The sequence below is a fragment of the Triticum urartu genome, chromosome 4 (assembly GCF_003073215.2).
Source record: "Triticum urartu cultivar G1812 chromosome 4, Tu2.1, whole genome shotgun sequence".
Lineage (NCBI taxonomy): Eukaryota > Viridiplantae > Streptophyta > Magnoliopsida > Poales > Poaceae > Triticum > Triticum urartu.
Window position 1 is genome coordinate 14,069,034 of NC_053025.1, and position 72,089 is coordinate 14,141,122.

The window sequence follows — 72,089 nt, forward strand, 5'->3', positions numbered from 1 at the left end:
AAAGACAACCGAACGAAGGTGTAGTGCAGCGGATGAAGGTTAAACATAGCAAAGATGTCATCAAACTGCAGGACGATCGTACCCCCGATGTCGCCATCCACAAAGCCCTTGCCCTCTGGCACCTTGGCCACAAAAACCGGGTATGCCACATCATTCTCTCTGAGACGCCGCTTCTCCAAAGAAAGAACACTGTCGTGCAGACTCCGCATAGCACCGGTTGTAGCATTGAGCATATTTGTCGGTAGCATCGCCCTACCCGCCACATGCACCCTCCTCAAGATATCCTTAGGTGAAGGTGGCCCGTCCTGAGCACGGATCGTACTCGGTGCCAGCTGGCTCGCACCGGCGCCCTTTTTAGTCTTCCGTTTCCGGCTCTTCTTCTTGATTTGCTGTAATGGGACCGAGTTCTGCTCACAGACCGCCTTCTTGAGCGTGTTGGGGCTGATAATATTTTGCACCTCAGCTATCTGAGGCTCGGTGAAGGCGGCAGCTGGAGGCGTCTCCTGAGAACTGAACGCCAGACGACGCCTGTTGCAACTGGGTTTCTCCGACGTAACAGCTAGATCGCGGTCATCTTGGTTGGGTTCTTGAGAAGGAGGCCCGCAGAACTCGTCACCATACCCATGTTCGGCAAAGTACTTATCAACGTTGGTAAATGTACCGTCGTCGTTGTCGTCGTCGTCCGGATCCTGTGCCATATGCATGTCCGGATCCTGTGCCATAGGGATGTCCGGCATGTCCGGTAGCGTTGCGGCGTTCTTGCCATGGCTTGGCGCCGTGCCGGGGTTTCTAATCCACGGGCACCTATGGGACCGGCGGACCGGGTCCCTTTTGGTTCGGCGGGGGGCGGAGGTTGCGCAAAGAGCAGATCGAGGCGAAGCAAGCGGGCGGTTGGTCGTGCGAGGAGTAAACCGAGGCAAAGCACGCGAGCGATTTACCCAGGTTCGGGCCGCAAGGATGCGTAAAACCCTACTCCTGCTTCGTGGATTGGTATTGATTTCTAGCTCGAGGGCGAGCGTGAGTGTGTGGAATTGCTGAACCTCGCGAGAGCTCTCGAGGTGGCCGACCCCCTCTACGTTGCACACGGGCCTCCTTTTATACTCAAGGGGTTACCGACATAGAGCAACGGGGGCCAAGGGCAAAAATAGAAAGGGTGCCGTGGGTAGGCACACCTAGGTGCTGTAGTAGGCACAGCTAGCTGCTATAGTGTTATCATACCTAACCCTGACGGCAGGGGACAAGGGCATTAAATGCCCGTCTGTGTCGCCTAGACAGCACCGAAAGGGACCGCTAGGGACGCCACCGTCTTGCCACGATGGTTGTCTTGTCAGCGCCTGCGTGCCACCGCACGCCCCTAGCTGCACAGCCTCCTGCCACGTGCGCTCGGGAGGGGCCCCGGAGCGACATGTGGGTGGATGTGCTGGAGCGCGGGCGTGGAGTGGGGGCTTGCCGCGGCAAGCGCCTTGCCGCGGCCGTCGACTTGTCGCTTCCGGGAGCTTGTCGCTCGCCGGGCCTTGTCGGGGCGCGTAGCGCTCCGCGGCAAGTTCCTTGGAATGCCTCGGACGGCCTTCCCGGCAAGCGCGTCTTGCCGGGGTCTTGGGACGCTTCTGATGGCCTTCCCGGCAAGCTCCTCTTGCCGGGGTCTTGCCTTCTTCCCGGCAAGCTCCTCTTGCCGGGGTCTTGTCTTGAGTACTTTGTTCTTGAATGGTCTTCAGAGGGACCACAAGGAATCTTGGCGGCGACCTGGCAGGCCTTGCCGCGGGACGCTGCGACTGCCCGTGCACAAGTTCGGGGTACAAGGGTACCCCTACTCTAGTACACCGACAGGAGCCCCCGGGCCTGGGCCAGACACGGTGCCGAGCGCTGTTGGGCCAGGCCCAAAACAGTGCACGGGCATGCGCGGCCTAGGTCACGCCGCACCTTCCTCTGCTTCCCCCGCGCCCTCCCCTCGAATGGCACGCGTTGAATGCGGCGTCGTGGGGGAGGTCATGGGGGTTCCTTCTCTCGAAATGCGGAACGTCCGCCGACTTCCCCCCTTTAAGAGCAAGGGAAGCGGGGGCAGTTGGTCCATTCGCCCGTTGCCGTTCCCAATCTCGGAAATCTCTACCGCCCTCTCGCCTCCCCAAAGCAGAGAGAGAGCAGCGCTCCGTCCTCCGCCGCCGCATCGCCCCCCTGCAAGAGCGGGGGAGGCCAACTTGGGAGTTCAAGAACGCGGCAGACATTATGAGGCTGCGGCTGGGCCTCAACTACAACTTCAGAGTTCTGGAACTCCACGCAATGCTGCAGGAGCTGTTCAGGTATGACCCCCAGCATCCCGAGGTGTTCAGGTTGCCGGGGGGCGTCGTGCCTTTGTGCAACAACTCCGCGCTCGACCGCATGCGTGCAATGATGCCGGAATGCGACTCGCACGGGATTGTGCCAACTTGGCAGGAGCCTGCCGACGAGGTCGTGCAGCACTTCTTCGACAACTTGGTGGAAGTGGCTGTCCGCCTCGACGAGAAAGACGGCCTCACCCGCGACACCACTGATGCGGAGATGGCGCGCATCGCCACCAGGCTGGAGGAGGCGGCGGCAGCCGCAACCGCGGGCGAGTTTGGGTTCACCACCGCGGAAGCAGACGCGGCAGAAGTGGCGAGCTGTGGCGAGCAAGGGGAGTCCGCCGGCAAGGAGGGGCTTGCCGGGCAAGACGCCGAGCCGAGCGAGCCTACCAAGGATACGGGCAGCTCGCGGCAAGTCGACTCCTCTTCCTCCTTGCCTCCGGACGGCCCACCAGAATCAGAGGCCCCAACGCCGCCCAGGAGGCGTCTCCACAAGGTTGGCGACGAGGCAGGGCGGCAAACGGGTCAACAGGCGCCACGCCGCGTGACACGCTCGACCACGGCAAACACCGTTGCCGCGGGAGCACCTCATGCTACGACGGCAACTGGAGCGGGGTCCACCCGAACTACCGCTTCGGTCCCTGCCGCTTCCCGTGCCGTGCCGCCAGCCGGAGCGGGGTCTTCTCAGACCGCCACCTCCGCACCCGCTAAGCGGCCAAGGGAAGCTTCCCCTCCGCCTCCTCGCTCTGGGAGCGCGCCGGGCTTCGACTTCTCCGCGCTGAGCTCCGACGAGGAGGATGAAGAAGAGTAAGCTTCTCTTGCTGCACTCGCACTTCTTCGGTTTTTGTTGTTGTTCTTGTTTCTCAATTGCTTCTCCCTGAGCCTGCTCCTCTTTAGGACTCTGGCCCAGAGAGCGGCAAAGAGAGCTAAGGCCCCGGTGGTCATCGTCGAGGACGTGCCCACTGCGACAACAGGTGGCGCGCCCGAGACAACCTTGCCGGACCTGGCGACTTTCCTCCATGGCAGCCCCCAGCGTAAGTGTGTGAACTTTTTGCCGCGGTGAGGCGCGCATGGGTACTTGTCTTTGCTGATATCCGCTTGTTGCCTTGCGTAGGAGCAGAGCAGCCTCACCAGGAGCGTCCGGAGACAACCCCCGGCATGCCATCTACTTCAACTACGCCGCCCAGGGAAAATTCTCCGGCAAGAGATTCTCCGGCAGGGGATGGCTCTCCGGCAAGGGGGAGCTCTCCGCCAAGGGACGACGCCAGCATCCCCCCAGCGGCAGAGACCATGGCCACCGAGCCCAGCGCAGGTAATCTCCTTGCTTCAAATCTTCCCTTGGGTTCTTCTTCTTCTGGTCTCTTTGAGTTTTTGGCTGGATCTTGTTTGACTCTTTCCCCCTTTGCCGGCCATCAGACCCATCTGCTGCGGAGCAGATGGAGACCGAGGTCGCTGCTGAGGACGCAGCCGGTGGCGGTGACGCCGCCAGCGCCGAGGCCGCCGAGGCTGGCGCCGCGGCGGCTGGCGAGGGATCTGGCGATCGTACTGACGGCCCAGAGGCCGCAGGAGCGCCAGGCGCTGCACCGACCGCCGACCCGTCCGCCGAAGCCGCAGCGCCAAGCATCGAGGAGCCCCAGCCGGGCGTTTACTTGAAAGCCGGCGAAGGCGTCTTCATCAACCTCCCCTGGGCATCAAGTTCCAGGGCGCCGGTCGAGGGGGAGGTCTTCGACGGGGAAGTGCTTGCCTCCGCGGGTCTGAAGCTGGCCGACGCGCCGAGCAGCAGTAGCAATGAGCCCAAAGAGGAGCGGCTGCTGCGCAGGTTGATGTCGCTCTACCGCGCGCGACAAGCCAAGCTGGAGTCCCGCGAGGCGCTTGTCGCGAAGGCGGGAGCAGACATTGAGAAGCGCACAGACGAGCTCGCGGGTTTCCACCGGGAAGCCGTCTGATCCTTGGCAGAGGAGCGGGATCAGCTCGCTGAGGCGAAGAAGGCCTTTCTCCTCGAGAAGGCCGAAGCCGAAGAGCTGCAGCGACTTGCCGCCGTGAAGCTAGTCGCGGAGGTGGGCGAGCAGGCGCAGCGGAAGGTCGACCTCGACGCTCACGAGGAGGAGCTTGCCGCGCGCGAGGAGAAGCTGGGCGGAGCCCTCAAGCAAGCGGAGGACGCTGCCGCCACTGCCGAGGCCGCCAAGAAGGTGCTGGAGATGAAGGTGGTGCAGCTGGAGGCTGACCGCAAAGCATATGGCGAAGAGCTCAGCGCCGCCAAGGACTCCAACGCCGCCCTTGAGTCGAGGCTGGTCGCTTTGACCAGGGCGCTGGACGGCGCCAAGGAGCGGGAGGTGGCCTTGAAGAAGGAGATCGATGCCGACAAGGCGCTGCTAGAGAGTGCTACCACCACCCAAAACGCCTTTAGGGATACGGTGGAGCACTGGACAGAGAGCCTCGTGAACGCCGCTGGGGACATCGACAAGGAGCTGGCGCAGCTGGGGGTGGAGGACTTCGGGTACTCCTCCGACGAGAACCTCCAACCTAGCGCCAAGCTCACTATGTTCTTCCAAGGCGTGGCGACGGCACTCCAGCGGCTCCGAGATGAGATCCCGAAGCGGCTGGCCGACGAGTCGCGCGAGATCTGTGCGGGAGCCCTTCAGAAGGTGTTGATGAAGGTTGCCTTCCGCAATCCAGGCCTCCGCCTCCACAACGTCCTCAGATCCTTGCCGCCTGATATCGATCAGGAAGAGCTCAAGGCCCTTGTCGCACCCATTGTGGACAAGGTGAGCGGGATCAAGAGGGTCGAGGGCGACCGCGTCGACTAGGTCGCCGGCTTCCTTCTTTCCTTGTCGCTGCTAGCTATGTTATAGAAAACATTTATTAGAGCTGCGACAAGCTATTTTGTAATATAATTTTCTTCTGGATAGCCATTGCAATGTTATTCCCTTTACTTGACTCCTCCCTTTGTATGTTTTTGCCCTACGCTTTTAGGGAACTTGCCGGTGCAGGCATCCGGTCCGCGAGCGCTGAGCGCGGAACTGGCGGTGCCGCTACCGACAAGAAACCTTGTCGCAGCCAGCTGCAGCTCACTTAAGTTGCTGAGCGGGGCTCGAAGCAAAGTAAGGGCGCGGCTAGTGTAGCAACTAGCCGCAGCTAACTTACGTTGTTGAGCAGGCTCAAAACAATGCAAGGGGGCGGCTAGTGTAGCAACTAGCCGCAGCTCACCTAATGTTGTTGAGCGAGCTCGAAACAACGCAAGGGCGCAGCCGGCTACGAGTCGGCTCCTCCGCGCACAGGTTTCCCATACAAAGTGCAGTCGTTCAAGGGAGATAACTTGAAATTTAAAAGATTTGGCTGCTCAAACTTTGGCAACTTAGCTTTTCTGTCGTTTGCTTCCCGGCAAGACGAAATTCTTGAACGACGCCTGGTCCATACCCTTCTCTTCTCCCCTTTCCCCCCCCCCCGGCAAACTTGTGGGCGAGGGATCCTTTCTTTCCTTGGAAGAAGGCTTAGAAGAAGAAAAGAAAGAAGAGAAAATAAAGATAGAGAGCCTAGCAGCTCGTCAACGCTTGCCGTGGTGTTGGTGCTGCACAAATGTCAGATCATATATGCCACAAATTAGAAAGCATAAAATCGACAAAATGTGTGGAGCACGCGGGCTCTGCTGCGCACGGGATCTGCGCCCGGCCTCATACAAAGGATTACATGCAACAGCGGCAAGACTTTGTACAAGAGGTGGTTGCCGGAACGGGTTCCGGCAACCGCGCCTTACGGGTAAAACTCACAAAGATGCTCGATGCTCCAGGAGTTGCTCACTAGGATGCCATCTTCGGTCTCAGGGCGGCCGGCGCCGAGCCCAGTGACTCGTTTCACCCGGTAAGGGCCTTCCCATTCCGGCGTCAACTTTGTATGTTTTTAACCCACGCTTTTAGGGAACTTGCCGGCGCAGGCATCCAGACCGCGAGCGCTGAGCGCGGAACTGGCAGTGCCGCTACCGGCAAGAAACCTTGTCGCAGCCAGCTGCAGCTCACTTAAGTTGCTGAGCGGGGCTCGAAGCAAAGTAAGGGCGCGGCTAGTGTAGCAACTAGCCGCAGCTAACTTACGTTGTTGAGCAGGCTCGAAACAATGCAAGGGCGCGGCTAGTGTAGCAACCAGCCGCAGCTCACCTAATGTTGTTGAGCGAGCTCGAAACAACGCAAGTGCGCAGCCAGCTACGAGTCGGCTCCTCCGCGCACAGGCTTTTCATACAAGGTGAGCCGATCCAGGGGAGACAACTCAAAAATTAGAGATCTGGTTGCTCAGGCTTTGGCAACTTATCTGTTCTGGGTGTGTTGACGTGCATGGTGACCTTGGGCGCTCCGAGAGCCACCAGCTCGATCTTGATCCAGCGAGCGCATGGTACCATGAGTACCATGACGCTGCCGGTCCCGCGCCTCCTGGGATGGGCGCGGTGCATGCACGGACGCCGAGGTCTTGGAGTGCGCCCGGTCGTCGTGGGAGCCGGCCACGCCGCCGATGGGCAGCGCAGCCTTGTCCTGGGACCTGGCAGCTCCAAGAGTTCCCTCGTCGATGCGTGCCCTTCCGCCGGCGCCTGCCCCACCATCCGTTTGCTCCGGTGGTGGGTGGCTCGGCGCGAACGGAGCAGCTGCCTCCGAAACTTTCTTCTTCGGCGGTATGTTGATGAAGATGGTGAAGATCGATGAAGAAGATGAAGATCTAGCCCGCAAGAACGCCGGATCTGATTCGCACAACTTCGACGCCCCCCTACCTGGCGCGCCAGAGATGCCGGGGTTTCTGATCCACGGGCACCTATGGGACCGGCGGACCGGGTCCCTTTTGGTTCGGCGGGGGGCGGAGGTTGCGCAAAGAGCAGATCGAGGCGAAGCAAGCGGGCGGTTGGTCGTGCGAGGAGTAAACCGAGGCAAAGCACGCGAGCGATTTACCCAGGTTCGGGCCGCAAGGATGCGTAAAACCCTACTCCTGCTTTGTGGATTGGTATTGATTTCTAGCTCGAGGGCGAGCGTGAGTGTGTGGAATTGCTGAACCTCGCGAGACCTCTCGAGGTGGCTGACCCCCTCTACGTTGCACACGGGCCTCCTTTTATACTCAAGGGGTTACCGACATAGAGCAACGGGGGCCAAGGGCAAAAATGGAAAGGGTGCCGTGGGTAGGCACAGCTAGGTGCTGTAGTAGGCACAACTAGCTGCTATAGTGTTATCATACCTAACCCTGACGGCAGGGGACAAGGGCATTAAATGCCCGTCTGTGTCGCCTAGACAGCACCGAAAGGGACCGCTAGGGACGCCACCGTCTTGCCACGATGGTTGTCTTGTCAGCGCCTGCGTGCCACCGCACGCCCCTAGCTGCACAGCCTCCTGCCACGTGCGCTCGGGAGGGGCCCCGGAGCGACATGTGGGTGGATGTGCTGGAGCGCGGGCGTGGAGTGGGGGCTTGCCGCGGCAAGCGCCTTGCCGCGGCCGTCGACTTGTCGCTTCCGGGAGCTTGTCGCTCGCCGGGCCTTGTCGGGGCGCGTAGCGCTCCGCGGCAAGTTCCTTGGAATGCCTCGGACGGCCTTCCCGGCAAGCGCCTCTTGCCGGGGTCTTGGGACGCTTCTGATGGCCTTCCCGGCAAGCTCCTCTTGCCGGGGTCTTGCCTTCTTCCCGGCAAGCTCCTCTTGCCGGGGTCTTGTCTTGAGTACTTTGTTCTTGAATGGTCTTCAGAGGGACCACAAGGAATCTTGGCGGCGACCTGGCAGGCCTTGCCGCGGGACGCTACGACTGCCCGTGCACAAGTTCGGGGTACAAGGGTACCCCTACTCTAGTACACCGACACGCCGGCATGACTGGCAGTCTTGCCTGTGGGGTGGTGTCCCCCGCCCCCAAATGAAACTGGCTCTTCGGCCAAAGCAGGGGCCAGCTTACGCAGGCGCCGAGGGTCATCTCATCTTCTTCGTCGGCCCCAGCGGGTCGAATCGGAGGTAACAGCTCGTCCCAGCCTGGCAGCACCCGAACCACTTCAACCCTATACACTATGGGTGGCATCGGATTACCGTGGAATACGGGATTGCCCAGTTGGACGATTCTGCCCTTGGCGACATCGACCAACTCGCCGCCCACGAAGTGCAGGAGAGTGCAAGGAACGTCAGCGGCGCCCTGCGAAAACATGTAGGGCGTCAGGGATGCCCAGTCAAAGGCAAGGAGATGAAGTCATCGGCCGAGAGGCTTAGTTACCGTGATGCCGTCGAGCTCGGCTAATGTCGAGGCACCGCCAACGGCGGGCGTGCAATTGACGGAGGGGCCGCTTGCTGGCGAGGTGCCGGCCGGCGTACACCCGGGTGCATTAAGCTCCAATGCCTGTGCCGGCGCCGGAGACACGAATACCGCCTCCGCCGGAGACACCAATGGCGCCGCCGGAGACACCAATGGCGCCGCCTACGCGCTGTGCGAGTTGCTGGCCGTGAAGCTGGGAACCGGGGGAGGCCCCTGTTGGCCACCCACAATCCATGTCGTCAGCCCATGAATCAACGTAGGCACCATGGCGTTGAGCCTCGTTCCCAGTTGTTGTTCCACTTGCTCTTGGACAAGCTCCGGAATCCGTGCCACTTGTGCCTTGAGTGCTTCAACCTCGCGCGACTGGCTTTCCGAGCTGGTCTTTTTCTCCTTTCACCCACCAGCGGTATAGTATGACGACCATTTTGTGGACAAGTCTTTGCCGGCCACACGACCAGCTGACGTCGGCTCACTGATCTTATCCTTATTTTTCATTACGTTCAACGCCCTATTCAAAGGGGTGTCGAAAGGGGAGCTCTGAGACGACCCCGCGCTACTGCTTTCTTTGTCCTGCAGAAGGAACGTGAACCATTTAGAAATATTGGGGATTAATTAGAATGCAACCATATGGAGCTAATTACGCGAGGGTGTATTCCTTACCAGAACAAGCTCAAGCTCCTTGGTCTTTGGATCCATGGTAAGCTCCTTTGTTACCGGGTCCTCCTTGTACCGGGCCCTGAGAAAGTTCCTGGTCTGCTTGTCACTGTATTTCTTGAAGCTGGGCGGTAGGCCTTGCTCGGCACGCTCCGCGTCCTCCTTGTCCCATATAGGCTCTGCCACTCTGTAACTGCCGGGACCGAGTTGGTGGACCCCTAAGTTCAACTGCCGCATTTCTTTGCCCCACTGACTTGATTCGGAGGTTGCGCTGCTCTCGCACTTGATCTTGAACTCATTGTAGTCATCTTCGCTCATCAAAGGATATTTCGCCTTGATCTTGTCATAACTATCACCTTTATCAATCATTGCCTTCACCGTGCTTCTCCAAGTAGACAGGGCCGTGCTCATCTTCGTGAGGGCGGCACTGTTCACTTTATTCCCTGAGAGGCGTGTGTTTGCAAACTCAGCAGGGAACTTGTATCGTTCGTGTAGCTTCGTGAAGAGGAGGCTGCACAAATTCCCTCGGTCCTTATGCCTTAGGTTCTCGGTGTTGATCGAGACGGTGCTCCGGAGAATGCACCCGAGCTGAACCGAGTACCCCTTGACTACTTTTTTGGGCGCCGTCGGATGCCCGTCGGAGTTCACTTCAGTAAATTCCTCCCTGACGGTGCCGAGCACGCTCGGGCGCCGGTCCTTCCGTTGCCTCTTCGGTTGGCTGCCATCTGTGCGTGCGCCGCCATCATCAGTGGTGGCATCCTCGGCGGCGCCATCAGTGGTGTCATCCCCAACGCCACTAGTGGTTGTGTAGTCAGGATCGGTGTCTTCCGCGGCGTCCTCATAGCGGTGAGGTTCTTCCTCCAACTCCTGGGACAGCTCCCAGAATGGCTTGCCGCCCGAACCGCCAGCCTCATCGTTGTGGGCCATGTTTCGCTCTAAATAGGAAAAAAGTTTGGTCAAAAAGTTGGTTATTTTCAAGGAACAAGATCATGGTCTCATCATTTAGGGTTTGTCGACACCGAGGCATCCTAAAAGCTAAACTTTTATCATTTAGGGTTTGTCGACGCCGAGGCACCCTAAAAGCCTAAGCGTACATCATTTAGGTTCTCATCGACACCGAGGCACCCTATATAGAAGCCAAGTTAAGTTTTCATCATTTAGGGTTTATCGATGCCGAGGCACCCTAGGTTGGGCCTAATCACTTGGCACTAATCATTTGGCTCTATTGCCACCTATGTTGGGTTTATCATCTAGGGTTTATTGATGCTAAGGAGAATTCTAAGTTGGGCCTAATCACTTGGCTCTATTGCCACCTATGGTTTAATGCAGCAAGAATGGCGGGGCAGTTGATCCTACTTAACTAAGTACTAAGATACCCCGGCCCATGCATTAGTCGCAAGTACCCCATATGTCCTATTTTTAGCAAAGTCATGCTAAAATTCATGGAAAATTTCGGCATGACCTTTGCTGAAAATAGGACATATGGAGTACCCGAATTTACCGGAACGGAAGTTAATCGACATTCCGGAAAACTCAAGGGCCTCTTGGGGTACCTGCAAATTCACCACGACACAATGGTCGGAGACAAAACCCAGCAAACTAGCAAGATGATCATCAGCTTTGCAAGTCATTACTTGTCAAATACAGAAGAAGGAACAATTTATTTGTGACATAGTTGGCCCATATAGAAGAAGCAACACCCTGCACTAGCCTAAAAACAAGTGAAGTTTCACCCATATAAGAACAACTTTATAAAATCAGAGAAGTTGCTATGTTTTTTCAACTACTAGGAAAAACATCTCTCATTGGAAATGAAAATCTCAGTACCAGCATTTTGAACTTTGAAATGAAATACAGTAGTAGTATTAGTAGTATATGGAGTAGTATCTTGTCTAGTAGTAGTATTAGTTGTATATGGAGTAGCAAGTTTTGCCTCAGAGACCGCAAAAGCTATGTTTCTTCTCAATTCAGATATCTAACCACAAAAACTGGATATACTACCACAAGTAGAAAAAGGGTCAAATGTGAAGCACATTAGTGCCGGTTTGTATTTGAGCCGGACTAATGTATACATCAGTGCCGGTTCCAACGGCTAGCCGGGCCGCTTTCATTAGTACCGGTTCGTGGCGAACCTTTAGCACCGGTTCGTGCCACGAACCGGTACTAATGAGAGTGGTGGCAGGATGTTGTCAGACAGGTGCCCCTCCAGCCCCTTTAGTACCGGTTCTTGGCACGATCCGGTACTAAAGGTCGTCCTACATAAACCCTTCATCCACCCGAGCTCGCTCTGTTCTTCCCCTTTCCCCTCTCCTCTCTGTTCTTCCCCTATTCCTCTCAAGCTCATCACACATTTTGCCCAAAATTTGTCAAGATTTGAAGGCCCCCATCCATTCAAATGATCACAAAGGTTAGCAACTTTGTCCTTTCATCTCTCATTGCTAGATTAGCTCTTGCAATGCTTTATATAGTGATTAATTTGTGAGTTTAGTAATTTGGGAGGATATATATATATGTGCTAGTATTTGATTTATATGCAATTTGAGGTCAAAAATAACACTTAGTTTGCATATGTAGGTGTGGTTTACTTAGTGCCTTCTAAATCTCCATCGTAGCCACCGTCGATCGCCCGCACCGTCCCGTCGCCGGCACCACCTTGTGGTGATCCTCTAGTTCATGAAATTTTATATAAAAATTGATGTTTGTGTGATTTGGATATATAGTTACTCGTATAATTATCTTACCCGTACGTTGTTTGTTATACATATAGTGCCATGGTTTTGATATCCGTCCCCGTCGGCCCTAGTCCTTGTTATGATTCGGATGTGGTATGTATATTCTCTTTTAAAACTAGTTGCATTTCGTGTTGATGACAAATTATGACCATCAAGTTGACATAGAAATTTTTTCTACGAGGTATGTGAACCGGAAATTCCAACCGACCCTATTGCCGAGAGGTTAAATTTAGTTGAAAGAGAAAACAAGTACTTGAAAGAAAAATTGAAAAGAATTGAGGGGGAGAAGATGGAATTGGAGTTGCATGTTGCCGATGTCGTCGATGATCACAAGATGAAGATGGAGAAAATGCGCTTGAAGATTAGAAAATATGCCATCGATAGTGAGGCTTGGTATCATTATGCTGTTGGATCCATTGTTACCTTAGTTGCAATCTTGATCGTATTTGTTGTTGCATTTAAATGCTTTAGCTAGAGAGTTATTTGTTTGTTGCATTTAAGTGTTGTATGAACTTTATGTATGAACTTGTATTAATTTGGTCTATTCGGTGTTGTGTAATGAAGATGAGCCGGCAATGGATGTACGATGACCGATGCTCTCCCCAGTTCGTTGAGGGCGTGCATACTTTTCTGCTTGCGGTTGAGGCAAACAAGCGGGCGGATGGTTTTATGCCTTGTCCATGTGCTCGCTGTAAGAATGGTCACAATTACTCTACGTCAAGAACCATTCACGTCCACCTGTTTAAGTCCGGTTTCATGCCCCATTATAATGTTTGGACCAAGCATGGAGAAAGAGGGGTTATGATGGAAGACAATGAAGAAGAAGAGGACGACGACAGCTATCCTAGCCATGGGTTCCCTGAATACGATGATACAACAATGGGGGAAGAAGCTGAGCCGGTAATGCGGGAAGAAGCTGAGCCGGCAATGCGGGAAGAAGCTGAAGAAGAGGCATCAGATGAGCCCGTTGATGATCTAGGTCGGGCCATTGCCAATGCAAAGAGAAACTGCGCAAGTGATTTGGAGAAGAAGAAGTTGCAGCGCATGTTAGAGGATCACAAAAAAATGTTGTACCCGAATTGCGTAGGTGACAAGAAAAAGCTGGGCACCACACTGGAATTGCTGCAATGGAAGGCAGAGAATGGTGTATCTGACAAGGGATTTGGAAAGTTGCTGGTAATGATAAAGGATATGCTTCCAAAGGACAACGAATTGCCCGAGAGTACGTACGAAGCAAAGAAGGTTGTCTGCCCTCTAGGGTTAGAGGTGCAGAAGATACATGCATGCCTCTCAGAAGGTAATCGATCCAGAAATCATACCAAGGTTACAGAATGATTTGGTGCAATGTCTTGTCAGCTTCGAGTTGGTGTTCCCACCATCCTTCTTCAACATCATGACGCACGTCCTAGTTCACCTATGCGAAGAGATTAACGTTTTGGGTCCTGTATTTCTACACAATATGTTCCCATTTGAGAGGTTCATGGGAGTCTTAAAGAAATATGTTCATAACCGTGCTAGGCCAGAAGGAAGCATCTCCAAGGGCCGTCAAAATGAGGAGGTCATTGAGTTTTGTATTGACTTTATTCCTCACCTTAAGCCGATTGGTGTTCCTGAATCGCGGCATAAGGGCAGACTGGATGGAAAAGGCACGCTAGGAGGGGAACAAATAATATGTATGGACGGACATTCTCTCACTGAAGCACACTACATAGTTCTACAGAATTCCGCCTTGGTGGCTCCGTATATGGATGAACACAAGAATTTGCTACGCTCCAAACACCCGGAGCGGTCTGATGACTGGATTACACGTGAACAAACCAGGAGTTTCGCCAGCTGGTTGCAAGCACGTACCATGCATGACACCTCTATTGAAGATGACCTGTACTTGCTGTCCCAGTTACCATCTTCGAATATAATGACTTTCAAAGGGTACGAGATAAATGGTAATACATTTTACATGATCGCCCAAGATAAGAAGAGCACCAACCAAAACAGTGGTGTCCGCTTTGATGCAGAAACCAAGACGGGAAAGGAAACATATTATGGTTATATACAGGACATATGGGAACTTGACTATCGACGTGGTTTGAAGGTCGCTTTGTTTCGGTGCAAATGGGTCAATATGACACGAGGCAGGGTAACGGAAGACCCGCAGTACGGAATGACAACAGTGGATCTCAACAATCTTGCGTATGCAGACGAACCATTCGTCCTAGCCAATGATGTGGCACAGGTTTTCTATGTGAAGGACATGTCTACCAAGCCAAGAAAAAGAAAAGATAAGGAAGCGAATGCATCGTACGATGAGCCAAAGCGGCACATAGTTCTTTCTGGGAAGAGAAACATCGTGGGAGTGGATGACAAGACAGACAAGTCAGAAGATTATGAAAAGTTTGATGAAATTGCTCCATTCACAGTGAATATTGACCCGAGCATCCCGTTAAATGATGAAGATTTTCCATGGCTACGACGCAAAAGGACACACGCGAAGAAAAAGTTTCACACCCAAAGATCTGGGATGTGATCGGCTTAACTATCATCACTTTCTTCTGTGTTTCACACCCAGGAGGGAATCTCTGTAATAGTTAGGGTAGCTAGTTATGTGTTTTGGCATTTGAAACGCGAAGAAATTTTATGTGCAAGCAAATTCTTTCATGCATTTACTGATTTTTTCAGCTAAATGACCCTGAAATTGAAAAGCATTTCAAATGAACTCAGAAAAGGATGAAAGTTGGCATGGTATCATAATTTGACCCACATAGCATGTGCAAAAAAGTAGAGAGGGTTACCGCAAAAACTGGATGCACTTCGTGTACAAAATGGACAATCTGTTTCGAAGTATCAGGGTTTCGGACGAAAACTCAGCCGTTACAAAGGCATTTCATTTTTTAAATAACCTAAGCATTACCAAATTGAATATAATGATAAAACACACTAATATTAAACATAAGAAAAAAGAATCACTGAAAAATCTATTTTCAAAGTTAAGTTATTCACAAAAATAAATAAAGCAAAAAAAAAGAAAAAAAGCCCACCTATTGGGCCACAGCGGCCTGCATACGACTAGAAACCCAAATTCAAGTTGGGCCAGGATGTAGGCCCGCTAGCCCAGTAGGCCCAACAGGGCATCGCAGAAGAGGTAGGCCCAGAAGGCCTGCTTAAGAGAGGAGCTCGAGACAGCAGCGACGGCGGGGCTTATGAGCAGGTGCGAGTGCCCCTCGGCTAGCGAGGTGGGACTAAACTTTTGTGCCCCTCGCCTGGCAGCACACACCCTTTAGTACCGGGTCGTGGCACCAACCGGTACTAAAGGGGGGGCCTTTAGTACCGGTTGGTTCCACGAACCGGTACTAAAGGGGGGTGCTTCCCGCCGCTTGGCCTGGCCAAAACAGGCCTTTAGTACCGGTTGGTGGCTCCAACCGGTACTAAAGGTGCCTTCTATATATACATCACTTCGAAAAATTTCATTCTCCCTCTGTTTCTTCCCGATCGATCGACGCTGTCGCCGCCCCCGTCCTACGCTGCCCCCGTCACGCGCCGTTGCCGTCGCCGCCCCCATCCTCGTCGCCGCCCTCATCCCCGTCGCCGCCCCTGTCCCCGTCGCCGCCCCCGTCGCCGTCGCCGCCCTCGTCTCCGTCGCCGGCCCGGGCCCGTCCCCGTCGCGCCGTCCCCGCGTCGCCGCCCCGTCACGCCCCGGCCCGTCGCCGCCCCGGGCCGTCGCCTCGCCGTTGTCGTCGCCCCGCTGTGAGCTCTCCCCCTCTAACCCCTCTCCCTCGCCCCCGGTGGCCACCATGGGCGCCGCCCCTCCCCGAGCCCATACACACACACAAGCATGATGGACACACACACACGCACACATTGGGAGAGGCCATACATCGTGTCATCCTATGGAGAAAGGATTGCATCATCTTTCGAAGTCCGCCACCGAGTCAGCAGACTCCCGCTCCTCCAAGTCCACCAACGCGTGAGGCCACTCCTCCTCCAAGTCCGGCAAAGTGTCAGGCCACTCCTCCTCCAAGTCCGACACAGCGTCAGACGTCCACTCCTCCTCCTAGTCCGGCACAACCTCAGGCCACTGCAAGTCCGGCACAGCTTTAGGCCACTCCTCCTCGTCCAACTCAGCCCCGTCAGCCGTCTCCGCCGCCTCAGCAATCGCAGAAGAGACACCCCGCAGCTATGGTGCGTAGCGGTACGAGTCGAGGTCATAGTACAGGAAGTACAGGCGGAGGCAAGCGATATAAATATGGTCCAAACCTCAGTACTCCTCTTCCTGTGAGGGCTTATGACAGGACAGAGGAGCAAACCAATGCCATAGTGCAGGCAGAAATCGACGCCCATTTTGGACCGAAACCGCCACCGCCTCCAAGGGAGAAAGTGCCTGTGGAAGTAGTTGACCACTTCATTCGTATGGCTCAACCACCAGCTCCTAAGCCTGTTGACACAGACTATGAGCGCCACATCAGGAAGTTACATCGACGACGTCTACAGAAGGAGGCGAGCTCGAGCTCGAGCAAACAACAAGCAGCTATCAAAAAATGCGGGAAAACCGTTGCCCAGCTGGGAAAACAGGCGGCGCAATCGATGCCCCCGCTTGTTGTGCCGCCAACTACACGTGACAGTACGCGCGCCCAATATTATTGTGGCCAAACAATTTACGTTCCCGAGGTGGGCGATGTGGTAATAACCCAGGAGCATATAATGCAGGCTGAAGAACTCAAGATCACTGTTGGACAACTCCTCGAGATCGAGGACATGCCTGGGATTACAGAGGAGGAAATAAAACGGAAATATGTCCGGGGCGAACCTTTGGTCGAGCCAGAAGATGTCAACAAGCTCCCAACGAGAATGAATGAATTGCATCAATGGTACATGGACATTACCAAGAGATCCAATCGAGAGTCCCTCATGGTGTATGTCAAGAAGGATGATTACTACCATGAGAAAGCTGTGGCCGTTGAGTATCCTGAACTGTTTCAGTTATACAATCAAGACGCACTCGACAAATCTATCGTCAGTTGCTATTGTCTGTAAGTGATTTCTTTCTGTAATTTAAGTCTCAAGCTAGCTGTAGTGATCCTTTTGATCAATCATTACCTGTAATTATCCTCACTATATTCTTTTCTATGGTATTATGCAGGATGAAGATGTATGAAATGAGAAAAGGTGGACGCTATGGCATTGGGTTCATTGACCCAAACACCGTTAATGAATACACATGGAAAATAAACAAGCATCAAGAAAAAGAGGTAGAGGACAACATGCTAGAGTTCTTGAAGCGCCTCAAATACAATGAAGATATACTACTTCCTTACAACTTCCAGTGAGTCACACTTTCTTGTACTACAAATTCTCTGTTTTTGCCTACTAGCTAGCTAGCTACATGTTTTTGCTTACATATGCCCGCTTAATCAAGACATGCAAACGTGTGTGCATGCAGATTTCACTGGATCTTGTGTATCATTAAAGTTGACGCCGGAACAGTTGAAATACTGGACTCGCTACTTAAAAAACAAAGTGACTATAACATCTTGTTTGGGATAGTCAACATGTAATTTCAATCATTATTAACTATATATCTCGGCCTATTTAGTAATTCGTCATTTCATGATATGAACTATTTAATAACCCCTTTATTCATTTTCTTTGTCGGCGGGCAAGGCTTGGGCAAGGTTCATCAGCGTCACGGAAGGCGAATGGAAACCAAAGCTGAAATGGTTTCGATTCAAGGTAAGTAATTAAGTAGTACTAGCTAGCTAGCTAGCTGCCATCTCTTTAATTATCATGCTTGATTAATTATTATCTGATCAAATTAAATTCCATTCTCGTAATAAAGGCCCTGAAGCAGGTGCAGGGGACTGATCTGTGTGCATTCTGCGTTTGCGAGAACATTCGCATGATGGCGTCCGAAAGGAGCAAATCTCAAAGACAGGAATGGGTACGCTTGTCAGAACACTATTCACAATTTTTACACCATTATCGATATCTAGTCACACAACTAATACACATGCATATTGATCTCCTTCTTAACAGTTCAAAGAGGTGCGGGACAAGCTCCTAGAAACGGAGCGCGTAGAAGCACTTCAAGAAGAAATAGCGGGATTTTTGCTCGACCAGGTCATAAATCCGAAGGAAGAATACTATTACCCGCTACCGCCCCCATGAACCACTTCCAATTGTCATCGTGCTCCGAAGGCACCAATTAGGCTAATGCCACTGGCTCCGAAGGCAACATGCATATGTAGGAGAAATTGTATATAGCTATACATGTGTGTATGTGTGAATTAATATGGTTTGTGAGACATTGATGATATATATATGATTGGTTCTACTAGAAATTCTATTTATTTATATATATATATATGCATAACGTGTACAATGTGTAGTACCGTAAAATACAAGCAAACGAAAAAGAATTAAAATGGAAAACACAAAATTAAATGAAAAAGAAATCATAAAACCAAAAACCCCCCAAACATTTTAGTACCGGTTGGTGTTACCAACCGGTACTAAAGGGCTCCCGGCCCCCGGAGCTGGCTCGTGCCACGTGGTTGCCCTTTAGCACCGGTTCGTGCTGAACCGGTACTAAAGGGGGGGGGGCCTTTAGTGCCGAAACGTTAGTGCCGGTTCCTAAACCGGCACTAAAGGGCCTTACGAACCGGTGCTATTGCCCGGTTCTGCACTAGTGTACTCTTATACTATCAGAACATACTCTTATACTGTCAGATATCTAACCACAAAAACTGGATGTAGAAATATCATAAAATTTGGATATTGTAGAGCTTTTAGAAACAACACAGAATTCCTACTCTTATACTGTCCGAACATACTGTCAGCCTTGATCTTGAACATGTTGTTACTTGCAAGAGCTAGGTTTGTTAGTTACAGAATTCAGTTAAGGAGTAAATCTTGAACTGTAGAACAACCTAGCACAAGCATATCATGTGTAAGATGTCCTATACAAGCTCGAGCCCCTAAATAAGCTGTCCTATATCAATCTACTTCCCAGATATGTGGTCTATTTTATTCTTCAGCTAAGTGGAAAACCACGTCAATTTCTGTTTTAATACTCTATTTCTCAATGCATGCAATTGGTTTCATCTGGACTACATCATAGAACCACCAATAAAGGACACTGAAAAAATATATCAGGACACAAGTGAAGAGTAAAGCAGTTTACTGTTACACTATCAGCTGCGAGCAATGGTTCAAAGAGTAAAGCAGTTTACTGTTACACTATCAGGACACAAGGCATGATAATCCATCTAATCTAATGAAATCTGAACTCAACCTGATCATGGTTCATGCCCTCACACACATCAGCACCTCAAGAATGCCATGACAAAAATGAAAAGGACCAAGACAATCACCACACAAGTGAAGAGAGAACTCGGGGCCTCTTTTACTCGCAGGATTCTAAAAAAACCCAGGAATGGGGAAAACACCAGCAAGGACTAAGATAATCACCGGTATCAAACACCAGTGAGATGAAAAAACTAAGGTAAGGGGGGACATCAAAATGCAGAAGTGCATAACACAAGCTCACCGACATAGACACACATAACAGCCGCACAACAGCATAGACATTAAACATGTGCAGAGATCACAATCAACAAAGGTTCCCATCATGTGTATTTCAGACTATTATTCCCATCCCGAGAAAGCATCGACTTCAGAATATCCCCTTTTCAAAGAATGTGTTCTGTGATGAAAGCACTAGCGAATCATGTTAAAGCTAACCCCTACTTTTGACCCTCAACTATAACAACCACAACACAACATCATTCCTATTCAATTCAAGCCAAATTGGCAAGCCTTGCATAATGGATGGTAGGAGCAACATCTCACAAACTTTACAACATATATAAACAACATTATCACTATAAGAACTTGCTTAAATATAACACACCGCTTAAATCTAATAGGGCCTGAAGCATGCATTGTAGCAGATTGTTCCTCAACTACAAATACAAGATTAGTTAAGGTGAGTGCACAACTAGAAATGCCAATCAATCAACAAACTAAAAAGAAGACAATGCAACTCTAATTAAGCGCAATGACATGACCTACCATGGCCACAAGATTGGCAGCATGTTTAAGTTTAACAAAACTCTGTGTCATGTTCCTTAGTTATGAATGAATGAAGATCATCCACATATTCAAGTAGTGATCACGTCCTACCTGAATGAGCTGCATGGGATTGAGAAGCATCAAGAATTATGCTACTGCTGCAATGAACTGAGTGCGAGGGATCCGAGTCTTCCAGGCCCCTTCATAGGAGCCGGATGGACGTCCTTCATCCCTCAGCAGCGATGGCCTTTGCTACGTCCCCATAGGTTTTCTCTCCACAACAATGGCAGTGGCACCATTGTTTGTCAGGCAAACTTTGAGCTGGGTATGCTTGCTTCTCTAGCGAAATTATGGCATTAAAAAGGCCACAACGGCTCCCCATACAGTAGGTAGACTTATGAAATGTACCCATATAACATTCGTAACTTCACGTGGTTCAGAAATAAAAACATGAAGAGAATGAGGGCAGATAGATAAAACATGAAACTCTACTGGACCCGGCCAATACCCTAGAAAACAACTCAGGCTGGAGAAAGAAACTGTTTGGAATCAACACTATGCAGGGCTGGAGAAGAAACAGTTTGATAACTAAGCACTCCAGCAGCAGTCCAATTAGGGCACTAATACTTGACAGATAACATGTCTGATAAGCACAGCAGGGTTGCAAGCATTATATTGTTAAAACTAGGAATAGAAGGCAAGAAGAGCGGGAATTTTATGAAGCACTCAACTAAAACTTGGCAGAAGCACTCAGTCACTAGTGCAATAATGTCGATTTTAACTATAATCAGGGAAAGGGGAGGAGGAGGAGGGGCAAGGGGAGGAGGAGGGTCGGGGGGGCGTACGGTGCAGCTCACCGAGAGGAAAACGATGGCGAGCTCGTGCGGGGCCAAGGTTGACGAGGTGATGTGGATCGATGATGAGGCCGCGGTGGCCGGAGGTGGAAGAAGGCGTAGACGCCGTAGACGGTGGAGGCGTCGGTGTCGTAGAGGCGCCAGAGACCTTGCCCTGCGAGACAGAGAAGGGGCCGTCAGCCCTGGCGCAGGCGGCGGGTAAGGGGAGGAGGGGAGGAGGAGGAGGGGCAAGGGGAGGAGGAGGGTCGGGGGGCGTACGGTGCTGCGTCGTTGCTCGGCGCCGACGGCGAGGAGGAAGGCGAAGACGTTGAGGGTCGGGGCGGCGGGGGTGGGGCGCGGGGGGGGGGCGCGGGCGGCGGGGGTGGGCGGCGGGGGGGGGCGGCGGGGGTGGGGGCGGCGGGGGCGTCGGGGTCGGGGCGGCGGTGTGGGTCTGGCGAGGGAGAGAGGGACGAAGGGGATCTGGCGAGGGAGAGGGAGGACTTAGCTATAGGGGGAAGCTTACTAATGGCGCACCACCCGTCGGTGCGCCATTAGAAATCTTTTTTTAGATAGCAATGGCGCACCCACCGCCGGTGCGCCATTAGAAATCTTTTTTTAGATAGCAATGGCGCACCACCAGGCCGGTGCGCCATTAGTTATATTTATTATTATTATTATTTAATAAATGAATATGAATATGAAACAGTAATATTTTTTTATAAAAACAGTAATAATTGTTGTTTAACAACAATTGTAGTCTACAATTTTTTATAATTATTTTTTAGAAAATGAATATGAATATGAAACGTAATAATTTTTTATAAAAACAGTAATAATTTTTTAAAAATATCATCAAATTTGTTATTTGAAAATATCATCGGCGGCGGGTGGAGGGGAGGGTGCGGTGGGTCGTCGGCGGTGGTGGAGCTAGCGGGGGAGGGTGCGGGTGGGATCGAGATCGAGATGGAGGGGGATAGCGATCAAGATGGAGGGGGGCCGAGATCGGGATGGAGGGGGAATCAAAATCGAGATGGAGGGGGATCGAGATCGAGTGTCCTCATGAATTCAAAAAGTGCCCATGAAATTTAAAAATATTCATGATATCAAAAAGTGCCCATGAAATACAATCAAGAAATGAAGACTACGATTTAAATACAATCGATCTTAGCTAGCTATCTGTTCACAATCTTCTTGCCCTTCTTTTTCGCAAATGGAGTTCCTTTGTGGAACGGACGTCCTTTAGGTAGGGTGGTCCTGCTTCTTCTTGTGGTGTATGCTGCTACTTCATCGTCGTCGTCATGTTCGATCTTCGGGTCGCCGTACTTGTCGAAGTCTTGCTCATTGGCTACTCCATCCATTCCGATGATCTTCCTTTTGCCTCTCCTCACGACAACACGACTGGGCTTTGACGGGTCGGTAATGAAGAAGCATTGGTCCACTTGGGAAGCCAGTACCCATGGCTCATTTTTCGCGGTGACGTTTGCGCCCGCGGTCTTGGATTTGGCTTCGGGTATAACCATGGTGGTGAAATACCGGTCTTCTTTTAAGATGCTCATGGCCCATCTGACACGGAACATCGGGACCTTCTCTCCAGCGTAGCTCAGCTCCCAGATCTCCTCGATCCTTCCATAGTATCTGTCCTTGTCGTTACCGGTGTAGGATTCCATCATTACGCCGGAGTTCTGATAACCATCGCTCTTCATGTCCTTGTCCTCGGTGTAGAATGTGTAGCCGTTGATATCATACGCCTCATAGGTCATCAGGTTGTGCTCGGCGCCCTGTGACAAGGCCAATATGAGTTCTTCTTCCGCGGAAGAATCCTCATGTAAAGGGTACGACAGAAGCTTCTGCTTGAACCAACGCGTGAAACATGAGTTGTGCTCTTTGATTATATCTCCGTCCGTCCTCTGTTGGCCTCGGTCATTGTACGTCTTCTCAATAAAGGTTTTGTGCTCTACCACCCAAGGATCGACCACGTCTATGTGTTGTAGCGCGACTAGGTTTGCTCTTTCAAAGTCGGCGAGTCGACCCTCGAAGTCGACATGCATTTCGCGGCGACCCTCACGGTTACCCCATCCAGCGAGCCTGTCGAGGTGCCTGTTGACGGGCAGACCAACGGGGTTCTCGATGCCTAGATAATTCATGCAGTAGGAGATGCACTCTTCGGTCAGAAAGCCCCTGGCTATACTTCCCTCTGGACGTGACATGTTGCGAACGTATCCTTTGATGACACCATTCATCCTTTCGAACGTCATCATGCTGTGCAGGAACGTCGGCCCAAGTTGGATGATATCCTCCACGATATGGACCAGCAGATGCACCATAACGTCGAAGAATGCGGGCGGGAAGTACATCTGATGCTCGCATAGTATCACCACGATCTTTTCCTGTAGCCTTCTGAGTTGCCTCACGCCAACCGACTTCCGAGAGATGACGTCGAAAAAGTTGCATAGGCCAAATAGCATTTCACGGATGTGCGTGTCCATGATCCCACAGATTGCAACTGGAAGTATCTGCGTCATCAACACGTGACAGTCGTGAGACTTCATCCCGCTGAACTTCTGCTTCGCTGGGTCTAGGTATCTGCTTATGTTCCCCGCGTAACCTTAAGGAAGTTTTACTCCTACGAGGCAGGTGAAAAACTGCTCGATCTCCTCCTGACTTAGAGTGAAGCACGCGGGAGGGTAGTCATTTCCGGTCTTCTTGGCCTTTTTTCCTTTGCGACGACTTTCTGTGTCCTGCTTTGCCTCATCATCATCATCATCATCATTAGCGTGAAGCTCCTGCCTGATGCCCATTGATTTCAAGTCTGCCCTTGCTTTCGGCCCATCTTTGGTCCTCTCTGGCATGTTGAGCAGGGTACCAAGCAGACTCTCGCACATGTTCTTCGTGATATGCATGGCATCAAGGCTGTGAGGCACACGGTGGATCTTCTAGCACGGCAAGTCCCAGAAAACAGACCTCGTTTTCCATACATTCAGCAGCAGCTCTGGCGCCTTTTGCTTTTTTCCCAGCAGTGGGCAATCTTTCCAATTTTTTAACAACCCATCTATTTCCTCGCCGCTCCTCGTACGCGGGCGTCTTCGGGGTTCGGTTTCACCATCGAACAGATCCTTGCGTTTCCTCCATGGGTCATATCGTCGCGAAGCCACCTTCGATGTCCCATGAACACAGTTTTCGAAGACCCGAGATCTCTATCTAGCTAGCGATACGTTGTGTCATCCATGCACCTGACGCATCCAGAAAATCCGTGGACCACCTGCCCCGCGAGATATCCGTAACCAAGATAGTCGTGCACTGTCGTGAGTAGTGCGGCTCTCATAGGGAAATATTCTTTCTCTACGGCGTCCCATGTATTGGCTGGCGTTTTCCACAGCGTGTCTAGCTCCTCTTTTAGCAGCCCCAGATACAGATTGATGTCATTCCCTGGTTGTTTCGGCCCTTCAATTAGCATACTCATGTGAATGTACTTCCTCTTCATGCACAACCAGGGGGGAAGGTTGTACATCCACACAAACACAGTCCAGGTGCTATGTGTGCTTCTCTGGATGCCAAACGGATTGACTCCATCGGTGCTCGCGCCCAGCACGATGTTCCTTGGATCCTTCCCAAATTCTGGATGTTCGAAGTTCAACGCTTGCCACTGGCTCCCATCCTTAGGGTGACTCAGCATCTTGTCTTTTTTATTTATCTCCGGATCATTTGCGTCATCTTCTCGCTTCTTCTCCTCCCTATCCGCGTGCCAATGCAGGAGCTTTGCTACCTTAGGGTCCGCGAAACACCGCTGCAGACGAGGAGTGATTGGAAAGTACCACACCACTTTTCGAGGAGCTTTCTTCCTCTTCTTGTATCGAGTGACGCCGCACACCGGACATATGGTAGACTCCGCGTGCTCGCCCCGATAAATGATGCAATTGTTCATGCACACATGGTATTTCACGTGCGGTAAATCCAGAGGACACACGACTTTCTTCGCCTCCTCGAAACTGGTCTGGCACTTGTTCCCCTTGGGAAGACGTTCGTGCCAGAATGGCATGTTCTCGTCGAAGCATACGTCGGTCATTTTGTGTTTTACCTTCATCTCCAAAGCCATGAGCGTTACTTTCACGCAGGTATCCTCGGGTCTGCATCCTTCATACAATGGAGTAACCGCGTCTATCTCTAGTTGATCCAGCTTGGCTTTCTCTCGGGCGGCAGCTCTTGCGTTATCCGTCTGCTTGAGAAGCAACTCTTGAATATGAGGGTCCTGCACCCAGCCCATCGATGGTCCATCGTTGTCTGCTCCGCCGGCATCTTCATCTTCATGATCATGCCCTTCGTCTGCTCCAGAATCTTCCTCATCATCATGTCCGGCATCTTCTACATGATGACTGTGTATAGCATCACCGTCGTGATCATGTCCTGGAGATTCTTCGTCTTCTCGCCCGCCCGAGCCGCGGTGGTTGTCTTGCTGCCCTTCCTCATTTCCTGCCCGGCCCCCATGGACGACTTCATAGTCATCTTCATCACCTTGCCACCAATAGCCATCCATGAAACCACGCAAGAGCAGGTGGTCCCGCACCTACCCGGAATCCGGGTCCACAATAAGGCTCTTCAACTTGCATCTTCGACACGGACATCTTATCTCCATCTCATTCTTTTGAACCATCTCGGCCTTCGCGGAGCTCAAAAACCTATTCACGATGCCTTCGGTCATCGTGTGGACCATGGTCGCCTGCGGGGTAGAGCAAAACGATATTTTAGAACCAAAAAAAATTTGGCATGACTTTCCCTAAAAATAGGACCAAAAAGAATGCATAGTGCCAAAATTCTCGCCGAAACGGAAATGAATCAACATTCCGGCAAAATATTGGCAACTATCGCATTTCAAATACCGGTACCTGCAAACACAAACATATATGCAACACCACAAACATATGCAACACCACAAACATACATAGATCTAGATAGGCCACAAAAAGTGCATGTGCACGTTGTTGGAGCGAGCTAGGGAGAAAAAAAGTAGATCTACAACATGAAGATAGCTTTCCCCTTACTTACCTATCAAAAAAGGTAATTTCACCACTTAATTTTGATGAATCTATGGTGCAAATGAGGTGAGGAGGAGGAGGCAGCCGACAAGCTTGGAGAAGGAGGTGGAGGGAATGAAGTGGGGAAAGTGAGTGTGTAGGTGTGGCTGTCCAAAATATCTAGCTGGTCCCAGGTTATCAATGGCGCACCACACAGCAATGCGCCATTAGTAACCCAACATACTAATGGCGTACCTGCTGGCCGTGCGCCATTAGTAGTTTTGCAAAAAAGTAAAATATATATATATATATATATATATATACTAATGGCGCACTTTGCAACGGTGCGCCATTAGTAGTTTTGCAAAAAAAAGAATAAAAAAATACAGTAGTGGCGCTCTCTATGGCTGGTGCACCATTACTAGTTAGAACTACTAATGGCGCACTTTGCCTGGATGCGCCATTAGTATGTTTGGAAAAATGAAAAAAATGTTACTAGTGGCGCACCTTGTGTCTGGTGCGCCATTAGTGTCTTCCACACTAATGGCGCATCACCACATGGTGCGCCATTAGTATATAGTAGTGGCGCACCACTTCTCTGGTGCGCCATTAGTATCAATTTCATCTATAGCCCTTTTCCTAGTAGTGCTGGGAGGCCTAAGAATGTCTAGTGGGTTGGGCACTCCCCAAGTAGGTGCTAGGAAGAAAATTACAACAGAAGAATCTCATGAGGAGACTGACCTATGCTCAAAGATGAATTAGCAGCCAAGTGTTTGATTAGCGGTACGGGAAATTCACATGGCCAATGGGCGTGAGCTTTGGCTGAGGATGATCATCTACTAAGGAGAATGTCTTCACAAATTTTCAGCTCAAAAGGAGGAGCCTAGGTGGTACTTGCTTTGCAAAGTACCACACTGGACAAAAATATGAATGTTGAAGCTGGGCTCAAAATAATGAATGGATTGAGCTGAAATTTGGTGGAGGATGGTTATTTGGGCATAGGAAAGCAGTGCAGAAAATTGATACCATTTGGACATGCCAAAGTAGTACTTCCTTCACAATGCTCTTCTATGGACAGAAACTTGGGAAAACTAGTGAGAGAGATTGGATGAATGAAATGAGCTCAATGGTGTAGGTAAGTTACATAGGTATGGTCATGCGCTGGTAAGTTTTTAGATCATTTGGGTAAGCCTATCTAGTACTTACTTCACAAAGCTTCTCTCGAGGTAGAAACTTTGGAAATTTCCTGAGAAAGATTTACCAGGAAAATGGAGCTGAATATTATCATGTGGCAATGATTTGGGTATGGAAGAGTGCCCAAAAAGTTTGAGGATAATAGGAGGGGTCTAGAAAACACTTGCTTTGCAACGTGCCAATCTGGCCATAAAATATAAATTGAACCTGGGCTCGCATAGATGATTTGACTGAGCTGCAATTTGGAGGAGGGTGATAATTTTGGCATGTGAAGGAACTGTATAAATTTCATGTCATTTGGATATATATAAAAAAGGTACTTCCCTCACAAGGCTTCTAGGTGGACAAAACCTTTGAAAATTTGCCGAGGAAGATTTGCTAGGCAAATGGAGTTGAATTTTGTTATGAGGCAATGATTTGGATAGGAAAGAGTGCCCAACAATTTTGAGGGCAATCAAGAATATATAAATAGCACTTCCTTCACAAAGTGGTGTTCTGAACAGAATAGGAAAATGAATATTGTTGAATTAGTTTTGAACTAGGCAAGGAAGGATTTTTACATATTTGACGAAGATATGACCCAAAGAATTTATGAGATTTTTTTGGGAATTTTAGAAATGACAGAAATATAGGTTGCTTCACAACCTAGGGCAAAAATTGACACATGTACATGACACATAGGCAAAACTGATGAGGTGGCACCTAGTCATAGCAATAAATACCAATGCATCCACGTTCACAACCTCACGATCACTTATATTGATCGTAATCAGGTAGAAATAAGGTCATGGACCACTCTTGTCTACTTTATGACCATTTGGTGTAAGGCAATTTCAGGGTTTGAGCCCTCCAAGCGAAATGGCCGTGGATTTACAACCAATTCAGCTGGGGTCACTAAGAGAAGGTCACAAGTTGACATATTTCTTGTAGTGAAGATAAGTAAATTAAGGTCATTGATATCATATACATGAAAGGTTGGATGAAAGGGTGATAGGAAGAAAGGTGAAATGGGAATCTTATGTTCTTTTTAAGTAGTATAGATATAGATATAGATATCTCTACTCCTAATGTCTGAGTTGGTCGAATAGTATCCACGGTTTATTTTCGTCCCACCCCTTTCAACCGTTTTTTCGCTGGTTTTTTTGTCCCCTCCCCCACCCCACCCCCACACCCACCGCAAAAAATAATTCATCCGCACAAACACATGTCTTACCGATCCCCTCGAGGAGGAGACGCCGCCGTCGTCGTGAGCATACGCACCTCTCCTATCGATCGTCTTGAGGACACGCCACCGCCGCCAATCTCACAGAGAAGACCCCGCTGGATCTCTTGCTATACTGCCACCCTCGTGCCGCCGTCCTCCTCTTTCTTTCGATCTCCTCGCCCTAGCCGGCGCCGCCATCTCCTCAGCACCCTGGTCCTTGGCCGACGCCGGCAACTCCTCGGCGCCCCGCCGCCGCCATCACATCCGTGGCGCCAGCCCGACCTGGATCCCTTGGAAGAAAAGTTTGGACCATCCCTCGACCTCCTTGCCCTGGCCGCCGCCGCCATCTCATCTGCGCCCCGAGCCATGGCCGACATCGGCGACTCCTCCGCGCCCCGCTGCCGCCGTCACATCTGAGGCGCCGGCCTGACCTTGATCCCTTGGAAGACAGGTTTGGACCATCCCTCACAACGTGTTTGGTTCGGGGGAATTAGAGATGGGGAATGGGAGTTGAGAGGTGAGGAGATTAAAAGTCCACTGTTTGATTAGAGGGAGTGGGAGTTTAAGTGGGAAGGGGAATGGGAGTTGGAGAAGCCAATTCCCACCGATTTCATCCCAGGGGGTACCCTGTTAATTCGTGAGCAGAGTTTTATCCCACGCCAATTCCCATCATACACCAAACAAGGGAATGGGAGTAAAAATCTACTTCCCATGCCTAATCCCTTCATAAACACCCTTGTGCAACCTCCCATTCCCCTGCCCGAGTGTTTACCAAACAGGCTGTCAATCCGTTGATTATGAGAATCCCTCGATCCCTTGAAACGCTCAGGCTACGGAAAAAATGGTTCCCTTGTTTCTGCTCATCTCTATTCCTAGGAGTACAACCTTCTCGAGCGATACATAGACGCAATGCTCCAGAAAGTTTTGATGCGCCGATGTATACATGAAAAAAAGTGTACATGAAAAACGTTAGTCTAGCTAGCTTAGACTGTCGTGCACTTGAGTGGGCCAACATCATTATGTTTTGGCCAACATTATTGATCAAGTTATTCTGGAATGAAAAGAAATAACCAAGTTATTCTGAAATAAAATATGTGCTCTAACATCATTTTGTCTTGGCTCCTCAAGTGAACTATGTCTTTGACTGCATCTTACATTTTGGTTCAAGGGATCGGCTAAGCGTCCACTATCTTGTCGTATGGAGGCGACGCTACCAAGTACCAACTGACCACCTCGTTCACATCCCCTTCCATATCACATCGGTGCATTGATAATACAGTTCTTTCCTTTTCATAATTCATGTTGGGTCCAGATTTGGCGGGACTGCGGAGGCGGTGCTATAGGGGGCGCGATGGCGATCATTGATGGGCATCCTTACAGGCACATGATCGGCGAGACCTGTGCTTCTCTCCGTCGCCACCCAAGGTGTTGCTCCTCATCTGCTCACTCGACTGTGTGTAGCTTGTTGAATCGGTGCTTAGTACAAACAATGCAATGCATATGTAGTTTGTATATAGTGACTTGATGCAATTTTGTATTGTGATGCTCAGTATGGTACAGAGGTAATGCAGATTCTATGTAATGAATCGATTTAAAATAAGTAGTTATGAATCCCAAGCAAATTTGATGTTTGCAAATTTTGCAATGAGAAATAATGTCTCCTAGAATTGTACATTATAATTGTTTGTGTTGCACATGCAAATGAAATGGTGCTGAAAATTCAAATAATATGTTATTGTTCCTCTTATGTTGCTAAAGTATTATGTGTCTTGTTCGCGCAGCAGGTCGCCACGCTTATAACATCGATGGGTTTCTTCTTGGCCGACGTTGCTGCCAGCATGGCGCAAGGCGGTTTGAGGTCCTGCTACGGCTGCGGATGGGTCTTCTGCCACACCGCTGGGCAGTTCAAACCCCATGGCAGTGGCACAGATTCCAATGGCAGTGGCGAAAGGAGCGGACGGGATGGGATGTTTCCGCAAGGCTGCCAGAGGAGGAGTAAGCTCGTTTGGATCCCATATTATCTTGAATTTTCTGACTGTACATTTCAATTACTTGTGAACATATATGGAGCAGATAACGAAGGAGGCTCAACATTGATGATTACACCCTGCTGAGATTTGAGAAATACTTACAAATTGCAGAGAATCACAAAGGTATAGTCTGCGCAAACTCATCCAAGCTGTTTCTTCTTCTCACGTAGCTGCTTGATTCTTCTTGACAGAAAAATCTTACCCTGAACTAGGTTAGTTACATGTATGGAGTAGAAACTACTCCCTCCGTTTCTAAATATTTGTCTTTCTAGAGGTTTCTAATGGTGACTACATACGAAACAAAATGTGTGAATCTACACTCTAAAATATGTCTATATACATCCGTACGTGGTGACCATTTAAATCTCTAGAAAGACAAATATTTAGGAACGGAGGGAGTACAAAATTCTTACACTGAACTAGGCTGAGTAGTTACATGTAAGGACTATACACTCCAAATCAGATATTCGATTAGACCTCCCGAATATAATTTTATAGGCTTGTTCTTGAAAATGCTAAGAGGAAATAATTGATGTAGTACTCCATACCAATGCATCAACTCCTTTAATCCCTATTAGTTCATTATATACATCTTAGTTGAAATTTTTGTTCTGTGGTGGTTGCTTATAGTTGGACGAGCTTGAGAAGGGTGCTCTCCGACTGGTCAAGATCAGGAACAAGGTCGAGAGGAGGTACAAGAGGACCACAAGAGTCGTTAGTCTCTAAATATTATGGATGTGAAGTATGAGGCCGCTCTCCTCCAACTGCAGGCCCGGAGATGGAGGAGAGGAGCGGTCCTGTAGGCTCATTGGGGGTTGACCTCGCGCCGGCAGCAGCGAGGACCGTGCCGTCGTGCCACCACGTCTGTGCTGTTATTCAGTCATGCTGATATTAGCCTCAAGCCACTAAGCTCATCCCGTCTGTAAGTTTTGTGCTTCTTCTATCAAATCTAAGAATTTGGTGCATGTGTTATTTGTCTACGTGATGTATACCAGGTCAGTGCACTTGTGTGATTAAAACCACGGTATCTCCATAAGCATGTGTATCTGTGTTCAAAGTAGCTCCTGAACTGCGGAATGCTTCCTTTGTGGTGTGCTTCATGGACTGAAAACAATCTAAAAATTCTCCTTTCTATTTTAATCCTTGGTGAAATTTACCTTTCTGCTTAATCCTTTGTGAAATTATCCTTTGTGTGTTTTACCACGTGGAGATAGAGTCATGCCACAAGTTGGTTTGACGTTTCAGTTCCGTGAAGCGCAACCGCAAGTAGCTAGCAGCGGCAAGCAAGCAAGCAACGCAGCTCCTTCTGTCCAATTTTCCTTGAATCGCTACAATCTGCATAGGTAATTTTCTTTGATTCATACCCAATTTAAAAATGTTATGAGTACTGATTCTGGCCACTAAATGAGTGTGTTTTTCTGTAGCCCGAGCTCCTTAGTACCCACTATCTTCACCGTTCAGACCGTGGGAAGATGCATGAGGATGTGTGCAAGCTTTGAAAATGTGCAGCCGTGTCAGGGGAATCTTAAGCACTCATATGCGACCTGCAAAAGTCTGGCATCTATGGCAGACCATGCTGCAGTGCTACTGTAGCCACGTTCTCTCTCATTCTCATAAAATTTGCTTGCTCTTTCTTTTTTCCCTCACCTACCACCCATCACATGCGAAAAGAAAATGAGAGAGAGTACGCAAGAACAATACCTCGTCTCTGAATGTGCATGCAGTTTATTTATGAAAAAGACTAAAAAAACTTCCAGAAAAGCCTTTGCACGTGGCAACTCTGACTCACTTGGGTTTGACTTTTGCGCCATTTTTACAAACTACTCCTCTTCTTATCTTCTCTAACTGTTGATTGTTGTTCGCTGCGCTGTAGAGGAAGAGAGAGACGAGGCACTGAGTTTGCATGTGATGGGTGAAAGGTGAACAGTGAATAATGAGCTGCATCCTGCATGTGACCAGTGAGCTGCGTATGACAGGACGCATGCAACTTTGGGTGGGCCCCATGTACTAGCAGGCCTATACTACTTAAAAGGACAACTGCTAATGACACTGCAACATTCTCATGATGCTTCTCTTTTGCACACATCTCCATAGCGTGACGAACGGCGTAGATAAAGGGTACCTTGTAGGACGAGCTACGAAGGAACTTTACCGCCACTAAATAGAATATATATTATGAGTATCGATTATGGTTCATAATTTGAAAAAAAAAGTATAGTCCTTTAGCTTGGCCCGACCAGCCTTTTGTTTGTAGCTCCTCCACTGATTTATATTTCTCATTTCTGTACACAAATGGTTACTGTTTGAGTAGTATCATAGGCAGATTGTTAAGTACAGTAGTAATATAAATAGCATGATTTCATTCAGGTTTTTAGAATTTCTAAATTATGGCATACTACGTAGTTCGATAGAACAGAGCGACAAAACACACTATATTCCACAGCTAATTTATAAATGTTATTTGATGTACATGTCATTCTTAGCTCTCCATGGTTTTTATTTGCTGTTGGAATGGCTATGCATTTTAGTAGTATGCAAAATCCTTTTGCGTCTAAATACTTTACCATTTGGGCACGAAACTACTAAAGAGTACTATACAACGTCACTGAATCTGATATATGTTTTCTCATTTTTGTAGGAGTTACTAGGAGATGAAAAGGTTGTTTTAGGTGTACATGTACGTGCATCAGTATACTTAACGAATGGCAGGTTCATATATGCCATATGGAGAGGGAGAACCGGGTGCCTGAGGGACATCGAGCTTTCCCATGTCTTCTTCCTTCAATTCAACGTTGTTAAGATTTTGAAGATTTTAAGCAATCTGAACTCACGTGACATGGACCCTCCGCAACGGACTCTTGGACTACATCAACCGTTTTGTCGACCAAGTACTTGTATTGGAGCATGATACAAGGAGTGGATCATTGCATGCTATCCTGACACGACTGGGTAAGTCACCTTATTGTAGCAATTCAGGCATTTGTTGATGAACCTTGGCAGGTGTAGTTCAGTCATGTGGTCTTGCCATGCTCAGTGTTAGGCCTAGTTTATCTCATGCATGCAACGTGTGAGCTTTTCTTTCTGTTTAAAATAATGTGTATGCATGGGTTGGGATGTGACCCGGGCATGCACGTACGTAGTGGGGAGTCGTGGCTAGCACGCATCTCTTCTTAGCGTTCTCTTCTCCCGGTCGTTGGCTTTTGCTTGTGATCCAGTCGTTGGATGGAGCGACAGTCACGGATCAGAGCAGCCCGGCCGGGAGGTAGTTAGCTTCGGCTTTGTAATCGCTAAAAGCAAGGAATAACAGAACAGAAAAAGCTGCGCAGTTGAGGCAGCACAAAACAACTCTCTCGGTAACTCGTTCTTGTTCGTCTTCCTCACGCTAGTTCCTTTCTCTGTTGATCGTTCGAAAATTACATTTGGCATCAGAGCCTTGTGTTTGATCCTGCTCCGGTGGCCGGCGGTGTTTGATCCGTGGCGGCGCACATGTTGAGCTACGAGTCAGACGGGAAGAACAAGAGCGGGACAAAGTCGCCGTCGAAGACGCCTTCATCCAAGGTGCCGCTCGCGCGCCTCACCGGCAACGGCAACGGCGAGTACCGGGTGGTGGAGCGCGTCGTGCGAGAGGAGTCGGGGGCATCCATGATGCTCACACGCACGAACTATCAAGAGTGGGCACTCGTGATGCAAGTCAAGCTGCAGGTCGCCCGCGTCTGGTCCGCGGTGACCGACGCCGCCGCCGACGAGAACGACGACCGGCGCGCGCTGCAGATCATTCTCACCGGCATTCCGTCGGAGATGTTGCGTGTGCTGGCCGCGAAGGACACGGTGAAGACGGCGTGGGAGACCATCAAGACGATGCGGATGGGCAGTGAGCGCGCCCGTGAAGCCAAGGCGCAGGTGTGCCGGCGGGAGTTCGAGGATCTCCGTTTCAGAGATGGGGAGTCCGTCGAGGACTTCGGGCTGCGGCTCTCCGCCCTCGTCGCCGATCTGGAGCTGTACGGCGACCCCGTCACCGAGCACAAGGCCGTTCAAAAATTTCTTCGAGTGGTGCCACGCCGGTACCGCCCAATGGCCATGGCGATTGAGTCCCTTCTTGATCTGAAAACCATGTCCATTGAGGAGCTCGTCGGCCGCTTCTCTACTTGTGAGGATCACTATGACCTCGATGACGACGCGCAGAATGTCGGGCGCCTCTTGCTCATTCATGAGGAGTGGCTGGCCCGCGAGAACTTGGGCGGCGGCAGCGGTTCATCGTCGGGCGGCGGCAGCGGCAACACCGGCAAGAACAAATCGCCCGCCAAGGCCAAGCCTCACGGCGGTGGCAAGGGTGCATCGGGAGCGCAGGCGCGGGCGGCACGGGCGGCTCGGGCAACAAGAAAAAGAAAGGCAAATGTCATCACTGTGGTACACAAGGCCACTGGAAGAAAGAGTGTCGCACGTGGCTTCGTGAACAAGAGCAGAAGGGGAGACAAGAGCAGGCCAATCTTGTACGTCCAGGAGATGAGCATGAGCAGGGCTTGCTGATGGCCGTGGTCACCACCTCAGTATCCACGGAAGTAGTGGCACCGCAAGCTGTTTTCCTCAATGAGGAGAAGGTAATCCCAGTCCCCCTCGCCTGATGGAACTTGGGACTTTGATACTGGTGCAAGTAGTCATATGACAGGAGAACGTCACATGTTCGCCACGCTCGACGAGAGCGTGCATGGCTCTGTCAAGTTTGGAGATGGGTCGCTTGTTGCGATTCGTGGCCGCGGCGCTGTCGTCTTCAAGGGGCAGGGCGGTCACCAGCATGCACTCTCCGAGGTCTACTTCATTCCGAGTCTGCGCAGCAACATTATCTCTATAGGTCAGCTCGACGAGGTTGGCTGCAAGGTGGTGATCTAGACCGGCGTCATAGCTAAGTTGTATTACTCTCGCACACTGATTACATTGGCCACGACGGGCTTATATAGGAGGAGTACATGGAGAGAGGGAGAGAGTGTACAACGGCACCCCTGCCATGCAGGGCGTGCGGGCGCACGTAGGCGCATGAAGAGCGTGGGCAGTTGGCCTAGCTAGAGACTCGGCGAGGTGGGTTAGCCACCTGGGAGCTGCTGTAGACGTGCCGTCGAACACCCCCCCCCCCCCCCCCCCCCCCCCCCCCCCGCGCAGCCGAAGCGTGGGGTTCGCCGACGTTGAGGCTGGACCGAAAGTCGTTGAAGACGCGTGTCGGCGGCCCCTTGGTGAAGATGTCCGCAAACTGAGAGCTCGTGGGGACGTGAAGAACATGCAGCTCGCCTAGCATGACGCGTTCACGAACGAAGTGAAGATCTATCTCAATGTGCTTCGTTCGTTGGTGCTGCACCGGGTTGCTGGACATGTAGACGGCGCTGACGTTGTCGCAGTAGACCACCGTAGCTCGCGCGGGAGGCTAATGGAGTTCGCCCAGTAGTTGTCGTAGCCACACCGTCTCGGTGACGGCGTTTGCCACGGCGCGGTACTCGGCCTCGGCACTGGACCGGGAGATGGTACTCTGCCGCTTCGACGACCATGTGAGAAGGTTGCTGCCGAGAAAGACGCAGAAGCCGGAGGTCGACTTGCGTGTGTCGGGGCAACCTGCCCAGTCGGCGTCGGAGTAGGAAATGAGCTCGGTGGAGGTGTCCCGATGGAGCTGGAGCCCGAGGTGCGTCGTCCCTCGCAGGTACCGGAGGATGCGTTTGACAAGCTGAAAGTGGCAGTCACGCGGCACATGCATGAATAAGCAGCACTGTTGGACGGCGTAAGAGAGATCGGGGCGTGTCAACGTGAGGTATTGCAGCGCGCCGGCCAGGCTTCGGTAGAGTGATGGATCGTGGAAAAGAGGCCCGGAGTCGGCGGAGAGCTTGGCGAGCATGTCCACGGGCGTCGAGAGTGGCCGGCAGTTGAGCATCCCGGCACAGTCGAGGATCTCCAACGCATACTGCTCCTGAGAAAGGAACAAGCCGCATGAGGAGGTGGTGACGTTGATCCCGAGGAAGTGGTGGAGCGCGCCGAGGTCAGTCATCGCGAACTCGCGATGGAGCGCCTGGATGACAGAGTCGAGAACGGCGACAGTGCTGGCGGTGAGGATGATGTCGTCCACGTACAACAGGAGGTAGGCGAGTTCCCCGCCACGGCGGAGAATAAACAGCGACGAGTCCGCCCGCGACGCGACGAAGCCGATGGAGCGCAGGTACGTGGTGAAGCGCAAGAACCATGCCCTCGGCGCCTGCTTGAGGCCGTAGAGGGAACGGTTCAGCCGACAGATGTGCGAGGGTGATGTAGCATCGACGAAGCCGGACAGTTGGGCATTGTAGACTGTCTCCGCGAGATGTCCGTGAAGGAAGGCGTTCTTGACGTCCAGCTGGTGGATAGGCCAACCCTTCCCGGTGGCGAGACCGAGAACCGTGCGGATGGTCGCCGGCTTGACGACGGGGCTGAAAGTCTCGTCGTAGTCGACGCCAGCGCGCTGAGTGAAGGCACGGAGTACCCATCGCGCCTTGTAGCGAGCAAGCGAGCCGTCGGAGTGGAACTTGTGGCGGAAGATCCACTTGCCCATGACAACGTTGGTACCTGCAGGGCGCGACACTAAACTCCAAGTGTTATTCCGCATCAGTGCATCATATTCTTCCTTCATTGCGTTGTACCAATTGGGGACTCGAAGAGCTACCCGGAAGGAAGATGGGATGGGACTGATGGTGGTCGGGGGTGGAGAGGAGGTGGTGAGAGCCTTGGGCTGAGCAAACCCGGTTTTAGCTCGCGTGCGCATGCAGTGAAGGTTAACCGGAGGCCTAACTGGGATGGCACGAGGAGGCAGCGCGGGTACATGCGGAGCGGCAGGAGACTGGCGTGGCGTGGGTACTGTAGACGTGCAAGGCGTGGAGTCTGCATGGGAGGTTGGTGGCGTGGGGCCGCTAGTATTGGGGGGCGCGTGATCTGCATGGTGCGGGGACGCAGAGATGGGCGGGGGCGTGCGAGCGGGCGATGGCGTACGTGCATGTGGTGGCGTACGGGCATGCAGCGGGGAGCGCGTGGGGGACGCGTGGGGTCGGGGAGCGGTGGCCGGTAGCGCGCGCGGCGAGCGGGCGGAATTGGGCGGGGATCCCGGAGCGGGTGGTGGGATTGGGTTGGAAGGCGCGGGTCCAGCGGGTTCACGCCGATTGGTTGCCACCGAAAGTGGAGGAAGCTGGTACGAGGTAGGCGCGGTTCGGGATCTGGGAAAGATATCTAGCCTGGGATTTTCTGTGGACGTGCGACGCGGGGCTGTAGATGGTGTGTCGCCAGAGAAATATGGGAAGACGTGTTCGTCGAAGGTAACGTGACGTGAGATGATGACTTTGCGCGTAGAGAGGTCCAAGCATCGGTACCCTTTGTGTTCGAGGGGGTAGCCAAGAAAAACACACCGGGAGGAGCGAGGGGAGAGTTTGTGGTGGCTGGTTGCGACGGTGTTGGGAAAACATAAGCACCCGAATATGCGCATGTGATCGTAGGTAGGATGTTTGCCGAGGAGACGATGATAGGGCGTCTCGGATGCAATGGAAGAGCACGGCCGCCGGTTTAGGATGTAGGTGGCAGTGTGGAGGGCCTCGGCCCAGAATGTGGGGGGTAGATTGGCGTGGATGAGGAGGACGCGCAGAATGTCGTTGGTGGTGCGGATGAGGCGCTCGGCCTTGCCGTTTTGTGGGGAGGTATGGGGGCACGATAGACGGAAGGATGCACCATAGCGAGAGAAGAGATCACGGAGGGAGGTGGTGAGGAATTCACCCCCGTTATCGCATTGCATGCATTGTATGGAGGCGTGGAACTGGGTGAGGACGTATGCATGGAAGCAGTGAAGCATGTCGACGGTGTCGGATTTGTGGCGTAGGGGAAACGTCCAGGAATAGTGTGAGTAGTCATCTAATATCACTAAGTAATATTGAAAACCAGAAAAGCTACTAATAGGAGAGGTCCACAAATCACAATGTATTAATTGAAAGGGGGCACTAGTAAAGGAATGTGAATGAGGAAAAGGCAGCCGTGGCTGCCTGCCCAGTTGGCATGCCGTACAAACGGAAGTGTTTGATACACCCTTATTACAGTTTGGAAGGAAATGACTAGATAACATGGAAACAGTTTTATTACTCAGGTGCCCTAACCGCTGGTGCCATACGTCGCCACCAATGACAGTGAAGGAAATATGCCCTAGAGGCAATAATAAAGTTATTATTTATTTCCTTATATCATGATAAATGTTTATTATTCATGCTAGAATTGTATTAACCAGAAACATAATACATGTGTGAATACATAGACAAACATAGTGTCACTAGTATGCCTCTACTTGACTAGCTCGTTGATCAAAGAGGGTTATGTTTCCTAGCCATAGACATGAGTTGTCATTTGATTAACGGGATCACATCATTAGGAGAATGATGTGATTGACTTGACCCATTCCGTTAGCTTAGCACACGATCATTGAGTAATCTGCTATTGCTTTCTTCATGACTTATACATGTTCCTATGACTATGAGATTATGCAACTCCCGTTTACCGGAGGAACACTTTGTGTGCTACCAAACGTCACAACGTAACTGGGTGATTATAAAGGTGCTCTACAGGTGTCTCCAAAGGTACTTGTTGGGTTGGCGTATTTCAAGATTAGGATTTGTCACTCCGATTGTCGGAGAGGTATCTCTGGGCCCTCTCGGTAATGCACATCACTATAAGCCTTGCAAGCAATGTGACTAATGAGTTAGTTACGAGATGATGCATTACATAAAACGAGTAAAGAGACTTGTAGGTAACGAGATTGAACTAGGTATTGAGATACCGACGATCGAATCCCGGGCAAGTAACATACCGATGACAAAGGGAACAACGTATGTTGTTATGCGGTCTGACCGATAAAGATCTCCGTAGAATATGTGGGAGCCAATATGAGCATCCAGGTTTCGCTATTGGTTATTGACCGGAGACGTGTCTCGGTCATGTCTACATAGTTCTCGAACCCGTAGGGTCCGCACGCTTAAAGTTTCGATGACGGTTATATTATGAGTTTATGTGATTTGATGTATCGAAGGTAGTTCGGAGTCCCGGATGAGATCGGGGACATGACGAGGAGTCTCGAGATGGTCGACACGTAAAGATCGATATATTGGACGATTATATTAGGACATCGGAAAGGTTCCGAGTGATTTGGGTATTTTTCGGAGTATCGGAGAGTTACGGGAATTCGTATTGGGCCTTAATGGGCCATACGGGAAAGGAGAAAAAGACCCCAAAGGGTGGCCGCACCCCTCCCCATGGGCTGGTCCGAATTGGACTAGGGAGGGGGGCGCCCCCTTCCTTCTTTCTCCTTCTCCCTTCCCTTCTCCTACTCCAACGAGGAAAGGAGGAGTAGGACTCCCCCCTTGAGCGCGCCTCCTCCCCTTGGCCGGCCCCCTCCTCCTTGCTCCTTTATATACGGGGGCAGGGGAGCACCCCAAAGACACAACAATTGATCATTGATCTCTTAGCCGTGTGCGGTTCCCCCCTCCATCATAATCCACCTCGATAATATCGTAGCGGTGCTTAGGCGAAGCCCTGCGTCGGTAGAACATCATCATCATCACCACGCCGTCGTGCTGATGAAACTCTCCCTCAACACTCGGCTGGACCGGAGTTCGAGGGACGTCATCGGGCTGAACGTGTGCTAAACTCGGAGGTGCCGTACGTTCGGTACTTGATCGTTCGGATCATGAAGACGTACGACTACATCAACCGCGTTGTGCTAACGCTTCCGCTTTCGGTCCACGAGGGTACGTAGACAACACTCTCCCCTCTCGTTGCTATGCATCACCATGATCTTGCGTGTGCGTAGGATTTTTTTTGAAATTACTACGTTCCCCAACAGTGGCATCCGAGCCTGGTTTTATGCGTAGATGTCATATGCACGAGTAGAACACAAGTGAGTTGTGGGCGATATAAGTCATACTGCTTACCAGCATGTCATACTTTGGTTCGGCGGTATTGTTGGATGAAGCGGCCCGGACTGACATTACGCGTACGCTTACGCAAGACTGGTTTTACCGCCGTGCTATGCACACAGGTGACCAGCGGGTGTCAGTTTCTCCAACTTTAGTTGAACTGAGTGTGGCTACGCCCAGTCCTTGCGAAGGTTAAAACAACACCAACTTGACAAACTATCGTTGCGGTTTTGATGCGTAGGTAAGAACGATTCTTGCTTAGCCCGTAGCAGCCACGTAAAACTTGCAACAACAAAGTAGAGGATGTCTAACTTGTTTTTGCAGGGCATTTTGTGATGTGATATGGTCAAGACATGATGCTATATTTTGTTGTATGAGATGATCTGTTTTGTTGAAGTTATTGGCAACTGGCAGAAGCCTTATGGTTGTCTCTTTATTGCATAAGATGCAAGTGCCAAATAATTTCTTTACTTTATCGCTATGCGATAGCAATAGTTGCAAGAGCATTAGTTGGCGAGACGACCATGTGATGACACATTGATATAGATCAAGATGATGGAGATCATGGTGTCATGCCGGTGACGATGGAGATCAGGACGATGCTTTGGAGATGGAGATCAAAGGCACAAGATGATGATGGACATATCATGTCACATATTATGATTGCATGTGATGTTTATCTATTATACATCTTATTTTGCTTAGTTCGGCGGTAGCTTTATAAGATGATCACTCACTAAATTATCAAGGTATAAGTGTTCTCCCTGAGTATGCACCGTTGCGAAAGTTCTTCGTGCTGAGACACCACGTTATGATCGGGTGTGATAGGCTCTACGTTCAAATACAACGGGTGCAAAACAGTTGCACACGCGGAATACTCAGGTTAAACTTGACGAGCCTAGCATATAACAGATATGGCCTCGGAACACTGAGACCGAAAGGTCGAGCGTGAATCATATAGTAGATATGATCAACATAGTGATGTTCACCATTGAAACTACTCCATCTCACGTGATGATCGGACATGGTTTAGTTGATGTGGATCACGTGATCACTTAGAGGATTAGAGGGATGTCTATCTAAGTGGGAGTTCTTAAGTAATATGATTAATTGAACTTTAATTAATCATGAAATTAGTCCTGGTAGTATTAGCTTATATATGTTGTAGATCAATAGCTCGCGATGTTACTCCCCGTTTATGTTTTATATGTGTTCCCAGAGAAAACTAAGTTGAAAGATGTTAGTAGCAATGATGCGGATTGGATCCGTGATCTGAGGTTTATCCTCATTGCTGCACAGAAGAATTATGTCCTTGATGCACCGCTAGGTGACGGACCTATTGCATGAGCATATGCAGACGTTATGAACGTTTTGACAAGCTCTGTATGATAACTACTTGATAGTTCAGTGCACCATGCTTTACGGCTTAGAACCGGGACTTCAAAAATTGTTTTGAATGCCACGGAGCATATAAGATGTTCCAAGAGTTGAAATTGGTATTTCATACTCATGCCCGTGTCGAGAGGTATGAGACCTCTGATAGTACTTTGCCTACAAGATGGAGGAGAATTGCTCAGCTTGTGAGTATGTGCTCAGATTGTCTGGGTACTACAAGTGCTTGAATCAAGTGGGAGTTAATCTTCCAGATAAAATAGTGATTGACAGAATTCTCTAGTCACCATCATCAAGTTAGTAGAACTTCGTGATGAACTATAATATGCAAGGGATAATAGAAACAATTCCCAAGCTCTTCGTGATGCTGAAATCGACGAAGGTAGAAATCAAGAAAAACATCAAGTGCTGATGGTTGAGGAGACCACTAGTTTCAAGAAAACGGCAAAGGGAGGAAGGGGAACTTCAAGAAGAACGGCAAGCAAGTTGCTGCTCAAGTGAAGAAGCCCAAGTCTGGTCCTAAGCCAGAGACTAAGTGCTTTTACTGCAAAGGGACTGGTCACTGGAAGCAGAACTGCCCCAAGTATTTGGCGGATAAGAAGGATGGCAAAGTGAACAAAGGTATATTTGATATACAAATTATTGATGTGTATTTTACTAGTGTTCGTAGCAACCCCTCGATATTTGATACTGGTTCAGTTACTAAGAGTAGTAACTCGAAACAGGAGTTGCGGAATGAACAGAGACTAGTTAAGGGTGAAGTGATGATGTGTGTTGGAAATGGTTCCAAGATTGATATGATCATCATCGCACGCTCCCTACACTTTCGGGATTAGTGTTGAACCTAAATAAGTGTTATTTGGTGTTTGCGTTGAGCATGAATATGATTTGATCATGTTTATTGCAATACAATTATTCATTTAATTTAGAGAATAATTGTTGTTCTATTTACATGAATAAAACCTTCTATGGTCATACACCCAATGAAAATGGTTTGTTGGATCTCGATCGTAGTGATACACATATTCATAATATTGAAGCCAAAAGATGCAAAGTTAATAATGATAATGCAACTTATTTGTGGCACTGCCGTTTAGGTCATATTGGTCTAAAGCGCATGAAGAAACTCCATGTTGATGGGATTTTGGAATCACTTGATTATGAATCACTTGATGCTTGCGAACCATGCCTCTTGGGCAAGATGACTAAAACGTCGTTCTACGGAACAATGGACCAAGCAACAGATTTGTTGGAAATCATACATACTAATGTATGTGGTCCGATGAATATGAGGCTCGCAACGGGTATCATTATTTTCTGACCTTCACAGATGATTTGAGCAGATATGGGTATATCTACTTAATGAAACAGAAGTCTGAAATATTTGAAAAGTTCATATAATTTCAGAATGAAGTGGAAAATCATCGTAACAAGAAAATATAAGTTTCTACGATCTGATCATGGAGAAGAATATTTGAGTTACGAGTTTGGTCTTCAATTAAAACAATGTGAAATAGTTTCACTGCTCACGCCACCTGGAACACCACAGTGTAGTGGTGTGTTTGAACATCGTAACCGTACTATATTAGATATGGTGCAATCTATGATGTTTCTTACCGATTTACCACTATTGTTTTGGGGTTATGCATTAGAGACAGCTGCATTCACGTTAAATAGGACACCATCTAAATCCGTTGAGATGACACCATATGAACTGTGGTTTGGCAAGAAACTAAAGTTGTCGTTTCTTAAAGTTTGGGGTTGTGATGCTTATATGAAAAAGTTTCATCCTAATAAGCTCAAACCCAAATCGGAGAAATATGTCTTCATAGGATACCCAAAGGAGACTGTTGGGTACACCTTCTATCACAAATCCGAAGGCAAGACTTATTCAGAGTTTTTCTAGAGAAGGAGTTTCTCTCGAAAGAAGTGAGTGGGAGGAAAGTAGAACTTGATGAGGTAACTATACCTGCTCCCTTATTGGAAAGTAGTTATCACAGAAATTTGTTCCTGTGACTCCTACACCAATTAGTGAGGAAGATAATGATGATGATCATGTAACTTCATATCAAGTTACTACCAAACCTCGTAGGTCAACCAGAGTAAGATCCGCACCAGAGTTGTACGGTAATCCTATTCTGGAGGTCATGTTACTTGACCATGATGAACCTACGAACTATGAGGAAGCGATGATGAGCCCAGATTCCGCAAAATGGCTTGAGGCCATAAAATCTGAGATGGGATCCATGTATGAGAACAAAGTATGGACTTTGGTTGACTTGCCCAATGATCGGCAAGCCATAGAAAATAAATGGATCTTCAAGAGGAAGACGGACGTTGATAGTAGTGTTACTATCTACAAAGCTATACTTGTCGAAAAAGGTTTTTGACAAAGTTCAAGGTGTTGAATACGATGAGAGTTTCTTACTCGTATCTATGTTAAGTCTGTCCAAATCATGTTAGCAATTGCCGCATTTTATGAAATCTGGCAAATGGATAAACAAAACTGCATTCCTTAATAGATTTATTAAAGAAGAGTTGTATATGATACAACCAGAAGGTTTTGTCAATCCTAAAGGTGCTAACAAAATATGCAAGCTCCAGCGATCCATCTATGGACTGGTGCAAGCATCTCGGAGTTGGAATATACACTTTGATAAGTTGATCAAAGCATATAGTTTTATACAGACTTGCGATGAAGCCTGTATTTACAAGAAAGTGAGTGGGAGCACTACAACATTTCTCATAAGTATATGTGAATGATATATTGTTGATCGGAAATAATGTAGAATTATTCTGCAAAGCATAAAGGAGTGTTTGAAAGGAATTTTCCAAAGAAAGACCTCGGTGAAGCTGTTGACATATTGAGCATCAATATCTATAGAGATAGATCAAGACGCTTGATAAGTTTTTTTCAATGAGTACATACCTTGACAAGATTTTGAAGTAGTTCAAAATAGAACAGTCAAAGAAAGAGTTCTTGTCTGTGTTAGAAGGTGTGAAATTGAGTAAGACTCAAAACCCGACCACGACAGAAGATAGAAAGAGAATGAAAGTCATTCCCTATGCCTCAGCCATATGTTCTATAAAGTATGCCATGCTATGTACCAAATCTATTGTATACCCTACATTGATTTTGGCAAGGGAGTACAATAGTGATCTAGGAGTAGATCACTGGACAGCGGTCAAAATTATCCTTAGTGGAATAAGGATATTTTTCTCGATTATGGAGGTGACAAAAAGGTTCGTCGTAAAGGGTTACGTTGATGCAAGTTTTGACACTAATCTAGATGACTCTAAGTCTCAATCTGGATACATATTGAAAGTGGGAGCAATTAGCTAGAGTAGCTCCGTGCAGAGCATTGTTGACATAGAAATTTGCAAAATACATACGGATCTGAATGTGGCAGACCCGTTGACTAAACTTCTCTCACAAGCAAAACATGATCACACCTTAGTACTCTTTGGGTGTTAACGCATAGCGATGTGAACTAGATTACCGAATCTAGTAAACCCTTTGGGTGTTGGTCACATGGCGATGTGAACTATGGGTGTTAATCACATAATGATGTGGACTATTGATGTTGATCACATGGCGATGTGATCTAGATTATTGACTCTAGTGCAAGTGGGAGACTGAAGGAAATATGCCCTAGAGGCAATAATAAAGTTATTATTTATTTCCTTATATCATGATAAATGTTTATTATTCATGCTAGAATTGTATTAACCGGAAACATAATACATGTGTGAATACATAGACAAACATAGTGTCACTAGTATGCCTCTACTTGACTAGCTCGTTGATCAAAGAGGGTTATGTTTCCTAGCCATAGACATGAGTTGTCATTTGATTAACGGGATCACATCATTAGGAGAATGATGTGATTGACTTGACCCATTCCGTTAGCTTAGCACACGATCGTTGAGTAATCTGCTATTGCTTTCTTCATGACTTATACATGTTCCTATGACTATGAGATTATGCAACTCCCGTTTACTGGAGGAACACTTTGTGTGCTACCAAACGTCACAACGTAACTGGGTGATTATAAAGGTGCTCTACAGGTGTCTCCAAAGGTACTTGTTGGGTTGGCGTATTTCGAGATTAGGATTTGTCACTCCGATTGTCGGAGAGATATCTCTGGGCCCTCTCGGTAATGCACATCACTATAAGCCTTGCAAGCAATGTGACTAATGAGTTAGTTACGAGATGATGCATTACATAACGAGTAAAGAGACTTGCCGGTAATGAGATTTAACTAGGTATTGAGATACCGACGATCAAATCTCGGGCAAGTAACATACCGATGACAAAGGGAACAACGTATGTTGTTCTGCGGTCTGACTGATAAAGATCTTCGTAGAATATGTGGGAGCCAATATGAGCATCCAGGTTCCGCTATTGGTTATTGACCGGAGACGTGTCTCGGTCATGTCTACATAGTTCTCGAACCCGTAGGGTCCGCACGCTTAAAGTTTCGATGATGGTTATATTATGAGTTTATGTGATTTGATGTACCGAAGGTAGTTCAGAGTCCCGGATGAGATCGGGGACATGACGAGGAGTCTCGAAATGGTCGACACGTAAAGATCGATACATTGGACGACTATATTCGGACATTGGAAAGGTTCCGAGTGATTCGGGTATTTTTCGAAGTACCGGAGAGTTACGGGAATTCGTATTGGGCCTTAATGGGCCATATGGGAAAGGAGAAAAAGACCCCAAAGGGTGGCCGCACCCCTCCCCATGGGCTGGTCCGAATTGGACTAGGGAGGGGGGCGCCCCCTTCCTTCTTTCTCCTTCTCCCTTCCCTTCTCCTACTCCAACAAGGAAAGGAGGAGTAGGACTCCCCCCTTGGGCGCGCCTCCTCCCCTTGGCCGGCCCCCTCCTCCTTGCTCCTTTATATACAGGGCAGGGGAGCACCCCAAAGACACAACAATTGATCATTGATCTCTTAGCCGTGTGCGGTGCCCCCCTCCACCATAATCCACCTCGATAATATCGTAGCGGTGCTTAGGCGAAGCCCTGCGTCGGTAGAACATCATCATCATCACCACGCCCTCGTTCTGACGAAACTCTCCCTCAACACTCGGCTGGATCGGAGTTCGAGGGACGTCATCGGGCTGAACGTGTGCTGAACTCGGAGGTGCTGTACGTTCGGTACTTGATCGGTCGGATCGTGAAGACGTACGACTACATCAACCGCGTTGTGCTAACGCTTCCGCTTTCGGTCTATGAGGGTATGTAGACAACACTCTCCCCTCTCGTTGCTATGCATCACCATGATCTTGCGTGTGCGTAGGAATTTTTTTGAAATTACTACGTTCCCCAACAGGCAGTGAGAAGAGCTTGCACGCCGGTGTTGGAGAAGAATGGGTAGAGGTCACCGTGGCTATTGCACCTCATGATGGTCTTGCGGGTGGCTAGGTCCTTCATGGAAAAACCGAACGGATCAAATTCTATACTGCAAGAATTATCAATGGTAAAACGACGAACGGAAATAAGGTTTTTGATGATAGTGGGTGATACTAGAACGTCATTAAGAGAGAAGGAGGAAAATTTAGTAGAGCCAATAGCACTAACGGGTAAGAGAGACCCATCTCCAACAACAATACCAGAAGATTGACGCAAAGATGGGGAAGAAAGCTTGGAGAGAGCGTGCGCCATCCCAGTCACGTGAGAGGAGGCTCCGGTGTTGAGGAACCACTCCTGGCCTCCGCCGCCGGCGTTGTGCTGCATGGACAGGTTCTAGAGGGCCGCGTAGAGCTGGTTATATTGCTCCCACGAGGGCTCCCCGGTCGGCGGTGCGGTGGCCACGGGATAGTCCTGGTGTGGCGGCGGCAGGCGCGGGCCGAGGATGCCCACAACGTTCGGCGCGGCCCATGCAGGACGAGGTGGACTCGGGCCCGGGAGCATGGTGTCGTATGGGGCGAAGAAACCAGAGAGCGGCGGGCCTGGGGTCGGTGGAGTAGCACCGTGCCCGGTCGAGGGGCCAGCGGAGGAGGAGCCACGGCCACGTCCACGGCCGCGGGATCCAGGGTCACCGTTGGGGGAGGCAGTGCTCCCTTTGCCCTTGTCGTTGGAGCCCCGGTCGGCGGAGGAGGCCGAAGGAGCGCGGTCGTTGGAGGAGGGTGCGCCGCCGGCGATGGTAAGGGCGGTGGCGGTGGCCTCGGGTCGTCCGTCAAGGCGAGCGCGCTCGTCAGCGGCGATTTCCTCCATGAGGAGGCGCGAGCGCGCCTGCACGAACGAGGGGAACGGCGTCTGCATCGGAAGGAGCGTCGCCATGATCTGGAATTTGCGGGAGAGCCCGCGGATGAGCTGGAGGGTGAGGGCGCGATCGGTGATGTGGTCGCCGACGTCCCCGAGCTCGTTGGCGAGGGACTTGAGAAGCCGACAGTACTCGGCGATGGACAGGCCCCCCTGGACCAAGTTGCGGAATTCCACGCCGAGGATGATGGCGTGCCCCGCTTGATTGTCGCGGAAGAGCAGGTATAGCTGGGACCAGATGTCGAACGCGATGCTCTTCGGGGAGGCGACAACGTCCAGCAGCTCGTCGGCGACGACCCCGTGAAACCACAGGACGACCGTGAGGTCATCGTTGCGCCAGACCGCGCTCTGGTGGAGCGGCGCGGCGTAGGCATCAAGATGGGTCTGCACGTTGTATTTGCAACAGATATAGTAAAAAAGTTTGCGCCGCTTGGTGTAGTTATCGGACTCCAATTCCAGCGGCGTGTGGAAGTGATGCGCGATGGACGCCTGGAGGGCGGCGGAGGAAGACGAGCCGACGTCCGGCGCGGCCAGGTGCGGGAGCACGGCGGGGCGCAGGACAGGATCGCTCCCGGCGGTGCGAAGAGGAGTCACGGCGAGGGCAGGCGTGGCGAGGTGGAGCCCGGGAGCCGCGGTGGAGGAGGAAGAAGGGGCCGCCTCGGGAACCGGCTCCTTGCCGCGGACGACGTCGGGCACGAGACAGGGAGTGGGTGTCGCGACGGGGGCAACACGGGCCGCGGCGGGTGCCGTGGGGGGCATCGGCGCGAGAGTGCGGACGGGAGGGGTGTCGAAGAGGCGCTGGGCAGAGGGAGGGGTGTAGAGGGATTCGAGATCGGTAGAGCGGGAGCGGCGGAGGAGCCGATCCATGGCGGAAGCGAAAGCGGAAAAGGGGGATCGAAGAAGTCTGATACCAAGCTAAGTTGTATTACTCTCGCAAACTGATTACATTGGCCACGACGGGCTTATATAGGAGGAGTACATGGAGAGAGGGAGAAAGTGTACAACGGCACCCCTGCCATGCAGGGCGTGCGGGCGCACGTAGGCGCATGAAGAGCGTGGGCAGTTGGCCTAGCTAGAGACTCGGCGAGGTGGGTTAGCCACCTGGGAGCTGCTGTAGACGTGTCGTCGAACAGTCATGACCATACATGATCTGGGGCAACGGGTCCTGGCCCGTGTCGCTCGCACGACGAGCAGGCTGTACACTGGCGTCCTGACCATCGACACGCCCAAGTGCCTGCTGTCCAAGCAAGACGATGAAACGTGGAGGTGGCACGCCCGTATGGGGCACCTTCACTTTCGTGCTCTGCGTGCTATGTCTGCTATGGAGATGGTACGCGGGATGCCGCTGCTCGATCACGTCGAGGAGTGCTGTGATGGGTGCGCACTGGGGAAGCAACACCGAGCTCCCTTTCCGCAAGCTGCTGCATACCGAGCCGAACGCAACCTGGAGCTGGTTCACACCGATTTGTGCGTCCCCATCTTGCCAACCACGCCAGGAGGTAACAGATACTTCTTGTTAATTGTTGATGACTGCACAAGGTACACGTGGTTGGAAGTGATTAAGACTAAAGATGAAGCCTTTGAGCGTTTCAAGAAGGTGCAGAAACTGGCTGAAGCAGAGAGGAATTGCAAGCTGCAGGCATTCAGATCAGACAGGGTTAGTGAGTTCAACTCCACAGAGTTCAAGCAATATTGTGAAGAGCATGGAGTCAAGCACTTCACCACAGCGCCATATTCTCCCCAACAGAATGGTGTGGTGGAGCGGCGAAATTAGACTGTGGTCGAGATGGCGCGCTGTTTACTGAAGAGCATGAAGTTTCCATCCTACCTCTAGGCAAAGGCCGTGAGAACAGCAGTGTACATACTCAATCGAGCTCCGACAAGAAGCCTGAATGGTGTGACGCCCTATGAGGCCTGGCATGGCCGCAGGCCAAGCGTGCAACACCTACGCATGTTCGGCTGCACAGCGCATGTCGAGAAGCAAGGTCCAGGGGTAAGCAAGCTCTCGGACAGATCGGCCCCGAAGATTTTTGTTGGGTATGAGGAGGGCTCCAAAGCTTACCGTGTGTATGATCCAGCCACTAAGAAAGTGCAGGTGACCCGGGATGTAATATTTGAGGAGAGCAGGCCATGGACTTGGAGCACCCTGGGCACGAGCGCAGTCAATGCGGCGCCGGCAACATTTACTGTGGTCTACACCATGGACAACAGTGTCCAGGAGATCGACAGTGGCTCGACCACCACGCCGGTCACCCCTCGAAGCACGGCGACACCCTCTACACCAGCCTTGGGGACGCCGCAGTCACCCGCGGTCGCCACACCAGTGGCGGACGCGCCTGAGTCGTCGCGGTCCGAACCGGTGACACCCACGGACCCGCCCAGGGCTCGCTGGGCCACGCCTCCGTCTCACAATGACGGGTGCGATGTGCCAACTGGCCAGCCGGTTCGCTACCGTCGCTTCTCGAGTGTACTGGAGGACACTGAAGATGAGGCAGTGCGCGAGCAGTTCAGTGCCGAGGAGCCGCGTGACGTGGACGAAGCACTCGGGAGCAAGGCATGGAAGGGCGCCATGGATGATGAAATGAAATCCATCGTCGACAACGAGACCTGGGAGCTTGCCACTCTTCCTGCCGGCCGCAAAGCAATTGGGCTGAAGTGGGTGTATAAGGTCAAGAGGGATCCGCCGGGCAACATCGTCAAACACAAAGCCCGCCTTGTTGCGAAGGGGTATGTGCAGCGTCAAGGGGTGGATTTTGAGGAAGTTTTCGCTCCCGTGGCGCGCATGGAGACTGTCCGGCTGCTGCTTGCTCTCGCCGCGCACTCGGGCTGGGAGGTACATCATATAGATGTGAAGTCGGCGTTTCTCAATGGCGATCTCAGCGAGGAGGTCTACGTCGCTCAACCACCAAGATATGAGGTTGCTGGACAGGAGGGAAGCGTACTGCGGCTGCGCAAGGCATTATACGGATTGCATCAGGCTCCGCGCGCGTGGTATGCCAAGCTGGACGAGACTCTTACATCTCTAAGATTCACGCGGAGTCCCCTGGAGCACGCCGTCTATCGATGTGGCGACGCTCAGTCCTACCTGCTGGTGGGGGTCTATGTGGACGATCTGATCATCACAGGCACCAATGCAGCGGACATACTTTCCTTCAAGGATCAGATGCAGCAACTTTTCAGAATGAGTGACCTCGGCCAGTTGAGCTACTACTTGGGCGTTGAGGTAACACAGAACACCAGCGGGATTACACTTAGCCAGAAGAGCTATGCCAGCAAGATTCTGGAGATGTCAAACATGAGCAACTGTAATGCATGCCACACTTCCATGGAAGGCCGCCTCAAACTCGAGAAGGAAGATGGCGGAGAACCATTCGACGCTACCTTGTATCGCAAGGTGATCGGCAGCCTGCGCTACCTTGTTAACACGCGGCCTGACATTGCTCACGCGGTTGGCATAGTTAGCCGGTTCATGGAGAAACCCAGTACACACCACTGGGCGGCGGTCAAGCAAATACTAAGGTACATCAAAGGCACCATTCACTATGGGTGCAGCTATGAGAGAGGACAGGGAGCTGCTACGTTGTTTGAGTTCAGTGATAGTGACCACGCCGGCGACACCGGTGACCGCAAGAGCACCTCTGGACATGTCTTCTTCCTTGGTAAGAACTTGATCACCTGGAGCTCTCAAAAACAGAAAATTGTTGCTCTTTCTTCATGTGAGGCAGAGTACGTGGCCATAGCTGCAGCAACCTGTCAAGGATTGTGGTTGAGCCGACTGCTGGAAGACATGACTGGAGTGTCGCCAGCAAGGTTCAAGCTGCTAGTGGACAACAAATCAGCCATAGCCTTGAGCAGGAACCCAGTTCACCATGATTGAAGCAAATATATAGATGTCAAGTTCCACTTCGTCAGAGACTGTATGGGGAAGGAGCAGATGGAGATCGATCATATGGGGACACAGGATCAACTGGCCGACCCACTGACCAAGGCACTCGGGCGCGTCCGCTTCATTGAGATGCGACAGAGGCTTGGGGTGATCGGCGTCATGCACTGAGATTAAGGGGGTGAAATGTTAGGCCTAGTTTATCTCATGCATGCAGCGTGTGAGCTTTTCTTTCTGTTTAAAATAATGTGTATGCATGGGTTGGGATGTGACCCGGGCATGCACGTACGTAGTGGGGAGTCGTGGCTAGCACGCATCTCTTCTTAGCGTTCTCTTCTCCCGGTCGTTGGCTTTTGCTTGTGATCCAGTCGTTGGATGGAGCGACAGTCACGGATCAGAGCAGCCCGGCCGGGAGGTAGTTAGCTTCGGCTTTGTAATCGCTAAAAGCAAGGAATAACAGAACAGAAAAAGCTGCGCAGTTGAGGCAGCACAAAACAACTCTCTCGTCGACTCGTTCTTGTTTGTCTTCCTCACGCTAGTTCCTCTCTCTGTTGATCGTTCGACAACTACACTCAGCTCTATTTATTATGCATCAACGGCCATCAATGATAATTATTAATATATTCAGTAAATATTATGATGTGCAACGCCAACCATTGGAGGGATTTAACGCTTCCAATTATGCATTGTGTATATTCAAATTACTGCACATGTGATGTTTCCTGTTAATAGTCACATAATTAGTTGGTTATCCCTTGTGTATGTGCGTTGTTATTTTTTTCACACATCTTATATCAACTTGATCTGATGCTTATCTTCTGCAATAGCCATGTCAAGTACACAATGTTTTCTTGTCACAATTAATGTGTATATACTGCAATGTTGATCCAACTTATCAGCCCTCGTTTTCCTGTCGTAGAAATATTTCGGTGAGAATCTGGGTCCATTTAGCATGCAAGAGCTTGCTAAATATCCCTTAAGTTGTCAAGCATATCAGGTATAGCCGCGGCCAATGTTGGAGGATGGGTTGTGGGATGGAAGGGGGAAGATGAAGAGGAGGAAGACATCGACGAGCGCATAATTTTACCATCGGAAAAAAAACAGGTGTGTAGTTGCTCTCACGATATGTACTAATTTTTTTGATAAAAGGCGATATTTATTCAAAGGACTTCACTCATGTGACCTAATCGTTAGTTTAATTCATTTTCCTTTGTTTCGCCCATATCAACGAACGTGCAATTAACTAGCAGCAATATCCGAAACAGCTAGAGTATGATGCGGCTCGACCTCATCCGAGCAGGTAGGATGAATCCCTTACTCTCTTTCTACTCTGTCATGTAGGCATTCTGTAAAAATATCAGGACTTTGCAAAATCTGCATTTAGACTACCATTAATTTGTCCCACCGACAAATGTGCGTATGCTGCCTTTTTAATTGTCGTAAAACCTTTATTTAACATATACTAAAAAATAATTATTTTCCGACTAGAAGAAAGCAAAGCCAACAATGGTCGTTAGAAATTATTAGTACTCTACAAAATCTGTAACACATAATATTAATTGGGAAGTCAAATCTTGGTTGCAAAAATTAGATCTGTGCTATAAATGCAGGCAATACAAAAGGTAGGAAGACCATACGAATGTTCCTTTTTTGTCCTCATAATGGGACAATTTAACTAAGTTGCTCTCTGCAGGTTGTTTGAAGAGAAAATAAAATGGTCAGAGTGCAACCTACCAAATAATAAATTAAACTTTTCAGTTCCATGCTAATAGGAAATCGTTCAAAAGTGCAGTAGTTTAGATCAACCTGCATTTTGCTCAAACCATCTAAGTGAATTTCTCATAGTATTACCTGCATATCTTCCGGTTTATTCCATTGCCGTGGAGCTTCTTGGATTCCAGTGAATTTGTAGGGGAAGAAAAGGAGGATGCATGAGCTTCAGATCTGATTCAATTCAGTCAGAAGATGGAGACTTGAAGGAGGAATAAGTGGAGAATGGGAAGGTGGATAGAACATGGTGTTGGAAATATGCCCTAGAGGCAATAATAAAAGGATTATTATTATATTTCTTTGTTCATGATAATTGTCTTTTATTCATGCTATAATTGTGTTATCCGGAAATCGTAATACATGTGTGAATATATAGACACCAACATGTCCCTAGTAAGCCTCTAGTTGACTAGCTCGTTGATCAACAGATAGTCATGGTTTCCTGACTATGGACATTGGATGTCATTGATAACGAGATCACATCATTAGGAGAATGATGTGATGGACAAGACCCAATCCTAACCATAGCACAAGATCGTATAGTTCGTTTGCTAGAGCTTTTCCAATGTCAAGTATCTTTTCCTTAGACCATGAGATTGTGTAACTCCCGGATACCGTAGGAGTGCTTTGGGTGTACCAAACGTCACAACGTAACTGGGTGACTATAAAGGTATACTACGGGTATCTCCGAAAGTGTCTGTTGGGTTGACACGGATCGAGACTGGGATTTGTCACTCCGTATGATGGAGAGGTGTCTCTGGGCCCACTCGGTAATGCATCATCATAATGAGCTCAAGGTGGCCAAGTGTTTGGTCACGGGATCATGCATTACGGTACGAGTAAAGTGACTTGCCGGTAACGAGATTGAATGAGGTATTGGGATACCGACGATCGAATCTCGGGCAAGTAACATACCGATTGACAAAGGGAATTGTATACGGGGTTGCTTGAATCCTTGACATCGTGGTTCATCCGATGAGATCATCGAGGAGCATGTGGGAGCCAACATGGGTATCCAGATCCCGCTGTTGGTTATTGGCCGGAGAGCCGTCTCGGTCATGTCTACATGTCTCCCAAACCCGTAGGGTCTACACACTTAAGGTTCGGTGACGCTAGGGTTGTAGAGATATGAGTATGCAGTAACCCGAAAGTTGTTCGGAGTCCCGGATGAGATCCTGGGCGTCATGAGGAGTTCCGGAATGGTCCGGAGGTAAAGAATTATATATGGGAAATCGAGTTTCGGTCATCAGGAAAGTTTCGGGGGTCACCGGTATTGTACCGGGACCACCGAAAGGGTCCCGGGGGTCCACCGGGTGGGGCCACCTATCCCGGAGGGCCCCATGGGCTGAAGTGGGAGGGGAACCAGCCCCTAGTGGGCTGGTGCGCCCCCCTTGGCCCCCCTGCGCCTAGGGTTGGGAACCCTAGGGAAGGGGGCACCTCCACTTGCCTTGGGGGGCACTCCACCCCCTTGGTCGCCGCCCCCCCTAGGAGATCCCATCTCCTAGGGCCGGCGCCCCCCCTTGGGGACCCTATATATAGAGGGGGGGATGGAGGGCAGCCGCACGCATGCCCCTGGTGCCTCCCTCTCCCACTCCAACACCTCCTCCTCCTCCGTAGAGCTTGGCGAAGCCCTGCCGGAGTACTACCTCTCCATCACCACCACGCCGTCGTGCTGCTGCTAGAGCCATCTTCCTCAACCTCTCCCTCCTCCTTGCTGGATCAAGGCGCGAGAGACGTCATCCGCTCCGTACGTGTGTCGAACGCGGAGGTGCCGTCCGTTCGGCGCTAGGATCTCCGGTGATTTGGATCACGACGAGTACGACTCCCTCAACCCCGTTCTCTTGAACGCTTCCGCTCACGATCTACAAAGGTATGTAGATGCACTTTGATACATCTCCGTCGTATCTATTTTTCCAAACACTTTTGCCCTTGTTTTGGACTCTAACTTGTATGATTTGAATGGAACTAACCCGGACTGACGTTGTTCTCAGCAGAATTGCCATGGTGTTGTTTTATGTGCAGAAAACAAAAGTTCTCAGAATGACCTGAAACTCCACGGAATATCTTAGAGTAAATAATAAAAAATCCTTGCCAAAGATGAAGACCAGGGGGCCCACACCCTGTCCACGAGGGTGGGGGGCGCGCCCCTCCCCCATGGGCGCGCCCCCCTACCTCGTGGGCCCCCTGGTGGCCCTCCGACGCCAACTCCAACTCCATATATTGGCTTTCGAGGAGAAAAAAATTAAAGAGAAAGTTTTATTGTGTTTTACGATACGGAGCCACCGCCAAGCCCTAATCTCTCTCGGGAGGGCTGATCTAGAGTCTGTTCGGGGCTCCGGAGAGGGGGATTCGTCGCCGTCGTCATCATCAACCATCCTCCATCACCAATTTCATGATGCTCACCGCTGTGCGTGAGTAATTGCATCATAGGCTTGCTGGACGGTGATGGGTTGGATGAGATTTATCATGTAATCGAGTTAGTTTTGTTAGGGTTTGATCCCTAGTATCCACTATGTTCTGAGATTGATGTTGCTATGACTTTGCTATACTTAATGCTTGTCACTAGGGCCCGAGTGCCATGATTTCAGATCTGAACCTATTATGTTTTCATGAATATCTGTGAGTTATAGATCCTATCTTGCAAGTCTATAGTCACCTACTATGTGTTATGATCCGGCAACCCTGAAGTGACAATAATCAGGACCACTCCCGGTGATGACCATAGTTTGAGGAGTTCATGTATTCACTATGTGTTAATGCTTTGTTCCGGTTCTCTATTAAAAGGAGGCCTTAATATCCCTTAGTTTCCAATAGGACCCCGCTGCCACGGGAGGGTAGGACAAAAGATGTCATGCAAGTTCTTTTCCATAAGCATGTATGACTATTTACGGAATACATGCCTACATTATATTGATGAACTGGAGCTAGTTCTGTGTCACCCTATGTTATGACTGTTACATGATGAACCACATCCGGCATAATTATCCATCATTGATCCGGTGCCTACGAGTTTTCCATATACTGGTTTACGCTTATTTACTTTTCCGCTGCTACTGTTATAATCACTACAAAAATACCAAAAACATTACTTTTGCTGTCTTTACTTTGTTACCGTTATCACCACTATCATATTACTTTGCTACTAAACACTTTGCTGCAGATACTAAGTTTCCAGGTGTGGTTGAATTGACAACTCAGCTGTTAATACTTGAGAATATTCTTTGGCTCCCCTTGTGTCGAATCAACAAATTTGGGTTGAATACTCTACCCTCGAAAACTGTTGCGATCCCCTATACTTGTGGGTTATCAAGACCTTTTTCTGGCGCCGTTGCCGGGGAACATAGCTCTATTCTTTGAATCACTTGGGATTTATATCTGCTGGACACTATGAAGAACTTGAAAGACGCTAAGACAAAAATTTATCCCTCAACTACGAGGGGAGGTAAGGAACTGCCATCTAGCTCTGCACTTGATTCACCTTCTGTTATGAGTAAGCTAGCGACACCTAAACCTACTACTGCTATGAATTCTGATATGTCGCATGTTATTGATGATGCCACTTCTGCTATGCATGATACTTATGATGAAACTACTTCTATGCTAGATACTACTGTGCCACTTGGTGAATTTCTAGATGAGCAAATTTCGAAGTCTAGAGAAAGAGAAATTAGTGAACCTGAACACGATGATGTTAGTGATGATGAACCTATGCCTGTTATTCCTGAGGGTTATCTTTTTAATAATGAATCTTATGAAGCTATTCTTGCTTGTCCGGATAAACCTGAACGTAAGAGGTTACTAATTAAGTGGAGTAAGGAATCTTTTAGAGGTAGGATGAGACCCGACCCTGCTTTTGCTACTTCACCTATCTGTGTTCCTGATCAGGATTATTATGATATTACTGTTGATCCAGATATAATTACTTTGGTTGAATCTGATCCTTTTTATGGCTATGAATCTGAAACTGTTGTGGCACATCTTCGTAAGTTAGATGAAATAGCTGCCCTGTTTACTAATAATCTGAGATCGCGCCACTTTTATATACTCAAAATATTTCCGTTCTCATTAAAGGGTGATGCTAAGAAATGGTTTAATTCTCTTGATCCTGCCTGTGTGCAAAGTCCCCAGGATATGATTTATTACTTCTCTGCTAAATATTTCCCTGCTCATAAGAAACAAGCTGCATTGAGGGAAATATACAATTTTTGTTGGGTTTCGTAGTAATTTCAAAAAATTTCCTACGCACACGCAAGATCATGTGATGTATAGCAACGAGAGGGGAGAGTGTTGTCTATGTACCCACGCAGACCGACTGCGGAAGCGTTGAGACAACGTTGAGGAAGTAGTCGTACGTCTTCATGATCCAACCGATCAAGCACCGAAACTACGACACCTCCGAGTTCGAGCACACGTACAGCTCGATGACGATCCCCGGACTCCGATCCAGCAAAGTGTCGGGGAAGAGTTCCGTCAGCACGACGGCGTGGTGACGATCTTGATGTACTACAGTAGCAGGGCTACGCCTAAACTCCGCTACAGTATTATCGAGGAATATGGTGGCTGGGGGCACCGCACACGGCTAAGGAATAGATCACGTGGATCAACTTGTGTGTCTCTGGGGTGCCTCTGCCTCAGTATATAAAGGAGACAAGGGGGAGGGGGCCGCCGGCCAGGAGGAGGGCGCAGGAGGAGTCCTACTCCTCCCGGTAGTAGGACTCCCCCCCAATCCTAGTTGGACTAGGATTCCCCGAGGGGGAAAGAGAGAGAGGGGGGCCGGCCACCTCTCCTAGTCCTAATAGGACTAGGGGAGGGGGGAGGCGCGTGGCCACCTTAGGATGCCCCTTTCTCCTTTCCACTAAAGCCCATTAAGGCCCATATGGTTCCCGGGGGGTTCCGGTAACCTCCCGGTACTCCGGTAAAATCCCGATTTCACCCAGAACACTTCCGATGTCCAAATATAAGCTTCCAATATATCAATCTTTATGTCTCGACCATTTCGAGACTCCTCGTCATGTCCGTGATCACATCCGGGACTCCGAACAACCTTCGGTACATCAAAATGCATAAACTCATAATATAACTGTCATCGTAACCTTAAGCGTGCGGACCCTACGGGTTCGAGAACAATGTAGACATGACCTAGACACGTCTCCGGTCATTAACCAATAGCGGGACCTGGATGCCCATATTGGCTCCTACATATTCTACGAAGATCTTTATCGGTCAGACCGCATAACAACATACGTTGTTCCCTTTGTCATCGGTATGTTACTTGCCCGAGATTCGATCGTCGGTATTCCAATACCTAGTTCAATCTCGTTACCGGCAAGTCTCTTTACTCGTTCTTGTAATGCATCATCCCGCAACTAACTCATTAAGTTGCAATGCTTGCAAGGCTTAAGTGATGTGCATTACCGAGAGGGCCTAGAGATACCTCTCCGACAATCGGAGTGACAAAACCTAATCTCGAAATACGCCAACCCAACATGTACCTTTGGAGACACCTGTAGTACTCCTTTATAATCACCCAGTTACGTTGTGACGTTTGGTAGTACCCAAAGTGTTCCTCCGGTAAACAGGAGTTGCATAATCTCATAGTTATAGGAACGTGTATAAGTCATGAAGAAAGCAATAGCAACATACTAAACGATCGGGTGCTAAGCTAATGGAATGGGTCATGTCAATTAGATCATTCTCTTAATGATGTGATCCCGTTAATCAAATTACAACTCATTGTTCATGGTTAGGAAACATAACCATCTTTGATTAACGAGATAGTCAAGTAGAGGCATACTAGTGACACTTTGTTTGTCTATGTATTCACACATGTATTATGTTTCCGGTTAATACAATTCTAGCATGAATAATAAACATTTATCATGATTATAAGGAAATAAATAATAACTTTATTATTGCCTCTAGGGCATATTTCCTTCAATTTTGTGCAAATTGAAGAAGAGAGTCTCCCACAAGCTTCGGGGAGGCTTCTCAAAGTACTTAATGCTTTGCCTGATCACCCTCTTAAGAAACCTAAAATATTTGATATCTTTTATAATGGACTAACTGATGCTTCCAGAGATTACCTGGATAGTTGTGCAGGTTCTCTTTTCAGGGAAAGAACACCGGATGACGCTGAAATTTTATTGAATAATATGTTGGCAAATGAAAATAATTGGGCACCTCCTGAGCCACCTCCCGAGCCAACTCCTAAGCCAGCTCCTGAGCCAATTACTGAGCCTATTCCTAAACCAACTCCGAAGAAGAGAGGTGTTCTATTTCTCAGTCCCGAAGATATGCAAGAGGCAAAGAAATCTATGAAAGAAAAAGGTATTAAAGCTGAAGATGTTAAGAATTTACCTCCTATTGAAGAAATACATGGTCTTAATTTACCGCCTGTTGAAGAAGTATATGATCTCAATTACTTATTTACTGAAGAACCTCCCGATATCCCGACACAGGTAGTAAAGGTAAATTCTCTCTATAGATATGATAAAGTTGAAGTCCCTCCTACTAAAATTGCTAGTCAGTGCTTGGATGAGTTTAATGACTTTATGTTTAAGCAAGATGACTTTAATGCTTATTTTGGTAGACAATTAAAGCAGAATACCTTTATGATTAAACGCTTGAGTGATTATATGGATAATATTAGAGGTGAACTTAAACTTGTTAGAAAACATGCTTCTATGGTTACCACTCAAGTAGAACAAGTACTTAAAGCTCAGAAAGAAATGCTTGATGAAATGAATAGTAAGAAAAATGATTATGCTGTTAGAGTGGCTACTAGAACTGGTAGAATGACTCAGGAACCTTTGTATCCTGAAGGCCACCCTAAGAGAATCGAGCAAGATTCTCAAAGAAATAATATTGATGCACCTAGTTCTTCTAAAAGGAAGAAAAAGAAAAATGATAGAACTGTGCAAACTTCTAGTGAACCTATTGCTGAACCACCTGATAACCCAAATGATATCTCTATGTCTGATGCTGAAACACAATCTGGTAATGAACATGAACCTAGTGAAAATGTTAATGATGATGTTCATGATGATGCTCAACCTAGTAATGATAATGATGTAGAAGTTGAACCTGCTGTTGATCTTGATAACCCACAATCAAAGAATCAACGTTATGATAAAAGAGACTTCATTGCTAGGAAACATGGTAAAGAAAGAGAACCATGCGTTCAGAAACCCATGCCTTTTCCTCCGAAACCATCCAAGAAAAAGGATGATGAGGATTTTGAGCGCTTTGCTGAAATGATTAGACCTATCTTTTTGCGTATGCGATTGACTGATGTGCTCAAAACAAATCCTTATGCTAAGTATATGAAGGATATCATTACTAATAAAAGAAAGATACCGGAGGCTAAAATTTCCACCATGCTTGCTAATTACACTTTTAAGGGTGGAATACCAAAGAAACTTGGAGATCCAGGAGTACCTACTATACCATGCTCCACTAAAAGAAATTATGTTAAAACTGCTTTATGTGATCTTGGAGCCGGTGTTAGTGTTATGCCTCTCTCTTTATATCGTAAACTTGACTTGAATAAGTTGACACCTACTGAAATATCTTTGCAAATGGCTGATAAATCAACTGCTATACCTGTCGGTATTTATGAGGATGTGCCTGTTGTAGTTGCAAACGTTACTATTTTAACAGACTTTGTTATTCTTGATATTCCCGAGGATGATAGTATGTCTATTATTCTTGGAAGACCTTTCCTTAATACTGCAGGGGCTGTTATTGATTGCAACAAAGGCAATGTCACTTTTCATGTTAATGGTAATGAGCATACGGTGCACTTTCCGAGGAAACAACCTCAAGTTTATAGTATCAACTCTATTGGAAAAATTCCATCGATTATATTTGGAGGTTTTGAATTTCCTCTTCCTACTGTCAAAAAGAAATATGATATACTTATTGTTGGGGATGTCCATATCCCCGTTGAGGTAACATAGTGTTATGCGAAATTTCTCCGGTTCCATGATTATCGGAATGAGTTTGTTAATAAGACTTGATCAACCTTGTTAGTGGATTCTTTTTGATGAGCATGAGATGGATGAAACTAGAAGCACAACCTTCTGTACCCTCTTTATATTTTCTGTTCTTTAGTAGAAATAAAGTAAAATAGTATTTTTCTGTCTGTTTCCTGACTTATCCGTGCAATATAAAAATATCCCGAAAATAAAAGTCCTCAGAATGCCATGCCAATTTAATATGATTTTTTCGAGAATATTTAAGGATTCTTAGTGCGAAAATTACCGCGGGGGGAGCTGCCACCTGGTCACGAGGGTGGAGGGCGCGTCCCCCTGCCTCGTGGGCCCACGGTGGCCCTCCTCCACTTATTCCTGCACCCATCTTCTTCCTCTGTCTCGCACAAACCCGAAAAACCAACTCAAGCTCGTGTTCCAGCAACTTTTGCTGCGATTTTCGATCTCCTTGCTCAAAGCACCTCTCGCAAAACTGCTTGGGGAGATTTTTCCTTGGTATGTGACTCCTCCATTGGTCCAATTAGTTTTTTTTCTAGTGCTTTATTCATTGCAAATTTGTGCTGCATAGGTGACCATGTTCTTGAGCTTGCATGTCAAATATATATGGTTCCAAGTAGTTCTAATGCTTGATATATGCTCTAGGCACTTGTATGAGTAGTTACTATCAATCTTATTGAAGTTGGTTCACTTTGTTTGAAGTTACTAAAAATTTCAGATTGTTTCAGAAATAATGAAGAGACTTTTGAGGGGCTCGTCGAGCCGAAGTTCTAAGGAGAAACAAAAGGAAGAAGAACAGAAGCCCAAATTTAATCTGCCTCGTATCGCGGAGGTCCGGCCGTGTGAATGGCCTTCCGATGACTTCTTGAGAAGTGCCGGGATTTATGAAGATTTCTATCTATTGATTGAGAACGCCGGCCTCACCAACTTCCTCCACGACCAACGTCATCAGTATCTCTTACTCACAAATAGTTTTGTGCAGAACTTCTACTTTTCCCTAAGAAATCACCTCCAACAGTAGAGTTCCATTTATATGATGTTGCTAGGGAGATGACATTAGCTGCATTTTGCGAGGTTTGCAAAATACCTTTTGAGGGTTCTTTAGATGAACCACACCGTAATGAAGTGGAAGCTTATATTGACACTATCACTGTGGGAGAAACCAGGAAGGTTTCTGATGCAAGAATTACTAGCATACATTTCCTTGTTTTACGCTACTTTGCCTTATTTGCTAGTCGTTGCTTGATTGGTCGCGGGAACTATGGGAACCTTAGTATTCCTGATATTATTATTTTGCTCCATGGTTTATACCGCAATAACTCTGTTAGTATGGGTGGAATTGTTGCTAGACGGTTGAGTATGAACCGTACTAAGGGCCCCATCTTTGGAGGTATTTATGCTTCATGCCTAGCTGAACATTTTGAAATACCTATTAGGCATGAGGAGAAAGAAGAAACAGCGCTGCCCCATGCTTATTTAGATTATAAGAGTATGGTAACGCATGATTTTCTTGTTAAGAATCACGAAGGGGCGCTTAAATATAAATTGTACTTTGATAAACATCACCCTGAGACTATTACTTTGCTTGCTCCCTCTTTGTTTAACTTGTCTGCAGGTACTTACATTGTTTCGTGGGCGGCTGTTCAAGCCTATCGGAATCTTGCACCAGCCTCGGAACCGGAGCCTCCACGAATGTCTGTTTATTCTTGGGATCCTGAGGCGGTTGCCAGCCAGTGGCAGTCAGATTCCTCTTCATCACATTATGATCCCAACTATTCTTCATCACAGTACGACCCCAGCTTCACCTACGGATATCAGCCAGGTTATCCCTGGCAATAGACCAACTTAGGCCAAAAGCCTAAGCTTGGGGGAGTACGTATTTCCCACCGACATTACATTCATGTTCACACACACTCATTGCTAGATGTCGGTGCTCATACTCTTTCACTGTAATATCCATTCTAGTTTATTTTCCTTTTTCCTGCTTTCTTCTTGTGTGTTTAATAAACCTTAAGAAAAACAAAAAAAATTAGTGTTAGTCTACTTTCCATGCTTGTAGTAGAATTAAAAAGAAAACCCAAAAATATTTCCCGTCCTTCTTTTGCTTGTTGGGAGCTTTCCAGTGTAAATAGTTTTTATTTTTCATTTCCTTTCTTTGGGGGTCGAGAAGACTATATTGAAAATGCTAAGTGGCTCTTATATGCAAGATTGTTTATTTAACTTAGAGCCCATATTACTTGTCTTCTCTCTTGAGTTGAATGCTTGCAGATTCCAGCTTAGTCCAATGCACGTGCACTCTTATTATTATACACACCGTTCGGTCATGCAAGTGAAAGGCAATAATGATGATATATGATGGACTCATTGGGATGAGAAAAGCTGGTATGAACTCGACCTCTCTTGTTTTTGTAAATATGATGATTCATCGTTCCTGATTCAGCTATTATGAAGTAAACATATTTGCAATGACATTTAGAGATTATAGTTGCTTGTGCCATGCTTGATTAGCTATGAGTTATAATGGTTAACCTTGCGTGCCAACATGCTATTGAGATGATTATGATGTGGTATGATAGGATGGTATCCTCCTTTAAATGAATTGAGTGACTCGACTTGGCACATGTTCACGCATGTAGTTGAATCAAATCAACATAGCCTTCATGATATTTATGTTCATGGTGGATTATATCCTACTCATGCTTATATTCGGTGTGAATTAATTTTAATGCATGTTTACGGCTGTTGTCGCTCTCTCAGTTGGTCGCTTCCCAGTCTTTTGCTAGCCTTCACCTGTACTAAGCGGGAATACTGCTTGTGCATCCAAACTCCTTAAACCCCAAAGTTGTTCCATATGAGTCCACTATACCTTCCTATATGCGGTATCTACCTGCCGTTTCAAGTCAATTTGTATGTGCCAAACTCCAAACCTTCAAATGAAATTCTGTTTTGTATGCTCGAGCAGCTCATGTGCAACTATGGCTGCCTATATCTTCCATGATAGGTGGGTTATTCTCAAGAGGAGTGGACTCCGCTCCTCATTCACGAGAAAGGGCCGGTAACCGGGATGCCCAGTCCCATGATCCAAAAAGATCAAAGCAAATCAAAATAATTAAACAAAACTCCCCCTGGGACCCGTTGAATGTTGGAGGCACTCGTTGTTTTGAGCAAGCCATGGATTGATGCTTGTGGAGGAGGGGGAGTATAAACCTTTACCATTCTGTTTGGGAACTGCCTATAATGCATGTAGTATGGAAGATACAACCATCTCATAGTTGTTGCGTTGACAGTGAAAGTATGCCGCTCAAAATATTATTTATCTCTATTTCAAAAATCGAGCTCTGGCACCTCTACAAATCCCTGCTTCCCTCTGCGAAGGGCCTATCTATTTACTTTTATGTTGAGTCATCACCCTTCTTATTAAAAAGCACCCGCTGGAGAGCACACTGTCGTTTGCATTCATTATGATTGGTTTATATTGGGTATGACTTGACTGGATCTCTTTTACCATGAATTACAATGTTTAGTCAGTCCTTGATCTTTAAAGGTGCTCTGCATTTATGCTTTGCGGTCTCAGAAAGGGCTAGCGAGATACCATTTTGTTATATCATGTTATGATTATTTTGAGAAAGTGTTGTCATTCGAGTTTTATTATTATGGCTCGCTAGCTGATTATGCTATTGATATGAGTAATTGTGAGACCTACGTGTTATTGTGAGTATGGTTAGTTCATAATAATTGCTGAAACTTGAATGCTGGCTTTTCATGTTTACAACAACAAGAGCAAACAGAGTTTGTAAAAGTTTTTCTTTTTCTCTTTCAGTTTATCAACTGAATTGCTTGAGGACAAGCAAGGGTTTAAGCTTGGGGGAGTTGATACGTCTCCGTCGTATCTACTTTTCCAAACACTTTTGCCCTTGTTTTGGACTCTAACTTGTATGATTTGAATGGAACTAACCCGGACTGACGCTGTTTTCAGCAGAATTGCCATGGTGTTGTTTTATGTGCAGAAAACAAAAGTTCTCGGAATGACCTGAAACTCCACGGAATATCTTAGAATAAATAATAAAAAATCCTCGCCAAAGATGAAGACCAGGGGCCCACACCCTGTCCACGAGGGTGGGGGGGCGCCCCCCTACCTCGTGGGCCCCCTGGTGGCCCTCCGACGCCAACTCCAACTCCATATATTGGCTTTCGAGAAGAAAAAAATCAGAGAGAAAGTTTCATCGCGTTTTACGATACGGAGCCGCCGCCAAGCCCTAATCTCTCTCGGGAGGGATGATCTGGAGTTCGGTCGGGGCTCCGGAGAGGGGGATTCATCGCCGTCGTCATCATCAACCATCCTCCATCACCAATTTCATGATGCTCACCGCCGTGCGTGAGTAATTGCATCATAGGCTTGCTGGACGATGATGGGTTGGATGAGATTTATCATGTAATCGAGTTAGTTTTGTTAGGGTTTGATCCCTAGTATCCACTATGTTCTGAGATTGATGTTGCTATGACTTTGCTATGCTTAATGCTTGTCACTAGGGCCCGAGTGCCATGATTTCAGATCTGAACCTATTATGTTTTCATGAATATATGTGAGTTCTAGATCCTATCTTGCAAGTCTATAGTCACCTACTATGTGTTATGATCCGGCAACCCCGAAGTGACAATAATCGGGACCACTCCCGGTGATGACCATAGTTTGAGGAGTTCATAAATTCACTATGTGTTAATGCTTTGTTCCGGTTCTCTATTAAAAGGAGGCCTTAATATCCCTTAGTTTCCAATAGGACCCCGCTGCCACGGGAGGGTAGGACAAAAGATGTCATGCAAGTTCTTTTCCATAAGCATGTATGACTATTTACGGAATACATGCCTACATTATATTGATGAACTGGAGCTAGTTCTGTGTCACCCTATGTTATGACTGTTACATGATGAACCACATCCGGCATAATTATCCATCATTGATCCGGTGCCTACGAGTTTTCCATATACTGGTTTACGCTTATTTACTTTTCCGCTGCTACTGTTACAATCACTACAAAAATACCAAAAACATTACTTTTGCTGTCTTTACTTTGTTACCGTTATCACCACTATCATATTACTTTGCTACTAAAAACTTTGCTGCAGATACTAAGTTTCCAGGTGTGGTTGAATTGACAACTCAGCTGTTAATACTTGAGAATATTCTTTGGCTCCCCTTGTGTCGAATCAACAAATTTGGGTTGAATACTCTACCCTCGAAAACTGTTGCGATCCCCTATACTTGCGGGTTATCACACTCCAATCACTCGTTGCTAGATGAAGTCATAGATAGATCTTGGTGAAACCGTAGAATTTTTTTTATTTTCTGCAACGTTCCCCAACAGTGGCATCATGAGCCAGGTTTATGCGTAGTTCTCTTGGCACGAGTAGAACACAATTTGTTGTCGGCGTAGATGTTGTTAACTTTCTTGCCGCTACTAGTCTTATTTTGCTTCAGCGGTATTGTGGGATGAAGCGGCCCGGACCGACCTTACACGTACGCTTACGTGAGACAGGTTCCACCGACTGACATGCACTAGTTGCATAAGGTGGCTAGCGGGTGTCTGTCTCTCCCACTTTAGTTGGAGCGGATTCGACGAAAAGGGTACTTATGAAGGGTAAATAGAAGTTGACAAATCACGTTGTGGCTTTTACTTAGGTAAGAAAACGTTCTTGCTAGAACCCTATTGCAGCCACGTAAAACTTGCAACAACAATTAGAGGACGTCTAACTTGTTTTTGCAGCAAGTGTTTTGTGTTGTGATATGGCCAAAGTTGTGATGAATGATGAATGATATATATGTGATGTATGAGATCATGTTCTTGTAATAGGAATCACGACTTGCATGTCGATGAGTATGACAACCGGCAGGATCCATAGGAGTTGTCTTTATTTTTTGTATGACCTGCGTGTCATTGAGAAATGCCATGTAAATTACTTTACTTTATTGCTAAACGTGTTAGCCATAGTAGTAGAAGTAATAGTTGGCGAGCAACTTCATGGAGACACGATGATGGAGATCATGATGATGGAGATCATGGTGTCATGCCGGTGAAAAGATGATCATGGAGCCCCAAGATGGAGATCAAGGAGCTATATGATATTGGCCATATCATGTCACTATTATTTGATTGCATGTGATGTTTATCATGTTTTTGCATCTTGTTTACTTAGAACGACGGTAGTAAATAAGATGATCCCTCAAAATAATTTCAAGAAAGTGTTTCCCCTAACTGTGCGCCGTTGCGACAGTTCGTTGTTTCGAAGCACCACGTGATGATCGGGTGTGATAGATTCCAACGTTCACATACAACGGGTGTAAGACAGATTTACACATGCAAACACTTAGGTTAACTTGACGAGCCTAGCATGTACAGACATGGCCTCGGAACACAAGAGACCGAAAGGTCGAACATGAGTTGTATGAAAGATACGATCAACATGGAGATGTTCGCCGATGATGACTAGTCTGTCTCACGTGATGATCGGACACGGCCTAGTCGAGTCGGATCATGTTTCACTTAGATGACTAGAGGGATGTCTAATCTGAGTGGGAGTTCATTAAATAATTTGATTAGATGAACTTAATTATCATGAACTTAGTCTAAAAATCTTTGCATAAATGTCTTGTAGATCAAATGGCCAACACTCATGTCAACATGAACTTCAACACGTTCCTAGAGAAAACCAAGCCGAAAGATGATGGCAGCAACTATACGGACTGGGTCCGGAACTTGAGGATCATCCTCATAGCTGCCAGGAAACAATATGTCCTAGAAGCACCGCTAGGTGAAGCACCCATCCTAGAGAACCAAGACGTTATGAACGCTTGGCAGCAGCGTGCTGATGATTACTCCCTCGTTCAGTGCGGCATGCTTTACAGCTTAGAACCGGGGCTCCAAAAGCGTTTTGAGCTGCACGGAGCATATGAGATGTTCGAAGAGCTGAAAATGGTTTTCCAAGCTCATGCCCGGGTCGAGAGATATGAAGTCTCCGACAAGTTCTACAGCAGTAAGATGGAGGAAAATAGTTCTGTCAGTGAGCACATACTCAAGATGTCTGGGTTGCGCAACCGCTTGTCCCAGCTGGACATTAACCTCCCAGACGAGGCGGTCATTGACAGAATCCTTCAGTCGCTCCCACCTAGCTACAAGAGCTTTGTGATGAACTACAATATGCAGGGGATGGAAAAGACCATTCCTGAAGTATTGATGCTCAATAAAATCACCAAGTTCAAGAAAGGCAAGGGTAAGAAGAACTTCAAGAAGGATGGCAAGGATGTTGCCGCGCCCGGTAAGCCAGTTGCCGGGAAGAAGTCATAGAATGGACCCAAGCCTGAGACTGAGTGCTTTTATTGCAAAGGGAAGGGTCACTGGAAGCGGAACTGCCCCAAATACTTAGCGGACAAGAAGGCCGGCAACACTAAAGGTATATGTGATATACATGTAATTGATGTGTACCTTACCAGTGCTCGTAGTAGCTCCTGGGTATTTGATACCGGTGCCGTTGCTCATATTTGTAACTCAAAGCAGGAGCTGTGGAATAAGCGGAGACTAGCGAAGGACAAGGTGACGATGCGCGTCGGGAATGGTTCCAAGGTCGATGTGATCGCCGTCGGCACGCTACCTCTACATTTACCTACGGGATTAGTTTTAAACCTCAATAATTGTTATTTAGTGCCAAGTTTGAGCATGAACATTGTATCCGGATCTCGTTTAATACGAGATGGCTACTCATTTAAATCCGAGAATAATGGTTGTTCTATTTATATGAGAGATATGTTTTATGGTCATGCTCCGATGGTCAATGGTTTATTCTTAATGAATCTCGAACGTGATGTTACACATATTCATAGTGTGAATACCAAAAGATGTAAAGTTGATAACGATAGTCCCACATACTTGTGGCACTGCCGCCTTGGTCAGATTGGTGTAAAGCGCATGAAGAAGCTCCATGCTGATGGACTTTTACAGTCTCTCGATTATGAATCATTTGACACATGCGAACCATGCCTCATGGGCAAAATGACCAAGACTCCGTTCTCCGGAACAATGGAGCGAGCAACCAGCTTATTGGAAATCATACATACTGATGTGTGCGGTCCAATGAGCGTTGAGGCTCGCGGAGGATATCGTTATGTTCTCACTCTCGCTGATGACTTGAGTAGATATGGGTATGTCTACTTGATGAAACACAAGTCTGAGACCTTTGAAAAGTTCAAGGAATTTCAGAATGAGGTAGAGAATCAACGTGACTGAAAAATAAAGTTCTTACGATCAGATCGTGGAGGAGAATATTTAAGTCACGAATTTGGCACACACTTAAGGAAATGTGGAATCGTTTCACAACTCACGCCGCCTGGAACACCTCAACGTAACGGTGTGTCCGAACGTCGTAATCGCACTCTATTGGATATGGTGCGATCTATGATGTCTCTTACTGATTTACCGCTATCATTTTGGGGATACGCTCTAGAGACAGCTACATTCACTTTAAATAGGGCACCGTCTAAATCCGTTGAGATGACACGTATGAATTATGGTTTGGGAAGAAACCTAAGTTGTCGTTTCTAAAAGTTTGGGGATGCGATGCTTATGTCAAGAAACTTCAACCTGAAAAGCTCAAACCCAAGTCGGAAAAATGTGTCTTCATAGGATACCCTAAGGAAACCATTGGGTATACCTTCTACCTTAGATCCGAAGGCAAGATCTTTGTTGCCAAGAACGGATCCTTTCTGGAAAAAGATTTTCTCTCGAAAGGAGTAAGTGGGAGGAAAGTAGAACTCGATGAAGTACTGCCTCTTGAACCGGAAAGTAGTGCAGCTCAGGAAAATGTTCCTGCGGTGCCTACGTCCACTGGAGAGGAAATTAATGATGATGATCAAGGTACTTCGAATCAAGTTGCTACTGAACTTCGTAGGTCCACAAGGACACGTTCCACACCAGAGTGGTATGGCAACCCTGTCCTGGAAATCATGTTGTTAGACAACGATGAACCTTCGAACTATGAAGAAGCGATGGCGGGCCCAGATTCCAACAAATGGCTTGAAGCCATGCAATCCGAGATAGGATCCATGTATGAAAACAAAGTATGGACTTTGACAGACTTGCCCGATGATCGGCGAGCGATAGAAAACAAATGGATCTTTAAGAAGAAGACGGACGCGGATGGTAATGTTACCATCTATAAAGCTCGACTTGTCGCTAAGGGTTATCGGCAAGTTCAAGGGGTTGACTATGATGAGACTTTCTCTCCCCTAGCGAAGCTGAAGTCCGTCCGAATCATGTTAGCAATTGCCGCATACTATGATTATGAGATATGGCAAATGGACGTCAAAACGGCATTCCTTAACGGTTATCTTAAGGAAGAACTGTATATGATGCAGCTGGAAGGTTTTGTCGACCCTAAGAATGCTAACAAGGTATGCAAGCTCCAGCGATCCATTTATGGGCTGGTGCAAGCATCTCGGAGTTGGAACATTCGCTTTGATGAGATGATCAAAGCGTTTGGGTTTATGCAGACTTATGGAGAAGTCTGCGTTTACAAGAAAGTGAGTGGGAGCTCTTCTCATATTATATGTAGATGACATACTTTTGATGGGAAATGATATAGAACTTTTGGACAGCATTAAGGCCTACTTGAATAAGAGTTTTTCAATGAAGGACCTTGGAGAAGCTGCTTATATATTAGGCATCAAGATCTATAGAGATAGATCAAGACGCCTCATAGGTCTTTCACAAAGCACATACCTTGATAAGATATTGAAGAAGTTCAATATGGATCAGTCTAAGAAGGGGTTCTTGCCTGTGTTGCAAGGTGTGAAATTGAGCTCAGCTCAATGTCTGACCATGGCAGAAGATATAGAAGAGATGAGTGTCATCCCCTATGCATCAGCCATAGGGTCTATTATGTATGCCATGTTGTGTACCAGACCTGATGTAAACCTTGCCGTAAGTTTGGTAGGAAGGTACCAAAGTAATACCGGCAAGGAACACTGGACAGCGGTCAAGAATATCCTGAAGTACCTGAAAAGGACTAAGGACGTGTTTCTCGTTTATGGAGGTGACGAAGAGCTTGTCGTAAAGGGTTACGTCGATGCTAGCTTCGACACAGATCAGGATGACTCTAAGTCACAAACCGGATAAGTGTATATTTTGAATGGTGGGGCAGTAAGCTGGTGCAGTTGCAAGCAAAGCGTCGTGGCGGGATCTACATGTGAAGCAGAGTACATGGCAGCCTCGGAGGTAGCGCATGAAGCAATTTGGGAGAAGGAGTTCATCACCGACCTAGGAGTCATACCCAATGCGTCAGGGCCGATCAAACTCTTCTGTGACAACACTGGAGCTATTGCACTTGCCAAGGAGCCCAGGTTTCACAAGAAGACCAGGCACATCAAGCGTCGCTTCAACTCCATTCGTGAAAATGTTCAAGATGGAGACATAGAAATTTGCAAAGTGCATACGGATCTGAATGTCGCAGATCCATTGACTAAACCTCTTCCGCGAGCAAAACATGATCAACACCAGAACTC